At 37.6% G+C, this 72089-nt stretch overlaps 1 protein-coding gene across 2 annotated transcripts; it reads right to left on the bottom strand.

Annotated features, from left to right (window-relative positions):
- Positions 1–11474: 11474 nt before the first annotated feature.
- On the bottom strand, positions 11475–55852 carry esrrgb (estrogen-related receptor gamma b). Of its 2 annotated transcripts, XM_044106928.1 has the most exons (8): positions 55601–55762; positions 55360–55381; positions 42411–42826; positions 38235–38351; positions 28930–29040; positions 28629–28790; positions 20244–20513; positions 11475–16874 (listed from the first exon to the last, which is right to left on the bottom strand). In XM_044106928.1, the coding sequence occupies exons 3-8, from the start codon at positions 42811–42813 to the stop codon at positions 16630–16632; spliced, it is 1308 nt and encodes a 435-aa protein (XP_043962863.1). In that variant the 5' UTR covers positions 42814–42826; positions 55360–55381; positions 55601–55762; the 3' UTR covers positions 11475–16629. The 2 variants fall into 2 exon arrangements, with proteins under 2 accessions (XP_043962863.1, XP_043962862.1); XM_044106927.1 differs by having other exon boundaries at positions 55360–55852.
- Positions 55853–72089: the final 16237 nt, after the last annotated feature.

Raw genomic sequence — 72089 nt, 5'->3', positions numbered from 1 at the left:
ATAGATTAATTGGTATGACATTTCAAAGCCCTCTCTTGGCTGTCAGCATCTAAGCCTCAGCATAGCAATCGAACCACGGTCTAATTGTCTCCTATGTAATACCTCAGTTCTTAAATTAGAGATGGTACCTCTATGAAGTATTCCTTTTATAAAAGCTAATATAATCACTGTGCTCAATCAGAAATGGGTTAGCAGAGGAGTGATGCAGGGCTGATAAGGCAGGTTGCATAAAAGGACATCACCCAAACTGCTGCGCCAGCACTCTCTTCACTTTAGATGTGGAATATACAAATCAGATAAAGGCAGTCAACAGGGATCCATTGTGGTTCAAATGTGAATCAGGGTTAGGAGGCATGTTTACATCACTAAAACTGGTGAGAATGTAAAGGACAAAATTCTACTCAAGTCAGTACTTCATAACGGCTGGTTGTGTCTACCTGTGCTGCTGGACTCTGACTCTGACTGGATACCATATTATCAAACTTTAGCAGTGCATCCAACCAGAATAGACTAGTAAATCAAATGTTTCAAATTAATCTTTTTTGGTACTGCATTTTTTTACAACTTTGGTGTCAAATTTTACTTGAGCCACACGATAAGAAGCATGACTCAACAATTAAAGTGCAAAACGTTTATGAGGTTTGAGATTAGCTTTCTCTGCTATTTGAAAACATAAAGTAAAAAACCCACAATTGACAATTTAGACATTTTGGTTTCTTTGAACGCCCTGCGACAGACTGGCGACCTGTCCAGGGTGAACCCCGCCTCTCGCCCGGAACGTTAGCTGGGGATAGGCACCAGCAACCCTCCCGACCCCATTAGGGACAAAGGGTGTATAGACAATGGATGGATGGATGGTTTCTTTGAACTGAAGTAACAGAATGCTTATTTTCTAATTGATGTTATTTGAATAGTGTTATGACCATCATAACACCACATTTCTACCATTTTTTTTTTTCTGAATAACCCAAGTGTAAATTTAAGGATGCCAGATGTTTGAGCTAACACAAAAAACTGATTCTGGATTGATATAAAAATAATATCACCAGATCAATGGACCAGAGGGAAAAGCTAATTAATAAAATAAACTAATGATAATGTGTTTCTTTACTTTGGTCAGTGCTTTCAAACACTGACCCAAAATGGTTACAAAAGTAGGTTGTATTAAATTTTTATCCATTGAACAAATATTCAGAAGTGCTAATAACCTAATTTTTGCTGTTTCAAATACAATGCAGGGATATTGGATTTTGAGCCTGTTAATCAAGTGGAGCACTTCTTTAAATTCTTGAGTTAAACCTGATTATTTTATTTGCAAAATAAAAACAACTGGCATTTGGTTTTCTGTGGCTAAAAATGTTGATATGCCATTATTTTTCTCTGAATAAAGCAATACAAAATTTTTTTTTTCAAGTAAGTCAGAATAATGGTGGAGCTTTCGCCCTCCACATTCCGTCAACGTTTGTTTACCATTCAAAATGACTAATTGCCCTCTCTTGATTTCCACATTGTGGGCTGGTCTCCTCACAGAGAAAGCTGCTCAGAAGCCATCCTCCCTTCATTTGCTGCGCCTCCCTATCACCCCAACACACCCACTTGCCTTTGAAAACTGTAATTGAATGGGTTTGTATGTCGTCAAATTGATTAATCATATTAATTTGGACTTGTTAGTGGGATGGTTGAGAGCGATGACAATTAGATTAATGAAATTAGTTAATTCTTCTTCTCATGCCATACTCACATTTTAAAAAAATGAATAAAAAAAGGAGTCTGTTATGACAAAATCAGCAATCAAGATTTTGCTGCTAATTGAATGTCTTCCTTTATTAATGATAGGTTTATAAAAAGACCTTGAGGACGGACTATTAATTGATTAATCAAAATTCTTCAAATTATGCAGAGTATACAAATTAGGAGTTGGAAAGTTTAATTATGAAGAATACACTGCCAAAAATTTGTATTCACTTTATATGAAAGACAAGTCTTGCACTGGAAAAATATTACCATAATCTCAAGAAAATGCATATTTTTAATACTGAATTGCTTTTATATATATATTTATTTAATCTTGCATTTTGTATATTGCAATACATAACAAAAACAGCTTTGATGTCAATTCGTGAATACTACAGAAAACAAAGATGTTAAAAGGACTGTTCATTGTGTTGCAATACTGAGACTCACCAAAGTTTCCAGTGAAGAAGTCCTGATTACAGATCAGTTCTGTGTCGAGTAGCATGTCCCAGCAGAACCTCAACCACACATTCATCATGCCTGTTACTGCAGTGAAACAACAAAGGCCCACATAAAAATATGTAAATACAGGTAAACAAAATGTGAGATCCTTCAAAACGATAGCGCTTTGAATTTCATTATGCAACAAGCTGTCTGTTTATTATTAACGATCCCCAGGAAAAAGGAGTGATTGTTTGATATGATAAAGTTTTTATGCTATAGTTTATGCCACCATGAATCTGATTGGAACGTCCCCACTATTAGAAAGGCTGATAAGAGCATTTATGACTATTTGCTTTGTGTCATAAAAGGAAGTGGGCTGTAAGATTAATATGAGCAGCTGCCTGGCTCCAGGTCCAGTAGATTGGTTTGCTCCCTATAGCTTACAGATGTGGTAATAGGTTGGTTTATGCTCTCAAATGTGCTCTGTCACACAAGTAAGATAAGTAGAATTATGACTAGCACGTTCTGCATTCACAAAGTGTTATATTCGATATGCATGCTGTGTAAATGTGGGTGAATAATGCTTTTGTCTTCTCTATAAATTTACCTAGATGACAAGATGCTATCTGGTAATGTGCCCTATAGAAACGTGCTAAAAACGGTGGGTTTCCACATTTAAAAAAACATATAAATCTTGTTCATACTGATGCTGCAGGAATGAATTACACCAAGACTTCACCTATTCAGTGGATGTATTGGGTCAGCAATTTTATGTAGCTGAGTTTATTCCTTCTGGGAATTGTTGCAAGTAAAACACACCCATAAAAAGGCAACACCATAGATTCTACTGTGAAAAGTCTATCTTGGGGATTCTTGCTGTATATGTTAAAAAAATGTTTGGTACAGCTTCGGGATAGAAAGAAATTAAAGATGACTGATTAATTCTTTAAATTTTTGTGATTCAGTTGAGGAAATTGTTGATTTAGTGGGAACAGAAAAACCCCATGAATGTCTACAAATGGTAAACTTTAAAAAAGGGTCAAGATTTCTTACATACTGTATCTTATCTGGTATCTATCAGCTGCCTTACGTCCCTTATTCTTTTTAAACCTTTTGGATGTTTCTGTTCCAAGATGAAACCTGGTAAGTGTTTCAATTTTTCTGTCATTAGTAAAATTTCCCCAATCTTTATCGTGAAGCCTGAGTCTTTTTTTAAATTAACAGATGTATTGAAACAACTTCATTTCTTAGATGATGTCCTTCCAAGTTTTATTTAAGCAGTACATTGATAATTAGTGCATTATATTTAGTATATAACTCATTCTGAAACCAATGTATTCTTGAGTCTAATATGATGAAAGGACATGTCTTACAGTGTTTTGAGTCTTTTTTTACACAAGAGATAAGAGACAACATAAATAAATATTCTTTGGCTGTAGGTTTAATTAGATCTGGAGTTCCTCAAGGGTTCTTTTTGAACTCTGTTATTTCTTTATTTACATGTATGCAGATGCCCTTAGCAATAAAAGTAACCCCCCCCCCCCCAAAAAAAAAAAACAAAACAAAAAAAAAAATACCGGTACAAAACTTTTGCTTTTGTTAAATGGGTGAATTAAAAATATTTTAAACCGATTTTAAACAAATCTGATCTGAATCTGTGACTTTGCCCCCTTTTTGGCTTTCCATAAGGAGTTTTGTGTGTCTTTTAAAAGTTTTTACAAAGATTTGCAAAAAACATGTTAGACAAGTTTCAGACTAAAAATACAGTGAAATAATTATTTAGATTAAGTGATAATTTTAACATTATCAACAGAAATAAACACTTCTTTCTTTATATGGTGTATTTGTGCAATTTCAAAAAAAGCCTTGTGATCAACTCGTCCTACACAGTTTCATTTTGCCAGTTTCAAATCATATTGGCGTCAAAGTTTAACGAGAATCCATACGTTTGGATCAAAAGTGTCTTTTAGAATTGTATTTCTTTTTGTTTTCCCATCAGTTTATCTAGTCAAGTTCATCTTCTGTTAAACAGTTTCTGTCTGCAAAAATGGAGGCCCAAAGTCGTCGTCTTCATTAACACTACAAAGAAAAGGTTGAGTATTTGTCACAGTTTTGTGGCCCCATATTTATGTCCTCCTGACTAGTGACTGATTTTAGATTTGATCAAATGCTACTGTTGAGGAACAGTGCTGCTGCAGCTGCAGCTGGAGGCTGGCCGTGGTCAAGCCATCCTCATCTGCAGGATCCATCGTCTCTATTTACACAGTCCATCCTTTTTAAACTGCGTTATTGATCTTGACCTAGGTCACGCAGGTTTGGCATCAATGCGAGGGACAGGGATTGAGGTTTTGCAAATTGGAGAGAAAGGGCAGAGAAATTAAACCCAGAGAAAGAGGAAGCAGCTTAGAGTCATGTCTTTCGTACTCAGCATTTCTCTTAGATTCATCAGTTTTATGTCAACATTATATCTCATATTTGAGATTTAAAACAAAAAACTCTTCTTCCTGGACTTTGAGATTTTATTCATTATTAATTTTCTTAGAATTCCTATTTTTATTTTACGTTACCTTTTACATATAACAAGTCAAACTTCCATGTTTGGTTTGAGTAGCCTGTTGCTCTAGCTATTTTATTCTTCACATGCTGTGTTATTATAAGTACTTCAGCCAAACCAATAAACCATCTAGAAGTGTTTCATAAATGAGTACTTAAATAGGTGTCTAATGAAAAAAAAAGTAAAAACAATTGATGCAAAGTTAGCACATGAAATCCAAAAATTGTTAATACATAGTGGCTCTCTTCTTGAAGAAACGAGTAAGAGTTATACCACATGAGGTACGTGCAACTCTTCCTGTTGCTCTGTGTTTCACACATTGTTGCCATGACCTCCGCTCACTCTCTTGTCTTTGAGCTGTAATTCAAACTTCCAACTGAAGCAGCAGCAGCATCTCTAGAGCTTTCAGAAAACAAAACATGTCCTTTCTGGCTTAAATGAGATTGAGTGGGGCTTTAAGATTGGGCTTAATTGTTGTCTTTTCCACTGTTTAATTATAAAAACACGAAAGCGGTGCCATTGTGGCTCTCTAATTCCTCTGTGTTACGCTAATTATGTGGCGCTAATGGAGGTTTTTCTGTTGCAGCGTCACACTCATTAACTTAGCGGTGACACTGCCCTTAATTGGGTAAGAGGCCATTGAGACAAACTTCTGAGATTAAAATTTGTACTTGTTTATGTAAAGACTACTGGAAAAGAATATTAAATGTTTTTTTTTCTTCACACAATCCATAGTATGCCTTTCTCAATGGTAAGTTTTCACAATAGTGCTTTCTTCTATAAACAAGAAATCTCAACAGCAACTTCAAGAAGCCGGATACTTGAAGATCTGTGCAAGATCATTATAAGGACCCGGTGTCCAATTGGTGTTGTTCGAATAGCATGTTCTCTTATGATTCCCATTTTAAAGACTAGCAAAACGAATTGGACCTATCTCCAGCGGTCTTTGGGTGAAAGACAGGGTACAATCTGGATTAGTTGCCAGTTCATCACAGAGAACTCGAAATAGATCTAAAAACAAAACTAGATGTAATGGCTACAGATATGGACACAAACCGGATTAGAAAAGACCATCTGATACCAGCTTTGCTGTTTGGATGCAAAATAGCAGAGAGGTGCATCACTTGAATCAATGCTTAAAATATACAAAACAAATTAAAACTGAAATCTACTGTACTTTCTTGAATTTGTTTACATTTTATTTTGCACCAAGAATTTTTTTTTATCAGTCTGTGCTTCAGACGATGGGAGGAACAGAGCTTTGTGAGATGTTCAATGTTTGGGATTGCTTTAAACTTTACACATACATGCCATAATTTTCTTTTTTTGTCTGTGAAGAAATGTCAAAAGCCCACATCCTTTTCATTCCACTTCACATTTAATTATTATTTTGTGTCAGTATGTAACAAAACAAATTCACTGAAATTTGATACTTCAACTTGAACTTCAACGGGTACACAGATATTTCTTCAAGGCACTGTAAGTATGTTTAAGTAATCTGGCAGCATAAAAAAATTGAGTCACAAACAAAGGCTCAAACAAACTAGAATTATGTTTTTACAGTTCCTGCATTGAATGTGTATTGTGAAGAAAATCAAAATAATTAATATTTTGGAAAATCCAGAAGCCTTTTTTCAGGTTTAACGATATTAGCATTAAATCAGCCTCCACTTAGCACAAGCAAAAAGAGAGAAAACAGACCACCACTGTTTTCCAATCTCCAGTATTCCCGCTCCCATATACCCACACATGCCCTCAATTACCCTATGAGCACCGCATGTGCAACATCATTAATAAGATCCACTAATAATGGTGGCGAGCTCCATTGGCTGTGAGTGAGATTTGACTAATTACTGTAATTGTATTGGAGTCATGCTCATTAAATATGAAAATTGTGTTCTGTGAAATGAAAGCAGCTTCATGATCACTCTTGTACAGGCGAGAAATAAATTAGAGAACAGTTTCTCACTGTGCAATTAACCACAGCTACCTGCTACGCCCACCAATCTGCTAACGCAGTGTGTGTGTGTGTCATGTTTTAGGATACATTTTCCGTGGATGTTTGCCCTTACTTGTTGATTGTATTTGCTCACGCCGTATGCATAATCTGCTCACCCATAAAATGTGAAAATACTTTTTGTAGGGCACATAATTGCAGTTGAGATGATTTCCCCTAGCTTGCTTCTGCTTCACAACCAGCACAACAAATTATTTACAATATAACAATATCACATCCGAAAACGTGGAAGTGCTTTCAATTCGGTTTGCTCAAGTATGCAATTAGTAAACCCACAATTTCTTCCTTTCGCATAATAAGATGAATAACTTTTGTTCATTTTTCTCTTTATCATCCCAGGGGATTTTTTGAGTAGCTGAAGGGACTGCAGAGTGTGGATGACAGTATCCAGGAGGAAATAAGTCCCGTTACATGACTGAGCTCCTCTGGCCTTGGCTTGCTTCTGTTCACTAAAGAAAAAAAACCCAAAAATCTTGCAATGCAAATGTGGTGTTTAGCTTTGGCGCGCAATAACAAAACTGTGTCACAGTCGAGATGCTTCAGTGAAAAAGCCCTGATTTTGTCTGAGGAGATATAAAGGTGAGTAGAGGCAGGTAAACAAAGCATAATGTGGAGGTCAAATGCTAATGAGTGCTCCATTTGTGCCGTCTGCTCACTCTGAAGGTAGAGGAAGACTATCGGAGCTGCCCAGATGCAATAAATCATACAAATAAATAATATATTTTAAGTTTAAGGGAAGACTTTGTTGTGTTTAATGGCCTTCTGACATGAATTCATGACTAAGTGCTGATTTCTCCTCATGTGGCCTTATTAAAATGTCCCATTTTCAACTTATTTACATATTTTGCATGTAAAAGTTGCAGACTTAACTTTTGAAATCTCAATCCTCTAGGATAGTTTTGAATAACAAAGCAACACACAAGTTTGACAATTATTATAATGAACTGAATAATTAGATAAATAAATGAATATGGAATCCAAAAAAGACAAGAAAAACACAAAGTAAAGCAAGAATGAAAGGACACAAGGAAAGAAAGATGAAATAAAGTAATTACAGATAGGAAGGAATGACAACAAACTAAAGTCAGAAAGTAAGAAATAACACATAAAACAAAAGAATGAAAGACAGAAAAGTAGGACTAAAATAAAAAAAAAAGGGAGGAAAGGCTTGGAGAAAGGACATAAATGAACACAGAATGAAAATACAAAGAATGGAAGAAATTAAGAAGGAATCAATTAGAAAACAAGGAGGAAAAGAGGGCCAAAATGATAGAATGGAAGTAAGACACAATGAAGAAAAGACTAAGAATCTGAAATGGAAATTTAAACATTTTCCCCATACTTTTCTTTTTCTGTACATGTTCAACATGGGGAAAAAAAGTGAACTCATGTTCCATATAATTGTATGCTACTATAGACTGCATATGAACCCTGCAAGGAGGAAAGTCCGTTTTCTTTTCAGTCCTACAACATCGTACCATAACTCACCATCTGCTCAATGGTCAATAGACCATTCAGAACCTAGTTAAGTACTGTAACTTGCTGTAGCAGAGATACAGGCTGTGTGATTTGAACAGATGCGATGCCTTTGGGGGGTTTGCAGCTGTTCAAGGGTCTTAGATACCCACAGCTGCCCCCTCTATGTCTGAGACCCCAGTGACAGAAGAGAATGACTGATGAGGTGAGGAAAAAAAGGAAAAAAATGGTTGAACATACTGCTATCTGATCATCTACGCTTCCCCTCAGTTATTATTATCACCCATAGATGGTGCTAAACTCCTTTAAGAAAAACCAGCAGCTGTTCGCAGGGACGTTCATCAGCAAGTGCCACAGGCTGCGCAGCGGTGGTGTTAGGGATGAGCTGTGGAAAAAGGAATGCTTACCTGTCCTTGAGCCGGACTAGAGCAGGAAAAAAAAAAAAAAAAGAGTAGATTCAGCATGTATGCACCCTGCAGCCAGGAGCCATAAATCATGACCTTCTTCAATTTACACAGTGAGCATATTGATGGTTTCCTATCTCCTTCAGTCACTTTCACCTAGTTACATCGTCTAAGACAACACCACTCCGAATAAACATGACTGACACTTTAAGGCCTATTCTCAGGGGACTCACACCTCGGCCGATGAATAATCCTCGTATGAGCCAAAGGATGAAATGTGAGCATACAAAAAGAGTGTCTGAAGCTGGTTGGCCCTGCACAAGGTTGCATTTAGGAGTGTGATAATAGATTTACTGTGTGTGGCATCAGGAATGGGTGATTAACAGACCAGAGCTTGCCAACAAGCCTGACAGTAAGCTGCATTTTAAAGAGAATGAAACAGGTTTTTATGAGATGGAAAGTCAGTAGGAGGACAGTGGGCCATGCCCCAATTCCCCTCTGTGTGACAGAAGAGAAGAGGAAAAAAAAGGATCATCTTGTCATACAAATTAAAGAGACTTTTTATCAAGTGCTTTTGACTTAGTATTTTTTACTACTTTGTTCCTTGCAGTTTTGGGTTTTTTGTTCCAGATGTTTTTTTTTTTTTTCAGGGGTAGGGATGATGAAATCATGCTATCTACTGCAGTATGCACTTTGACAAATAATGATTTTAATAAATTTTCAAGATCTTGTGACATTGAATAGATGAAATCTTCCACTGGAAATTGCTCAGAAATAGTTTGGCTTGAAAAGGGGTCCTGATCTGTCATATTTCAAAAACGTCTTATTGTTGTAATTAAGGCAAAGCGCATAAAACGACATCAGCAATTTTAGTGGAGCACTTTATTCTCTAATTTTATTTGCAAAGGCAGCAATCATCACAATTGGCATTATCAATATGGAGTCCCTTTCTACCACAATTATCTCTAAAAGATAAAAAAAATGCCAAAGTTTTTGTTCATGTCAATTTTCTGTTGAGTGTTTTTTATTTTTATTTTTCAATCCGGACATCATGACTGATTTTGTTTAGGGGAATGCTTTGTGGCAGGCTGATTAAACACAGACTTACTCACCCAGCCCCCCCCCCGCTCACCCCTTATATTGGCTGGAGTTGAAAGGCCAGTAAATGAAATGACTTCCACAGGATTGCACCACAAAGGACGGGAGTGTGTCAGATGTGCATTCAGCCAGCGTTGTAGCCAACGGAAGGTCAATCGGGACACGGAGTAGACAGCCACCCAACCGTCGGTCTGGGGCTGGAGGATGCCGTTACACCCTGAGGCACCATCTTGTCAACCGCACAGGCGAACACAGATGCCTGCTCATATATGTGAAAATAATTGGTCACCTTTCAGATTGTTTGAAATGACAACAAAGTGTGAAATCAACAACTTTGGGTATTTTCTTTAAAATCCACTGACTGCCTTATTAAGAGCCTTTTTCTCATCTGAAAGCTGCTTTCTTAGAGGTATGTGACTTACTGTAACTTATTACACCTGTTGTGGTTAATTTAAGATGTTTATTGTAAAACTAAACTCTTTTCACTTCAGTATCATGGTTCCAACAGTACTAGATATTTAGAAGTCCTGTAAACACAGCAGAAAACACTCACCTATGACAGATTATGTTCACTTCTAACATGTTCGGACACATGGATATTATAATTTGTAATTTATGGAAAAGAATAAATTAGGATCCTCCCAGATTGCGCAACAATTGAGCACATGATGACATTAATCAGCATTTCTGGAAAAGTTTCAAATACTTAAATCTCAGAAATTCAGTTGATGTGGTCCTGAGTGTTGAAGTGAAAAACTATGGTAAGAACTCTGAGTGTCAACACCGTAGCAGTTTATTAGTCTGCTGTAATCAATTTAAAAAGGTCTCAAAAGAATTTCAAATTGCCCTGAAGATTATAGCAAACACTTCAAGGACAATTTAAATAATTCCCAACATGCCCCGGTCCAAGTATCCACACATGTACTCTGAGAGAGAACTCAAAATGTAAGAAAGCACAAAAAACTAACATATCATAGACCTAAATTAGTTTTTTTGCTACAGTTGATATGAAAGGTCGTGTAAGAACAATTTTCATTCAGTGGGAGCTGTGCAAAAGAGAAATCATTGCTCTATAAGAAAAACATTGAAACCAGACAGAAGACTAATAGAGACATAGACAAAGACTATGACTTCTGGAGTGTCATTCTTTTAACAGATGAGTCTGAAGCTTTGCTATTTGGAAACCAGAACAGAGAAGATGAGCAGAGCTAGAAATGTTAGAGTTTGGGAAGGTTTTCCTCCAGCAGGACCTGGCTAGCTAACCATCATATATCCACCATTAATGCTTGGATTAATCCAAGTGTGCTTGAGGGAAATGTGAGACCCTTTACAAAAAAAACAAAATAAAAAAAACAAAACAAAACAAAACAAAACAAAACAAAAAAACCCCAAACATGATAGCTGATAGTAATAATTTCTGTGACATTTCTGTTGATTACGTATAACTTGATTTCTGGGCCTATTTGAGTGGACTACTTTGTGATTACAGACATATGTCTGATCCATTTCTTTCCTTGTGTTGTTTTCAGTGGCTTTGTTGCTTATAAAAAATGTAAGCAATTGACCAGTTTGATAAAATCAAATAACATGTTGATCTTTAATAGATAAAAGAGTGTCTGTGGAGGATCTTCAATTTTTTAAAAGAAATTCTTCCTGCACAGGTGAATTAATGCTTTTCCTTATTCTTTAAATGAAAAGATCACATACCATGATTTCATAAATTGTATTTTTTATTGTCACTGTACATTCAGTGCATTGTTAAATCTGGCTTCCCTACTCCCCCACAAAAGCATTTATTTACACATGGATACAATAGGCATAAATACAACAAACAAAACACATGAAAATGCCACAGAGTCCTCTCCAGTGAATCCCAGCTGTTTTGGCTTCATTCCATTATTATTTTTTAAAATTTTATTTTCTTCACAGAACAGTGCACATAGTTAGCCTGTCCCCCCTTCAAGCATGAAGAAAGTTTGTAATTACAATGAACCAAAGCTCCCTTTTAAACTTGATTCATATATCACAAATGCAAACATATTGCTTTTGAAGAGGGAGAGAAACCTCCTGGGTAATCACTAGTCTGTGGTGCGCACACCTAGCAGGTTCCTCTTTACACTGTGGAACAGATCGGCCGGGGAGGTTCCTCCATGTTTTATGTAAATCTCGTCATCTCAGAGTGCATGGAGATGAGGTAAGTCCGCAAATGGAGCAACGAATAAGTAGCTTTCCTCCGAGGAATGTGCACCTCCTCCCCCACCACCAATTGCGGTAACTTCATCTACATTTTTTTTAATACCCAGCCGGTGATGTCACTTTATTTCTGTGCCACTGACTCCCAGGAGAATCCCATGGCCCGCTTCCAAGCCCAGTGTAATTTTCAAAATATGAATTGAGGTATAGGGTCTAGACGACTTTAGTCGCTGTTCGTCCTGCTTTGCTGATAACCAAAACACACAGAGAAACCGAGAGACAAAAATACAGAAAAACAATCTCGTCTTTAAACAAACACAATGAACTCGTTCATTATTCACTTGAAACAGAGACTTGTATAATACACTGGGTCGTAAATATGTTCCTAGTCCTCATGAGAATACATTAAAGTGGCAAACCTAACACGTGATCATAGTCACATCAATGCACAGCAGATACAGTATAATACAGTGAATTGCACGATGCAGTTATACAGTATGTTCAAGTTGTAAACAAAGCACAACTACAAGTCAGTCGGATGCTCCAAACATAGGGAACACTGGTGGCCGTACTACCTTGCATAGCCCAGTGATCGCTGCTGCTCTGTTAGGAAACTATTATAGATACCCATGAAATCGCCTTTTATAGAGACTTAGATGAAAAAGCCTCCCCACCATCAGCTAAAATAAAACGCCTCTCGTCCCCAGAGTAGAGCCAAAGCAGAAATTTAATTGCTCCATTTCTTTTGAGAATTTCAGCTTAGGACACAATTAGAATTAATTGGGTATTGTAGAACCATTTTAGATGTCGGAACATAAATTAGGCATTAAAATTTTTTTTATTTTTTTTTATCACATTCATTTGTGAGTGGGGAAAATTTAAAATGACCTTTTTTCTGTCAGTTAAGTCACAACAGGTTTAAAGGTTCTCCTTACAACAAAAACAACAAGAACTGGGGGATGCAAGTTATGCTGCTAGCATTAAAAAAACAACATAAAACTATACTCTCATGTCCTAATTACACTTCAGTCTTTCTCTTACATTAACCAAGATGTGTGCCTTCTTCTGCGACAGACTGGCAACTGGTCCAGGGTTTACCCTGCCTCCCGCCCAGAACGTTAGCTGGAAATAGGCACCAGCACCTCCCAACCCCACTAGGGACAAGGGTGTTAGAAAATGGATGGATGGATGGGTGTGCCTTCTTCACTATCACAAACTTAGAGTAAATGAACACAACAGAACTGAATTATACCCATGATTATTATGTCGTGACTAGCATATTTATGTAAAAAGAGCTCATCATTTCATAAACGCAGTTGTGTGAGTGTTTCTGCTTTGGTTTTATACTATTCAGAGGTAATAAATCCCTTGTTTCACTTGGGGATGGATAAGCTGGTTAACAATTAGGGAGATGCACCATGGAAACTATTCTCATCAACGCATGGTTAAAATTATCTATGCATTTTATTCTAGTTAATTAATATTGTCTCTCTGGTAGAGCCTTAGAGTTTCTAGTTGCGTATGCTTCCATCGCTTTTGGGCGAAGCTAATGGCACTTGACTTTTTAAAGACACCACAGCCTTTGTGTGGAATTTATATTTTTCTCACTAAATCCCTAAAAGCTGCTGAGTAACCTGTCCTCTTATTATTGACACATATTGGTTAAATGTTCCTTTTTACCTGCTTAGATTAACAAAACTGTAAGAAATATGTCATCAACTGAGGCAATATTATGATATGCTTGGTACTGTCTTTAAATAATTTAGTCAACTCATGTCAGTTTGCCGCTTCACCAGTTCATATTCCCATTTTTAACAACTTTTTACCATTTCATTTCACCCTACTTACACTCCCTACCTGTAATCTTATCATTTTGCTCAATGCATGTTACCAATGCATATAATTTAATTTCTCTTTGTAGATAAGTAGCTGAATGTCAGGTAGATGAATTTGGGACATAAATAAAGTTGAAATAAAAATAGACATGTCATAAATCACAAAGAACAATAGTTAAATGTAGTTTATTTATTTTATGTTGACTTAAAATTTATTTATTTTTTATTCATTTTAATCACTTCCAATTCAATTTAACTTTATCTAATGATTAAAGTCTAACAACTATGATCCCCGTCTTAATTTATTGGAGTCACTCCAAATTTGTTTATAGATTATGCAAAATTACTTTGAATCCTATATTGTCTCTGTTTATCCATAGCATCCACTATTCAGTAGTGGATGAAGATATTTTATCTTCATATCCAAAAAAATCATATATGAAAATACCAAAACTGTAAAACTGGTGAAGAAGCAAAATGAACAGCATCCTTTGGTAACTAGTTTGCATCTGGCAGATCCTATGCTCTTAAAACCTATGATTAATTGTGGATTATACTCATGTTTCACTCTCGGTGTTGGTTCTGAATGTTTAGCACCGCCATTAAAAAACAAATATGCTAAATATCATTGTTACAGTTGCAATAGGGTACCCTATCTTGTGTTATCCAAAATGATGAAAAATATTCAAACTTAGATGTGACTTAAAAAATTACAAGAAACTGTAAGTCTCTTCAAAGTTTAAGCTGAGCTTCAACATTTTACCCTCTGAGCCACATTTGGAGAGAAAATAAGTCTCATATTGTAACAATAGACAAAAAATTACTTTGGTTGTTAAATATTCCTTTAAACAAAAAGTAGGGTATCAAGTATTAATGCTGCTGATAATCTACTCTTATTTAGTTATGAATCTGCAAGAATTTCACGAGCAGTCTGATTTCCATTGGGATTCAAGGAAGACATTATAAGCTAAATAAAACCCCCAAGACCACTGGTTGTGTAAAAATTGAGAAAAAAACAACAACAAAAAAAAAAAATCAAACCCAAACAAAACAATTAGTAAAAAATCCCCAGAAAAGTCAAGAAGTCTAGCCGCTGAACGTTTTACTTGGATGCTAATTCCAGGATTTACTAAACATAATGTGACTTTCCTTGATTTTGCCATACTATCCAAGCTAAAAAAGGATTCAGATTAATAGAAGTTTGAGTGAGAATGCACTTTCACCTCAATGACTCAAAAATATTGAAGTAAAACAATTACTTGCCCAGAAGACCAACTGTAATAAGTTTGCCATATTTATGTTTGGCAGCTTCTCTGATAGCTTCTGTAAAATATTAGCCTCGTCAGATGAAGTCTAAAGAGCGTCAAGGCAAAATCAATATCAGTGACACCAAGTTTCTGAGTTAAACAAATACAGATAGAACTAAAAATGCAAAACTTCTATAAATAAGTGGGATCAATTACAATGCTGGCTAAAATTAAAAGCCTTAAAATCTAGCAAAGCATCAAACAAGGACCTAAAGTCCTCAAGTCCTATCTATAGCATGACCTTCCTGTTGTATCAGTTGATAATTAAATAATTTTTGAAAACCCCCCCCAAAAAAACACTTTCATCAGTACAACATATAGCTTATCATTGTTGAGTTGGTTTCACAGCATGTTTAGTTTCCAGTGTCAGCACAAAAAGAATGGGGAAGAAGTGCAGTTTCCTAAAAATAACTAAACAATAGCCAGCTTGTGTTAGTACTCGTTTTGTGTCACATTAATCATGAACTTTTCTGCTGCAAATGAAAAGTTCACTCGTTCTGTCACTCATTTTGTGGTATTAACTAGTGATGATGAGAATACAGAGTGCATTGTGGAATATTTCCATTTGTGATTTATTTTTAATCTCTCATATCCACAAACTTGTGTGGAATCACTAAATTCGGAAAATCCTTCAAAATTTCAGAATTTCAACACATTTTACAGTCATTAGGTGGGAATGTTAGCATGAGGATGCTAATATTGGCAGTTTGACGAGTAATAAGGATGTTCTGACAACTCAAGGGGCAGTGCACTAACGTCAATTTAGTGAAGAATTTAGAGTTAAACTGTACATAAGCCTGTTGCATGTTACTAATTTCCACAGCAATACAAAGTGGATGAAATTCCAGTTTGAACATTTAAAACTTATTACTAAATGTTGGACTGTCTCTCTGAAGTGGATAGTAATTTGACCGAGTGAACAATTCAGACACACCTTTAGTTAGAAATGATAGCTGACTGACCTCTGTCATTTGACCAACCAATCAGATTAAAATATCAAGACAATGAAGCAAGTTTGAGGTAATTACTTGGAAATGACCACCTTTGATGATAAGTTCAGAAAGGATCTTGAACAATTCTTCCTTCCACCCAGTGAGGCTTCACAAAATTTACAATACGTGTAAATGAAGACCAGTTAGAGTCTATTGCTGGAACAAGTGAGATAAGAAAAGAGGAGAAACTGGAACACAAAATATGGCTAGGTTGCTGTACAGTTCTTTATATTGTCACTTTTTTATTTTGAGATTAAAACAAAATAAGAAACAAATTCACAGAAGACTCAAGTGATATAGAGCAATGGGTCTCTGGTTATAACAAGACCGCAGTTGCCTGATTTCTGTACACCTCTATATACATTATTGTCATCCCACTTGTGTCAAATTTATAGTTACCCTTTTTAAAACTATTCCAAGTCTTTTTTTTTTCTTTTTCAATTTTTGCTATTATTTTAATAAGTAAAATGACTTCAGAGCCCAAGTGTCATCCTTTGGCTGTTAATTGGCACTCCACCTTTATTTCTCATGGGCCGTTGCTCGTCTCTGACTGAATGATGCAGCTGTTCCAGGTGTCAAGCCTTGGCCTCCAACATCTCGAGGAATAGTTTGTGCATGGGAACTTTGCCCTGCATTTTAATGCTGTAGAAGTGCTGAACAGCCTTTGTGGCGGTTTGACGGAGCAGAGGCAGGGTCATCAGCAGCTTGCCTGCACGTCGGGGGTCCTCTGGGTGCTGGGATCCCTCGTAGTCTTGCAGAGCCTCATGCAGAGAGTCTTGGAGCCTTTGGACAGCTTCAATGCTCTCTATGTGCATGGAGTCTGGAGCAAGAGGAGGGGCATGGAGAGAAAAGATGAAGAAAGAGGTATATGTGATGTGGAGAAGAGACTAAACTCCATTTCAAAGTTTTCTTCAAATGATTGTTTGATTACCTTTTAACTGAAGAGACAGGATTCAGCTTAGGCATTTAATTTGCATTTGATATTCTTTTGGTTTCAAATCCAAAGTGAGGAACAATCAAATCATACAACAGACCAGGGGAACTCCCCCCCAAAAAATAAAACAGTAATCTCTTTGCAGCCCTGGGAGCGAGTTAGGTGCCAGTAGTAAGCAGAAACACTTGTTGTTTCGGGGGAAGTGAACTGCCTCTTCCTCCCCAAAGTTATTCACTTTTGCTATAGTGCTAACTCTTGTGCTCTCTCGTATTCTGGTCCTGGCAAAGGAAATCCCAGCATTCTTTGAATTCCTCAGAAAAATACTTCTAAGTGTAAAAGCAAAGTTACACCATAGAAATCCACTTTATACACAGAGAAAACAGTAGACTTTTGCAATACAATTTAGACTTTTAATTTACTTAGTATTTTCTGTTCCAATTTCTTTCCTCTTTACTCTTTACCTTTAAAATTACTTAGTGTCTGTCTAACCTTGTTTCTTTTAGTGTTTCTTTTTACTCAATCAAATCATTAGGAAATACACCTTGGGTGAATACTAATATTATATAGTTCTAAGGTGAATAAAATTTCAATAAATATACAAAACCGATTCCTTTCTTCTTCAAAATATATGACAAACCTGCTCCTTAATTAGGAAAGAGATTGAGACTGATCAGATTTTGATACATTAATATATATTAGCATAGCCCCTCATTGCTACAAAGCTATTTAAAAATTCATTCAGTAACAATAAAGTATCTTTTTTGTGTGCAACGCAACACAAATATGCAGCTGCACCAACCTGTTTTGCAGCTGGTTTTACATTCCACAGCTTGTAAATGCAGACATGCAATTTTGGAGAGAGCTTTTCTCTTGTTAGTAGTTAATGATGCTCCTTAAATAAATGCCTGTGCGTGGCCGAGGCTCAGGGGAGAGAGACGTGCACCGCAGGTCGGAATAAATATACAGTGGTAAAGGAGAAAGATTAATTTCTTTTTGGTAGCACGGAGTACGGTGTACATCCCCCCATTTTGCTAATGAATTCAGATGGCTGCATTACAAGGATATCGTTCATCTGAATGATGGTGGCAGATGGCCTTCATTTCCATAAGAAAGAGCAGTTGGCCCCCTTATGTATAGGCTCTAAAATAAAACCAGTTGAGACTTTTTTAAAAATTCTTCTCTATGTATGACTCTAGACGATGGAATAAAAAAAGAGCATAGTCGTCCTTAAAAAGGACGAGGTGACGCAGGGTTTTAGTAGACAGACGTAGTATGTCGCCCTAGACTGTTTGCCTATCCATAAACAGAAAAAGTACTTTTCCTCAGTGTTATATCATCCCAAAAGCGAACCCAAACATGTCTGCTAGATGAAGAGTGAGGGAATTGGATCAGCTATGTGTCATGAATTTAGGGAGTGACGTTAAGACTGTGTATAAACATGTAAATGAGGAAGAAAAAAGGGAAAGTACAAGGCTAATTATGTTCCTAACTGACTGATTAAGTCTCTTTTACCAGTCGCCTTCTGTGTAAATTGCATTTCTATCTTGGGAAATTAACTAGGCTATGTGGACCGCACATGTGTTCCTGCAGTCTTTGTTTGAAACCTTCATGTTAATACTGATCTGATCCTGATTTGGCGGCATGGTAAGATGTGTGTGTGTGAAGCTATTGAAAATGTGTTCAAATGTGTTTATATGTGGAGTTATTTAAGGCGGTACGGGCCGGCCATCAAAACTAACTTTGAAGAAACAATTTCCGTGTAATCTGTCAGCAGCCTGGCATCAATCTCGTCGATACTTTGCTAATTACAAAATCAATGGCCATGAATTTCCACAGCTGTCACACCCTCTGGACCAGTGAAGCCGAAGCTCGGCGGGACTTTGTTCAAACGAGCCAAAGTTGCCCTATTGCCCTCGCTGAGCCTCCCGCTCAACCCCAGGCCTTTCCTCTCCCACACTTCTCCCTTACGTTTCCAATCCCTGGCTTCCCACCCCCCTCTTTTGCTCCTGTGGAGTGTTTGCAATCAGATGAGCAAAGCTCTGGGCTCAGCATCTTTTTTCATTTTTCAGTCAGGCAGGAGAAAAGACTCCTAACAGTCATTGATTAGTGGGGGACAGGCCCAGCCTCATGAAAAGCAAACTGTCGATACGGGCGCAGCATCTTCACATTGGAACAAACGAGGCCCGTCGCTCCCCGACGCTCATTCCACTCCACTTAACACATTTTATTGACAGCCCCTGTTTTTCTAATGAAATGCTAAATATATCTCCCTCGGCAGAGCCGCGCTGGCAGCCGCTGTGATGGAGATGGAGGGAATGAGAGCGCAGCGACAGTCACGCACACACACACGTATCTGCGCACAAATTAACATGAAGCTCCACATGCACACTTGCGATAAATGGAAAAAACTCTGACCTTTACTCTTATCAGGGAGCCGTTATCTTGAAACTGATGGCTTCACAAAATATACATCAGCTCCTGACATTTTGTCTTTTGCTGAAATTCTTTGTTTACTTAAATGCTAACTTTCTTAATTTATTTTAGATCTGGTGTGTGGATTTGGGACCTCTAATGTAAAGATGAACAAAGAATTGTATGAAATCAAATAGTTTAAACTCCAGAGTTTCTACATTTTTATTATATTTGAATTTAATTATTTTCCAGGCTTAGATTTTGTGTCCAATATTGATCATGGACAAACCCTTGTAAAATGAATAATACCCATTGAACTTTTCAACATTTTTTAAATGTTGTAGTCACAAATTTGAATGTATGTGTCTTAATGCCAAAATAAGCTTATGTGGCAAAAAATCTTCTTTGACATCATTTCATTTTCAGCTTAGAGCAAAGTCTAGTGCCCCTGACATAAAGAGATTCAGCAAGAAAAACAAAAGAGTTAGCAAAATATTATGAAACAATTTAAAATACAGATGAAATAAAAAACAAAAAAAACCAAATAACTCCATAAAAGTTGTTTAAAAAAAAAAAATTAAAAATTAAGTCTACTTTTTAACCAGTAGCAAACAATTAGTATTGGTACCAATAGATGAGCAGAATGCAAGACTTGTGGAACTCTTTTGCTTGATTGTTTACTATTTTATTTTGTCTGTCTTATAAAATGAACTTGTATGTTTTTTCTCCGGTTGGATTGCAGATTTGTGTAATGCTATACTCCTTAAAAAACCTAATCACATTTCTCTATAATTAATTCTGCAATAATAAGTCCCCTTCAGGGCTAGAAAGATTGAATCTTACCAGAGTTGGCAAGCGCGATAGCTTTGAGCGTGACAAACTCCTCCTTCTCCATGCGCAGTTTCTTGTAGCGTCGCACCAGTGGCAGGATGGCGACGTGAAGATCCAGCAGGCCCGAGATCCTCGCCTGCTCCTCATCTATCACATAGTCCTCTGCATATACAATCTCGTCCTCGCAGGGCAGCGAGCGAAACACAATGCTCAGCACCAGGATCTCCATCCAGGCGCTCTGCAGAAGACTCATTTGATCTGCCAGGGACAGTGTAGAAAAGCCTATAGGAAAAACGAAAAAGATTTGTAACACTGTTAGGTTTTCTTTCCAGGCTTGTTAACGTCAGGTTTCAGCCAAACCAAACGTGAGACCTCTGTATGTTTTATGGACTGTGCACAATCACTGTACAATCCCCAGCGGAGAATGACTTGAAACAGGCCGATTGCTATATGTGTTGGCTTAAGGCTGGAATATAAATCTGTCAAATGTAAAGGCCTTTGAAACATGAGCCAGAGCTATTCAGCCATCATCAGCCAGACCTTTAGTGCATAAGGACGGGAAAGCCGATAAGTCAGAGCAAACTCTCCTGCAAAGAACTGTAAAACAGAGAAGATGATATAGTTTCCAATAACGACTGAATCATTGGTCCAAAAGGGAAGGAGTTTTGTGGTTTGTGTCACCACCGCTACATACAGGGGAATCTTAATCACCAAAAAGTACATTTGTTTCAATAATTCCAGTCAAAAGGTGACAATTATCATCATGTACACTGAATCAAAACTTTGAATGATGTTTCTCAGAAAGTTTGAATAACATAAAACAAGTAATAATAATAAAAAAAGTTATTACAAAAATGTTCAGTCAGTAGCTCTGCTGAGGTGTTAAAGTCTCCCTTTTTTATATCAAGGGAATTCCTGGTAAAAATAACTTCATAATTCCTACAGTTTATAACAATCAAAATATTATTAGGCCTGTTTATCCTCGCAGTAAATCCTAATAAAACAATCCTTTGTTCACTAAGTGTTTGACCTTCTGATCTCAAAGTGGCGATTCAGGTTGACGTCGAGGTCGACCTGTCAACTCTCTGCTCCAGCTTTCACGCTCACCTCGTCACAAGGGCAGACAGACAGACAGACTGACAGACAGCTGAAAAGGCTCCCGGAGTCACTATGCCATTCACCATACTTGATAGAAAATAGGGAAGTGATTACAGGCCATTGAAGCAACAACGCTGCTTACCTAAATCTGAACTGGTATGGATCAGAGTCCGTCAGGTTGACTAAAAAGAGGCCCTCCCAACGGCTCTTATCAAGCAAATAGAGGGACGATGGAAAGAGGCAGAATGAGGTGGAGAGAAAAGAGTGCTGGGGGTGCCATTGATTAGTAGATTGTAATCAGTCCACCAAATGCGAAAGGGCCATCGATCCAAGCCTCAGATCTGACAAACAGACAGCTGATGGAGGACATCCGGTACATGTTTTAGTGGGGGGAAGGGAGAACTACAGTGCCTTGCAAAAGTATCTGGACTGCTTAACTACTTTACATTTTGCCATGTTACAACCACAAACTTTGAGGTATTTCATTATAATTTCTCGTGCTACTTATAGAATTGTGTAAACATGAAAAGGAAGGAAAATTGCACATTAATTTCACATTTTTTCCTAAAAGGAAAGGTGAAAAGGTTCATCTCGATCTCTGAAAATATAGCTTTGTGGAACTACATTTTGCTGCAGTTACAGCTTCAAGTTATCTGGGGGAGACAGATTCTTCTTTGTTAACTTGATGCATCTCTGGATATCAAGTTTCCAACCCAGGCCTTTGACTAGGCCACTCAAACATATTATACATTATTTATCTAAAACATTCCACTGTATGGACGTCTGGTTTTTGTCCTGACCCTTCGCCTCAGCCTCAAGCCTTATCCAGCTTTTAACATTCCTGTATTTACCTCCATCTATCTTTTCTTTAAGTCTGAGCAGCTTCTTCGACCCTGCTGAAGAAAAACATTCCCCCAGACGGATGCTGCCGCCACCATGCTTTTTACTGGACATGTAGTGTTTTCAGGGTGAGGTAAAGTGATTTGCATGTAGGCCAAAAAACTTTAGATTTGTACTCAACTGATCAGAGCATCCTCTTCCACGAATCTGCTGTGTCCTGTACATGGTTTCACAGAAAGCCGACTATACTACTGTAATTAGTATTCTCTTTTCATGTTTTACTAGTTTAGGTGCTCAGGCATCTCTTGGTAGGATTGTAGATGAGACTTACAAGTCTCAGTTAATGGATTTTATTCAGCAATCTCAGAGTGAAATGGAGCTGAACAAAGATCCATGTGAAAACAACAAATTTATGTTTTTCTTTTACAAGTAAAGATTCTTTTGTATAAATATGTATGTATTAATTTAGAGTTGATGGTTTGCTTTAAAAAAATAATGCCAATAATTTCTAGCTTATTTAAGCAAGGTAGGGTAAAACTTAAGACATATAAAATGTAAAAACCCAACTTATATTACTTTGAGAAAGTAATGACTTAAAAATAAACATTTGAATCTTTCAGTGTCTAGCGATTCGATTTGATTCTGATTTTCAGGGTCACTATTGTATTGAGAAAACATTTTAGAGTCAAAATCAATTTTTCATTCAGAAGCCATTTTTTCTATTTATATTGCTTAAAGATTCTATTTAAATTACGTGACTGAAAAAAGGAAAAGACTGTCAACAAATTTAAAACAATTCTATAAAGTTCTGTATTAGATTGCATCAGTTTATATTTAAACATCAAATTTTGTAACTTACATTACCAGTCTAAGGATAGCTTAGTTGCCTAGCCTTTTCTTAATAATAATTAAAAAAAAACATATCAAAGAATTATTCATAATATAAATTTACAAAAAAGTAAGCAGAGTAAAATCAATTTTTGAGTATTTTGAATCGATCCAGAGTTTCCAGGACTAGGATTTTTTTTTTCTGCACCTCTACTTAAAAGTCATCAACAATCTCTGCCATCTCCAAGACCTTCTTTTCATTTTTTCTATCATTCCTCTTCGTTCATTGTATCCAGTCAATTTACCAAAGCCACGGAAAGACTTCCTGACTCCGTCTGGGTCACCCTGGAGCTTCAGGTGTGGGCAGAGTTAAGTGTTGCTGTAGTGGGTGAATCCCCTGATGAAATATCAATATTCCAAGCTACTGATTTACTGCCGTTTGACTAAACATGACACAATATTGAGCAAACAGGGAAATGTCAATGTTCCTGCATGTGTCTGCACTCTTGCTGTGTGATGGCAGAAGCAAGAAGGAAGTTTTTTTTTTTTTTTTTAAATGTTTGACATAAAAGAAGGGAGGGAGGGGAAAGGCTTGGTTTTATACATTTTTGGGTTAATTGTTGTCAGATTTTTTTATAAAACAACCCCCTCTCCATTGACAAAAAATATGCTCAGTGTACACTCAGCAAAAAAATTAATAAAAAAATTAGACAGTGAATTTATTAGGGAAAAGAAAAATGTAAAGGGCATGTTTACGCTGGAATTACCAGATACTTCCTAGAGATTTTGCATTCTGGGGCTCTAAATGCACCTCAAAATGAAATCTTTCTCAAATGACAGAGAACCAGAGAGATCGATGGTTTGGTCCACTTCAGGGTGGGATTGGGAGACCTAGACAGGCTACGCTGCAGACACTTTCTGCTGCGCAATGCTCCAGGAAAAACTAAAGAGGTATCCTGGTTCAGTCAGCAAGCATTTCTCAGGATCCACAAAGTCATTTTGAGCTTACCATGCATCACAAAAGGCCGCTACAAGATTTTGTACGACCATGCAAGGCATTTATTTAATGTCTTGTTTTGAAATAGTCCAAAGCATTTTTCTCATGTCAACCAAAAATATTTTGATACGTTCTCACTGAATAGGTCTGATTCTCAAACTTAGAAGTTTTGCTTTTTAAGCATTAGGGGATAATACTGACGGACGCATTCGGAACTCTGATCACAGACTCAATGACTTCTGAGAATCTGAGCGCACATTTTGTTTAAATGAACTTATACATTTGAAGAAGTGTGTTTTCCTTGTGCAACAAAAGCTGCAGCCTACAGAAAAAATACTTGGCATCAAACCCGAGTAGCAGATTTACAGTTCAAAACGAAAAGGAAACTTCAAAAAGCCCACAGATCTCTCCCTGAGTAATGAGAGCAGAGCTGATTCAGCTCTTATCCCTCTCTTTGTGGGAAATGTGTTAGTCGAGCAAAAAAATTGTTTGAGGATTTCTATACTTTTTTAAAGTCAGAATTTCAGACTCTCTTCGACTCTAATTTATCTACTTCACCTTTAATTTAGTTTTCAAGTATTAAAATGAAATTTTATGGTTAAGTCATGGTGTTTAACTTCAAAGTGGTTGGTTTTAATTTTGGAACCAGGAAAAATCTGAGACTGAAAAGACGGATGGATAGGTCACTGATTACAACTATTCAAAAAAGCAAAAAACAATCGCTACTTGTCGTTATACTATATACGTTGACTGGTTATTTTGTTTTCACAGTTTTACGGATTATCAGTTTGCAAATTGCATACTTTTGATTAACAGTTAACTCAAATGGCGACAGCAGGAATTTGGCCTCAAACCTGAAGTTTTGTTCAATATATTCACGCCAACATAAATCTCCATAAAACCACACTATTGTGAAATCTACCAGCTGCAAAGTGCTACAAATAGCATACTACTTTCTAAAGTACGACAAGAGTCCTCAACGTGCCAGAAGCAAGTATTTGTAGAAAAGAAAAGGGCTCTGATGAGGTGGCAGCACAGTCCAAGTACAGATCAGATAAGAAATTGAAACCCTATTCAGCACAGTGAAGAGAGTGAGTGGTTGGCAGCGAAGCTTGAAGCTGTCATTGAGAGCTGGGTCTAAAACAGACAGCAGTTCACTCTCTATTCATTTAGCATCATTACAGGCCTCCTAAGAGCCCTAATGGGCCTAATAAAAAGACAGAGGTAATAATGAGACTAGAGGGCTCTATATGAGCGAAGAAGAGCGGGAGGAGGGGGAAGAGTCGGGGGAACTGGAGAACAAGGAAGTCTGGCTGCGTGCGTGTGTGTGTGGGTGTGTGTGTGTGAGGCTGACATAGGGGAAAGTGTTTGGAGGAAGACCAGCCAGAGAAAAAACAAGAGGACTAGGAATATGATGGTTTGCTGAAGTCTGATAGCATCAGACTTTAGCATACATTTATAATTATTTTGCAGATGTACACAGCAATGTCTGGCAAATTAGTAGACCCCTCCAGACTCTGTAACATCTCTATTATCATTAACTTAGGAGCATGTCTAGAGGCTACTGAGGAACCAGTTACAACACCAGCGAGCCGTTGTGTTGAAAAATAAAAACCTTTACACCTAAAATTATTTTAATATAATCTTTAAGCTAAGTTGTTAGCTGCAAAATATGCATAAAAAATTGGAGCTGCGTGTTTCTTCCTCAGTTCTCTGCATGTGAATGTTGAAGAACTTCAACATTAATGGAGCAATCTGCACTAATGACTCTTATTACCTCATTGTTAGAGCCATTTGCTCAGTGAGCTATGAGTGTAATGGTAGGCGTGGACTGTTAAACTGTAGGGACCCCTTTTTGTCTTAATTATTAGTTGGTGACACTCTGACCTGGTGGCCCTGGGTAAAGTGTCCCCAGAGGGCCACGTGCCCCTTTAATATCTCTGTCACTTCTGGATTTAGATGGTCGCAGCATTAAAGATCAATAACTCTAGACAGGTAATGTAACACAGAACAACTCTTAAAAGCTTTACACCAAACCCATGAATAAACCTGGAAATTTATTTTTAGATTTGGTGGTGGCGGTCATTATTCGCAGAAAACAGCAAATTGTCTGAGAGAAGGGGGGAGAATATGTATTGAAGGTCCCAAGTGGTATCCAAGTATCCTCCATATATGTGGGCGCACACTCTGACGCTGTGCCATGTGCCACCAAAACATCTGAAATTTTAAACTAATACCAGCAATGTCAACAATATGTTGTTGTTCATCTGTTAAGAAAGGTCGTAAGAGAAACAAAGTTTTCTTCAGGGTTGCTTCATATTCTCTTGTTTTTCTTTCCTGCTTTTCACAGTCTGCTTGTCTCACATCTGTAGGAAACTGTAGGAAACAATATTTTGAAGGTGCTATTGTTCTTTTCTGGCAATCTGTAAATGCAAAACAGAGGTGCCTCAATGCAGCCTGAAAGTGTGTTTATACCAAAGTAGCGAGCATGATGAAATGAGCTATGTGGCAAAACTATGAGTGACAACTAGGTACAATCCAAAGTTCCCAGCAAAACAAAGACTGAACTGCAGAATTATTTATACCAATTGAACTTCTCTCACATTTTGTCATGCTACAACCAACAAAATGTATTTATGGTTTACAAATACACACCTGAAAAGTGTGGCGTGCTTTTATATTTAGCCTGGAAGTGAAAATAAGTACAACCGCTTTCCTTCACTCATCTAATTAATATTACAACCACATAAATTATTGTGATAGTGAATTATAGTATTAACGAGTGGGGCATGAGCGCGCTTTTTTTGAAAACCCAAATTGCTTGGTTGCTTTTGTCAGCATCATTCAAAATGAAGAATGGAGTATCTGATGGGAAGTGGTTTCTGTTGTGGTATAATTGTATGTTTTAAATTTACTTTGCTTCCTTGCCGAAATTAGATTTACGATTCCAAAAAGTACATTAAATTAAAATTTAAACAAGTAAAGGTTGCATTTTAATTTTGCTGTTTTGGGAAATTTCTGACTTTATTATTTTCTTATTTTAAAAATCCAGTACAAAGAGTAACTTTTTTTGACAGAACAAGTTTTTTATATTTTTTTGGATTGCCATGAAAACTTTTAAAACAATGCTCCAAATAAACTCATGAACTTGTGTGAGAACAATCAGAAGTTTGTAATCGTTTTAGTCTTTTCTGCCAGGTGAGCATAGGCCAACGATGTAAAATGTTGCATGAAATGCGGTGAAGCCTTTGCACCCAAGCACCAGCATCACATAATTACTAGTGGCAGCAGTGAAAGCTTATGCCACCACTTAGATAAAAATTTATGCTCTTGCTTAAAGTGTCAAACATAAATCTAATGACAAAACGGCGATTAGGGGAAACCCTGAACAGGAAGAGAAGCTGGTCAACATTTTATTTATTTTGTCACCCACAAGAGGTATGTCTGTATCACCTTTACACAAATTAAGAGCTTTGCCTTTTTTATGTGAAAGGGGCAATTAATTTTTTTTTTAGCTTTGTTATAATGCTATAATGTTATTCCGTCATGAAAAATACACCTGGAGTGTTGCCTTGATTCTTTACTACCTACTCCCAGCACCATCTACAATAACTCCTCAATTAAGTGAGTTATAGCAGCATTTAATTTCCTTTTGGGATCAGTGAAGTATTTTTGAATTAAAATTTATTTAGAATTTTGAATTTGAATAGTTTTGAAAAACATTGTAACATTCAAACAGAATCAATGGGGAAGTTTCTTGGTATTTTGCAACAAGATCAGTTATGTGTACAAATGCATGTTTATTGTTATTTCAATTTCTCTTTTTTTGTGGTTCCAAGTTATCACAATAGATACTTTTATTTATTAGGAGTCATTTGCTTGGGAATTTTTGAGATGTAAACCTGTGATATTATAATTGTTTAGTATCGAAAATCAGTACACATCTTTTCAATTTAAGCAAAAAACAAAAAAAAATATTACTTGATTTCATAAAATGATGACTAAATTAAAAGCAAAGCTTAATTATTCATTTATAACCTGCTCTTAAAAAACTCTTGAATTGTGAGTTTTAAATAAAAAAATGGGAAAAGCAGAAAATCCCAAATTTGCATAACATGTCTTATTTAAGAACCAGTCAGCAAGCAGAAAGAGGGCCCATGCGTTTTTCCTCCAAATAAATCAATTCCTCCACAGGCTCTGTGTGGTGTCCTTAAATAAGTAAGAGGATTGCTTTCTTTAAGTGTGGGATTGAAATGGAATACATTGACATGGGGCGGATCCCCGCCCCCAGACTTCCCCGCCCCACCCAGTCAAATCAAAGGTTTCAGCTGCTCTTTATTGATTAGATTTTAGAATATGGGACTGGCTTCTCCCTGAGGTGCAGATGAGTAGCAGATGTTAATTATCCTGTGTCTGTGCATGTCTGTGAGTGGGTAGGTGGTGTGGGGTGAACTACCTTAGTGATCTCACACCCAAAGGTTGCAACAGAAACCTACACTGGTCCTCTACTTTCATCCTCTAGATTTGAATATAGATTTTTTTCAATTGGTTGGCAGCAAATCTATACCACGTCTTGCAAAACGTTCTATTTGAAATCAGAAAGAATACGATCCAAACAACATCCTGCTGCTCACCTGGGATATGTTTGGCCCAGCCGATGATGACCACGAGCTCGCGGTCAGCCAGGTCGCACAGGGTGGTCAAGGCCTTGATGTCGCCGTCAGGCATGGTCGGGTCCGGCATGGCGTAGATCTTCTCCGGCTCCACCACCAAGAGATGCGAAACAATCTTTGTCACTGAGAGAGAAAAACAGGGACATGTTCATTTGAACTAATTCGGGCTGGATTAGGAATTGAAACAAGAATTAGATTGGTGGAGATTTATGTTGCACCTTTTGAAAAGTAAAAATAATTACTTGATAATCTTAATACTTACAGGGCTTTTTGGCTGGGGGAGGGAGGCTGAGGCCGAGGTAGGATCCATTCTCAGCATCCAACCTCCGTTTATACTTCTGTCTCCCTCCTCTCACCCGGTCCAGACGTACACCTGCATAACAGAAAAAAAAAACACATTTCAGTCAGCCAAAGCCAAGCAAAACAAGGTAAAAATTTAGAGTGTTACACCTGTTGGTATGACAAAATGCTACATTTTACTGCTACATTTAAACTATGAACTATAAATAGAATAGAATAGAAATAGCCTTTATTGATCTGTAGATGGGAAAATCAGGTGTAACAATAGCATCAGAAACATAGGATCACACAAAAATATCCAAAAGTGTTAAAAACCTCAAATTATAACATTTTGTTGACATGAGTTTTAAATTTCTGCCGTCAAGTTCCTTTGGTTTAAAGTTTTCATAATGGTAGAACGTGTAGAGTGACTCAAGTTTTATGGCAGAAAGAGATCACCCTGCACAATCTCCACCCCACACACACTGCACACTGCCACTTAGCTGACTGAAAGAAAGCTACTACATATTACCCAATTTACAAACCAGACAAATTTAGCTGAAGATTTTCAGTTGCAAAACATTTTTTCAAGTGAACTTTGTAAACGAAGTCAAGTGGACGACTATAACTGCTTCCATTGCACAAAAATGACCGGGACCTGGAAGAGCACAGACCTTGAAAGGAAACAAACACAGAATTCCTGCCAAATGTATAAATTTAAAGCGAACAAAAGCGGGAGATTTGAAAACCTCATAAGCCAGTAAGTGTTTTAGTAATATTTTTTTATAACTACATAAATGACAAAGAAACAATGACTGCTTTAATTTACGCATCAAAATAACACAAAAAACAAAAAACAAAAAAAAACCTCAACATTATCAAGATGGTATTGATTAATATGTTAAATTAACTACAAAAACGACATTTGAACTAAAGGTAATTCGTTTATTGAAAACATTCAGATTTTTTAGAATTTGACTTACCAATCACCTTCAGAGATGATCAAGAAAAGCTTCTCCAATACTGACCACTGTCTGCTATATTGGTGCTTAAACACTTGCATACAATTTCTTATATTACTATTTAATGTCTAAAATACTAAAGACCATTTTGATTGAAAAGCCAGTTCTTTTGAGGTCTGAAAAACGCTTGTCCTTTGGAGGTTTCAGCATACACTTGTGACACGTCAAGGATTATCTCCAAAGCCGTCACAAAGGACAAAAAGCTCAATGCACCTTTCGTGCTGAATTTACAATCTCGCATTAAAACTTGTTTGAGCACTGAGGGAGAGCAAACAGGTTTTACATGGTCAAGCAGAACTGAGTCGTGTGAGATTTCCCAGCGTCGCACGTAAATTCCTTTGATTCCCCTGGAAACAAAAGAATCCGATTAGGATGGTCTTTCAATTTCCTGACACCGACTATCCACTAACCTAATTACCCAGTGTGCCCGAAGGGAGCTCATTCTTCCCAGCAAACACAGTGAGATCATTTTATGCCTGGCAGATTGAAGCTAAATCGAGAGCCCCTCTCCTAACACAGCTTTCCATTTGTACGCCTTAAAGTAATCAATAAGGCTTGCAAATAGACTTCTTGTTCTTTGAACACATGTGGATGTGGTTTTAATTAGTCAGTTAGGCAGCCAGGAGCACAGTTTGCAGTAGATGGAGCTGTTTTTAACATTTGCTTTCAGTTAGGGATGATTAACGACACACAATATTTAACATTATTTCCACCATTCTTCATTGCTTTTTGGGGGTAGATGGAGAATATAGATATTGCAAATTAAATTTCTCATTTACTCCACATATTTGCATGTGTAAGAAATGTTTATCTCTTCCATCCATCCATGAACTGTCAAGCTTCTCCTTCTGGAGTCATGGAGGGACTGGTGCCTATTTTGTTTGGGCAGGTTATATGTACATCAAATCATAGACAGTCATAAAGGCATACAGACATCTTTTTCAATCAAGACATGAATGTAAAATCTCAATATTTTTTATACACATACACTTTTTTTATTTTAGCTGTGCTGCCGTAGAATTTTTACTAGCCTGATCACCCTATTAAAATTTTCTGGGGGTGCCATTGATGTATATGTCCCTTTTAACTAAATAAACCTCCACTTTTACAGACTGTGTAGGATCAGTGTGATATTTAGCAGGTATAAACTATAAATGTATGACACAGAGATGTAGGCTGCTGCTTAGTTTGAGTTGTGTCAACCACTTTAAATACACACATGTGCACCCACACACACAGACACACACTCACACTGGTTTCCCCACTGTGAGCTGCGACAAACGACAAGTGACCAAGCAGCCAGAGTTTGAATTCCAGGATCCGCAGGGTCTGTTTGAACTGGAGCGTCCAACTGGCTCATAATTAATAGATGCTGACAAGAATTAATAGCTTAGTGCCATCGATGTTCCAGTTTACAGCTCTGCTGAAAACTGCAGAGAAGTGAGGCTACAGGACACAGAGAAAGAAATGCAAAATAAAAAATAGGTATGGACAATGCAGAAGAGTGCGGGGAGAGAGAATGAAACAGAGCAGGTTGCTGTTTTTAGCTGAACGTATCAACTTTCTGCAAGATCTTTATTTTTGTCATTCTCTCACTCTCCTCCCGTCTGGCTCTACCTCTCAGCATCAGGTGTACATCTCCACCCTGATAAGGCTGCCTGTGTCTGATCCGCCTTGTATTGGGTTATCCCCTCTTACAACGTGATAAGGAGCAGTACTGGGAATCTAACTACAAGACAGCCGGAAGCAGAAGGCTGGAGGGGGAATATTGTCAGCGCCCCATTCTACACTTCACAGCCTACTTCAATACCAGCTTTATTGCTGCGGGACAATAAGTGTCCAGATATTTAAAAATAATATAAAACATGTGTGTGTAGCCTCTGAATGATTAGACCGTGAAACAGCACCAACAGTGGACATTATGTCCTGATTATGATTGTTTTTACATGTGTGTAGAAAGATGATGAGGTGTTTTTATATTTCAGCGGTCATTACAGTTACCTGACCCCAGTTTCCCTTCCCCATTCACGATCTTTATTGACTCACAGAAGTTGCAGGCATTTGTGGAGTTTTGAATGTATTCCACAGCTTCTCTGTCTTCACTTAATTCTTGATTTTGGTTTTACTAAAATATTTATTTTATTTAACATTTTTGTTTGTTTTTAGGTTATGAAAAGTAGCAAAATTACAACCTCAAATTGCTGTAATTACTGAATTTGTCCTTTCAGGATGGCAGAGACAGTCATTGGGTGAGAGGTTGGATACATCCCAGATAGTTCACTAGTCCAGAAAAATTGTCCAACATTACATTAAATTGAAAACCAATATATTTAAACCAACAGCAACACTGACTTTGTTTTTATGCAAACAGGACTCTGCGGAGAGCAGATCCCATCACACACATGTGCATGTGGCCCATGTGGGTGTCCACACTGCTTAAACCAACATGCGTGCATGTGTGTGAATGAGTGTGTGGGTCTCACGCAGCTATTTTCAGCTCCTCACCTGTCAGGAGTGCTTCTTTCTGGAGAACGTGTCAGAAATGGCTGACTGGCTAGCGCTGCCAAAGGGAGATTAGGAGCTCCCTATTTTAGCTGGGAAAAAAAAATCAGAGGGATGTGCCGCAACACCCTCGCCCTCTCCTCCTCCTGAACACACACTCGCCCCCAGCTAAGCACACAGGCCTTGCCCTTTCAGCACAACTGCTGAAGGGTGGGTATGCTAGCCTGGGAAGAGTTACAGTACGAGCATTGGATGGATTGTGTTTGATTGCTGGCTGGGCTGAAGAACTGCGGTGGAATTTAAGGGGACGGTTGGCGCCCCCACCTGCTCCAATCCCTTACAGGCCAGAGTTGTTCTCCCACAACTGTGAACACTGGCATCATCTTCAATACTTCCACCAGAGCCACAAATCCGCCTCTAATCGACAACATGTGAGAAGCTGGGTTGACTTGGTGTGCTGAGTTCGAGGTGACGACACGGACTGTTGTGTGGGCAACAGAGGAGCAGAAAGCAAGGCGGGGTGCCGGCAGGAAGCGTGTAACTCAGGGTCTAGTTCCATGTCGCCTGTCAGGGGTGATATACATTTGACATGTGTGTAAATGAATGCATGTTTGGTGTATGAGAGGGTTGTAAAGAGGTCAGCGCTTCACTAAATCCCCCCCCTTTCTTCAGAAGAACACGTGTTAGCGTCCGTGTCTGATCTATCACCTGCCAGACAGTGAAGACAGTCCAGCGGAGAGTCTCTGGGTGGCCGCTGACTCTCAGCTGGGTTATACAGAGGCCCTGACAGCCTAAAAGCAAAAGCGGGGCTCAAAATGTGTGAAAATCAGTCTAGCAGAGGGTCAAAAGGGTTGTTCAGTCCCAAAACCTTGAATAATGAAAGGAAATACTAAGACTGTAAAGACAGACTTTGGGTATATCTTTATTTTGATGATGTAACCTTAGTGTATAGATTGGTTTCCGATCTAAGTCCATTGATTGGGAAGGGACCTGACAGTCTGTGATATTGGATATGGCTTCACTAATCTTTTGTGTATGTGGCTGGAGGAAAATAAGGCTGTAACATTACTCCGGTAGCCACGTTCGGTCAGGAAAAGACGGCTGATCCCTATCTGTGGTCGGAGCGAGAGCGAGACAGCGGTGTGGGTTGCCAAAATAGTCTGGCAGCTTGTGTTCATCCACCGCATTACAGCAGTGTCAGAAAATCTCTACAAAAACACCCAACTATGACTAAAACATCCGGCTCTGATTTCAAAAGAGCAGCGGCTTAAGTGTCGTTTATTCACGCTGTTAAAGATTTTCATTCACACCAGAAATTCAGCAGGGCTGCAGCCTTGTTTTCTTCTGTTTCAACATGTTAATGCGTTAACATTATCGGATGACGGCTAAAGACACAACTAGATGTTGCCAGAGCATAAAATTTTTTTTTAAATAATTTCTACAACTTGCAGAAATATTAATGAAAGTAAAATCACATAAATCCAACACAGCAATTTAATACTAGTAAGCTATGACTTCACAGTAACACTAAAGAGTATTAGCGCTTCTTTTAGCAGCGTGTGGCAACTCCTGGCGCTGGGTACTGACACCATACCTTCTGCAAGCTGTAATTACGTTAAGGTTTTTCCATTGAACTTGTGACCTTTTTATCAGCCGCAGCTCCTAAAAAGGCACCTGCAGCTTCCACTCAGCCAGCAGGGATTTTATGACACAGACCAAAACAAAGTCTCTAATTAGAAGCTTAAGGAAAATAATACATGGTGAAAATTGTGGCATGTTTAGCATATTCAGCTCGCTTTAGTAACTCTGGAGGAGCTGCTCATGAACAACAGTCTACTGATAGGACGACTTTACAAACCCAGTCTTCATAGAAGACACAGGTGAAAGAAAGAGACAAAATATTCTACTTGAAGTTTACCAATACAAATGAAGCAAACTTATGAAAGATGAGACAAAAATTGTACTTTTGGTTCTGCATTCCAAAAATAATGTGTAGAAAAACTAAAATTGCACATGCATCTGATCACACAGTCCTCACACAATTGTTTGGCAGTACGATTGTATGTTTCAGGGACAGGGAAGCTTTTCTGAGTCTATTACTGGAACTAAATACTAGGCGATTCTGGAAGAAAACCTGTTAAAACTGAGGAGGAAGCAGGACTGGAACTGTAAACATGCAGCCAGAGCTTTAATGTTATTCTAAAACATATCCATGTATTAGAATGGCTCAATTTAAAATCTTGACCTAAATCCAATGTGAAATCTGATTCAACAGAATTTCACAGATGCTCTCTGTCAAACCTAGCTGAATGTCTGCTATTTTTACAAAAACAAATGAGCAAAAGTTTTAGTTTTTAGGAGTAAAAAGCAAAACAAAAAAACCCTTTATGCTTAACTTTTGGAATGAATGAATGAATGAATGAATGAATGAATGAATGAATGAATGAATATACTTTATTAATCCCAAAGGGACTAAAAAATTCTACGGGGTTCTACAAAATATTAACTCAGTTGGTTAAATAAAAATACATGCCACACTTTTCAGATTTTTATTTGTAAGAAATATTTGAAACAATCTATTATTTTTTTTCACTTCCAAATAATAAAAAAAGAGGTTTAGATACTTTTGCAAGTCACTGTATGTCCTTTTATACTGGACTGATTTATGACTGAACAATATTTACCAACTCACTTATTATTAACCAGCAAACAGTGTAAAGACTTGGTCCACTGGTTTGTGGCAAGTTTCAAAATGAAGAGGGTTGTATTATAATTTTTTTTTTCAACCTGCTACTAAAGCGCCCAAGCAGCTGGTGCTGTATGATGAAGGTTGGCAGGGGGCAAATTATAAAAAAATTATTGGACACTTAAAACAACTGACCACATTGCGCCCCAAGGGGACCTTCATGTTTGACACTTCTGCACTGTAACTACTAAGGAGACAACCAAGAAGTGGCAATTAGTTGAAGTTTGCAAGAAATCATAATGTCATCATAATTCTTATTTGTTCACTGTTGCTTGTTCTTAGAGGTGTGTTTGAATATTACTTACATTCATACATATTTTCAAACACATTTATATTAGCAGTACCAAAAAGACATAGGGCATGGCCAATAACTTAAATGCTTAATGTGTTTTTCCACTCCTCACATATTAACTTATGAAAACCAAACTTCTCTTTCTTAAAGACTATCGGAGTACAACATCCAAAAGCTCTCTTAAGTCTGCAAGGAGTCAAAACAATAATAAAATTGAAGTCTACTTTTCATCTAAATAAACACATGAAAATCTGAAAAGTGTGGCATCTGCCAGCTCTACAAGTCTAGTACAATCACCTCCTTCGTGACTCGCCCGGTGAATAGAGCATGCCTGTGTTTAAAATAATCTCATAATAAAAGCAGCTGCTCTGAAGACATCATGAAGACCAGCATTCATCTGAAAAGCTGCCAGGAACTCCATGCTAACTCTGGAAGAGAAGCAAAGTTCATCCACCCAGGTGGGAGAATCTGTTGACAGGACTCAACTGCTTGTTCACTCTACAAATCTAGGAGAGGGTTGATGCTTATCATCCAGTACAACAATGACCCTAAAAATACAAAGCTACAATGAAATAGTTAAGATTAAAGCATATTAATACAATGTCTAAAAATTTACTCTAACTCGGATACAATGAGCTGAGCAAATGTGTACAAATGTGCAAGGCTGTAGTTATAATTTCACAAAAATATTGACCTAAGAGGGTTAACTGCTACTTTACTTTAGTCGCTTCAGTAAAATCCTTTTAAAATACACTGATGTTTGTGTATACCTGTTACTTGTTATAAACTGAGAGAGTGAGGGTGTAATTTTAGGAAATACATAGTTTTTAGTGAGGCTTTAAATCCAATTCTTAAAATGCTATTTTTTTTTATTTTTATGAATAGTATATCATTTAATTAATTGTGATAATAATTAAACTGAATTGAAAAGTTAGGCATTTTTAACATAGTTGTAAAAGTCTGTTTACTTATATTATATTTAAAAGGATGTATTAGTTTATGTTATTCAGTGAAAAGAGAGCACAAATAATATGTATTCCAACTTGACATATAAAAATATCCCACTTTCTGAATTTGCAGAAAATTCTGAAATGTAAAAGAAAGCCAATGCTAAAGCTTTTATATTTAAATTCCACCATATAAGAACATATATATTTTTTTAGCATTAATGCACAAATACTTATGTAGCTGAGTTTTTTTTTTCAGGTTAACACAGAAATGAAAAAAAAAGAAAGAAAGAAGAGAAAATCTATCGGCTAGATTTTCCTCCAGTACTCCCAGAGGTCCCTCACCGGAGGAAAAACAACACGTGCAGGAAGTGAGGCGGCATGTTCGGAAAGCATTTAGCAGATCAATACGGCAGAAGCAGGAGAGGGGAAGCAAAGCAGACTCAGACGGAGCGGGAGAGGGAGAGCCACCCAGAGCCCAGGGGAGAGGAGAACTCCCCGGGGGAACGCTCTGTGCGCTTTTCAAGAGTACTGTTACACATTTCACTCAGGCTCGGTAAGAACATCCAACTCAGCAGCATTTCCAAACTGTCTGTGTTAAGCACACAGATGCTCATCGGTGTGGAGAGAGGTAAGTAAGTAAGTGGTGGGGGATCTCCACACTGTCTTCTATAGGCTGAAAAATCGGTGCATAAAAGAGTTGTCTTTCATCTGTTCTGTTTGGTCCGTGCGCCCAAGCTAAATTTATTTATGATCTTAAGAAGATTGAAGTAATACACGTTCAGTTCTTTCGATGAAACTTTAAATAGGGACAAAAAAGTTTTAGTTTGTGCTTGATTCCCAACGAGCCTTGAAAAAGCATTCAAAACTATTTTTTCACCATTAGTCACTATCTGTCAAGCAAGTACTGCAATGTATATTATTTCAAATTATTTATTTAAAAATTAAATAAATACGCCATCTTGCAGAATTACTTTGTAGAAACAGCTTGATAGAATTTTTTTTTTTCAATTATTTTCTGCAAAATAGCTCATGGCAATCAAACTGCATGGAGAGTACATGTGAACATGTCACAGATTATTGATGGATTTTTGATCTGGCCTTTAATTTGGGTCATTTTACCTCATGACAATGCAGCAATCTAAGCAACCCAGTTGCAGTCCTGCTGGAAGTTCCCTAGTCTTTCCCAGCCTCTCAGAGGTTTTCTTCCAGGATTGCTCTGCATTTACCCCTTTCCGTCTCCACATGTGTTGCGCTCTTTGGTCTTTGTTTGTTCACTTATGTTTTCTAACAAACCTCTGAGGCCTTCATTGAACAGCTGAGAGTAAATTTTATACAAATTGGATAAAACAACTTTTACAAATCATACTCTTCATGTTTTAATTTATAAAAAAAAAAGGCTTCATTTTCTTTCCACTTCACAATTATCCGCTATTTTGTGGATAATTACTAGAATTTTTTTTTACATAAATTCTAGTAAAATAAATCAATTGTTATTACATGACAAATTTTGAAATGCTAAGGGATTATGACGCCTTTTGCAAAGCACTATTTTTTTTTTTGAAAAACGTCAAAAGGAAACTTATATTTCAACCAGAAGCAATAAAGTAAATAATATTATCATAATGTTGCTGAAAGGAATGGTTGCACCGGTAAAAAGCAGATGTTGAAATAGTTTTTCTGATAATTGTTATCTACAGAGTATTCAATGATTAAATTAGGCAAACAAAATTGCAGCCGTGAAGAGTATTTGGTTAAAAAGTGAGTAATCAGACTCACCTTCCTTCAACATGCCAACTTTAAGACATTTCATGAAACGGCAGGCCTGGCAGGACTTTCGTCTCCTCTTGGTGATCTCACACTCATTGGTTGCTGGACAGCTGTACTCGATGTTTCCTGTTGAAGAAAAGATCAGTTCACACATACCTTAGAAATTCAAAGAAACAACATGCTATAACACAATGTATGGAATATACATATGATGTCATGAAAGAAAACAACAAACCCAAACTGACCCTATGTGGCATCTTTGTAAAAGAAGAGGGTTTTGGAGGCATTTGCTTACAAATCAGTTCCACTTCAGCATGATTCAAAAACACAATTAGCTTCTATGATGCGGGAGTTCTTTTCTAAAATATTTTTCCCCTTATATAGAGAATGAATATACCAAGCAGCTGGACTATCTAAAGCTCCTGTATCACATAGCAAGGCTAAATCTATTATTCAAGTCTGTCGTGATGGATCTTGGCTTACTATGAATATATCTTCTGTGCAATTTAATCAGTCTGATCCAAAACAGTCATTATTGAATTTGCTGCAGTCAATTTTTCTTTTTTCTTTTTTTAATCTGAATTAATGTACACCTAAAAGTTGATAAAACTCCCTAAATTTCTATGACTCCAGAGTCCATGACTGGAAGGCCAGAGTTGTATCAATGCTACCTAAATAGCAAACCAGGTGTTGTGGGTTGCAGATCTGCCAGAACCACATTCAACCACCTCTACAGCCCCCCGCTCTAAAAAACACATTCAACCCCCCATCGGTCAAGGAGAAGGTGCCAACATTTGTCAGAATCCTTGGCATAGACGGTGCCGGCGGGGTCACAAGCACAGCTAGGGGTCCAGGGAACCATGCCAGGATGTTGGCAGGGACTGCTGCTGGATTTAGGCTAGGTGAAGTCTAATAAACCGAGAGGCTTTAGCAAAATGGGGAAAATCCTCTTCACTCCAGCACTCATGTGAACAAACACATGCTGCTTAGCGTCTCTATATTGGCATCTATTCTCTGTATCTCTTTGAAAAATGATTCGGAAACATATTTCTAGAGTTGCTTTAATTAGATGCGAAAGTTGAAAGTGGATTTTTCCAGCATTGTATATTAGGTAATGTAATTTCCCGGGATAGAGTGAGACACCAACAAAACAACTTAAATATGCCACTGAAGACCCAGAATAAATGGCTGGTCTATCACAAACACACAATTAACATTCCCTAAAACAACTTTAAAAACATGCCAGAAACACTCATCTATAGAAGTAAAATAGTTAGAAAGTTTTGCAGTGGAAGGATAAAGATGTTGGTGCCATCATAAGATAACAGCAGAGACACAATCTTTTCAGGTCAGAAACTCGGAGCTGCACAAGCCTACTGACAATCACTGTTAGTTCTAGATTAATGCAAGGTAAAAAAGGATTGAAAAGTTCTAATAAAGTTTTGTTAAAATTCATTTAAAACCTGATAATCATCACTCACTTCACTATGTATCACTCAAAATGTGATCTGTGACAACCGATTCTTCTGATCTATGGATGCATTTCACCAAGTAATGAATATTTGTATTTAGAACAAGTTAATGGTAGTAAAAGCATGCTGAAAGCAGATTTCAACCAAGATCTTTTTAATGCATTTTTTTCCCATTCTGTTGGGAAATGTGTTTTACAAAGAAATGTATTTAATCACAAATGGAACAAAAAAGTCTTCAGCACAAATAATCCCAGACTTTTGTTAAAAAAATGACTGCTTCTCATTGAGATAGCTAAAAAAATTACTTAAAATTACTCCAAAATTATTTAGACTCCTTTCTGCTGCAGGTAAGATACTGGATAGTAAGATATGCCTCACAGAACCCCATTTCAAAAAAAAAAAAAAAAATCAGATTTTTGATATTTAAATTCTGCGTGTAAACTTATTTCTTTAATGACAAAGACATTTTCTCATATGTTAATGTGTTTTTTAGAAAACATTAAATTAAAATGTAGTCTTGTTTTTATCATTATCATTTAAAACACATAATTCCTAAAAATGAGAGCATGTGTATCAGCGAGTTTTACTTCAATGAATTAAGTTAAGATAAAGCAAAAAGAGAAAACACTCCTCTGTTATTTTTTCTTCATAGTAGTAAAATAACCTTGTTTGCACATGTATCTGTGTGTTTGTGTGTGGTGAAGGTGGGTTGTTGGATTTAAATTGCCTATGTCTAAAAGCTCACTGTCGGCATACCCTCTTAGTTAATCAGGTCTTGTGTCCACCTTTATTTCTCAAAGGACATTTCAACCACTCTAATATCCTTCCTTAACCTCTCTTATTTTCCCCCTAAATGTTGATATATTATTATGCCATGCTATTATCCACGCGCCCATCTCCACTCAAGCTGGACCTCTCCTTGTTCTCCTCCTTTACTGGGGCCGGGACCCCCCTCCCTGATTACCATTCCATTAAAGTGGCTTCTCCTTTCTGTGAATGACCACGTCCCCACCGTCCCTTGTCCCTTTGCGTTTATTTAGAGGACTCTTCAATGTAGACCCTCCACTGTCTCCCATCTCTGTTATTGCCACTGCAACACGTGCTTGAGCTTCTAAATGACCCCCGTCTGTTTTTCCCCTTGCTTATGGGCTACAAGGGGGGGAAAGGGGGGGGGGGGGGGGGGGTCTGAGGACAAAGAAGAGACGTGCACCTCTGTTCTCCTTTCTTGACTTTTCTTCCAATGAAATGCCTGGCTCTTAATTACAGTCACCCAACACTGATTGTTATTGACTGAAACTCCCGTGGCTCAGGACGAATGACGGACAGATTAAGCTCGGCACTAGCCTGTCCTCCGCGAAGGAGAGCAAGCGGAAGGAAAAGGGAGAGAAAGGACAGTAGAAAGACGGTCCTTACTATACTGACAGTTAGACCTGTTCCACCTAAATCATATGCATAGTGGTTCTTTTTATACTTAAAATGATTGGAACTGACCGCTGAATTAAACAATGTAAAAGGTGAGGGATTCCTTATTCTACATCTACAATTTCTCAAGTTTCGGTGCTAACTTTAGTCTCTTAACCTAAACTAGGGTTTAAGAAACATGTGCACAGTTGAAAAAGCATGTATTTTGATCCGGATGTCAGTTTTTCTCTTCATAAGAAGACTTCTAAGCTTAGTTCAAGTTTTAAAATAAGTTTAGTTTCTGTCAGCCTGTCTTAAAATCACAGCATAGAATCAATTAAACTTTAATTTTGTTTGTAAAACCACCCACAAAGAGCATTTTCAGATTTGTCTTCATGATTTTGACCATTTTTCATCTTTTGCAAATAAATACAACATTTTTGCTTGGAATTTCTGAGACATGTTGTCAGTAGTTCATAGAATAAAAGAACAAAGTTCATTTCACTCAAACATATGCCTATAAAAAGTAAAATCAGAGAAAATGAGAAACGGGTTTCTTCCTGTTAAAGGGAAGTTTTCCTTTCCACTTTCCCAACATGCAACAGGATAACTGCGGCAACAAATTATCCACTGTCGCCACGTTGCCACTGCGAAAGATTGAAAACATTTGACCAACTTTACCTCATTGTTTTATAACTAATGTAAGATGATTTTTTTTTATAACACCTTTATTTTGAAATGAGAACATTTCATTTAAAGAAGGGGAAGTATGTAAGCTGATTTATTTTTCCTTTTCAATTAATGAGGTCACATATAGCTATTTAGTAAAGTTGATCCATAGCTAAGGAATTGTGCTGTGCCTTTAAGAGGAGCTGTCTCCTTCTTCTTCATTGTTTTTTTTTTAGTAGGGGCCCGAAACGGATTCTGTTCGGTTAACATGAAGGTTGAATAAACATGTGGAAACTACTCTATTCCCTGTCAGTGTTCTGCTCTTTCTCCACTCGCAACTTCCTATTTTATGGTAACACAGATTTATCCCACATAGTGTTATACTAAGATCAATTGGGAATGTATGCAATTAAATACAATTGACTATACCTCTATATAAATTGGATTGCATTTGAAAAATACCTGGAGACAACATCTGTTGCGCATATCTTTCCCATTTTTAAGGTTCATCCCGTTGCTTATGCTTTACTTGGTCTGTTTATGTGTTACTGCCTACTGAAGGCTCAATAGGAGAAAAAATATTTTTCACTCTAAATTTGCAACTCAGGAGTCTGTAAAATCACAAAGAGACTTTGTAAAATACCTTGTATCGTCCTTTTAAAAAAGGCTTTGCAGGCCTCACAAGAGGCGACGCCATAGTGATACCCTGAGGCAATGTCGCCACACACCAGGCAAAGCCTCTTGGGAATAGCATTGAGCATGTACTCGCACTTAATTGGCGAGTCGTCCGCCATGCTGCCGGAGCACTCCTCATAACGGCGTAAGCACGCACTGCCGCCACCGAGCATGCCCGGGTTGAACATCGGAGGTGAGTCTAAGATGTGGGAGCGCCCGCCACTGCCGTTGATGTAGCCGCTACTGGCGTCTGAGTTGCCGCTGGGACTGTGATGGCTGCCGGTGTCTACGAGTGAGGAAGACGGACTGGAGGGCTCGGTTTTGACGTAAGAACCACAGCTGGAGGGTAGATGTCGGTCGTCAGTGGGCATTCTGGTCAGCAACCTGGAGAAACACATAGAGGGTGACACTTGTATGGGTACAGAAAAAACATACTTGCAGTTGGATTTATCAGGAAATTTTCTGAATTGCATCAAAAATTAAATAGTCTTAGATTAAAACAACAACTTTTTAAGCTTATATATAAATACTAATGCGATATTTTCTGAAGAGATATACGATGTGCATCACTACACTGCGGTAGAAAAAAAATATCCCTCCCTGGCTTTCAACCCTCATAGGTCCATCTTTCTGCGAGAAATTCATCAGCTGGTTCAGCTGAGTTTGATAGATTACGTTACACAACCATTAATGTGCTGGAATTCCAAGCAGATCACCGACAGAGCCCATTCCTCTCAGGCAAAATAGTAACTAACGACCATGTCAACATATGCTCCATACATCTTGAAAACAATGCCCGCAACTGTCCATCTGCCAGAAGCAAATGAATGAATGAAAGGATGAATGAATGAAAGCTTAGAAGGCTGTTAATGGACAGAGAGAGGTGTTACGCTCAGCATTTGGGGGATTGTGGGTAATAGATGACCAAATCGATAGTCCTGGTTATTTTGCCAGTGGATGGTGCCAGATTACTGCTGCCTCGGTTGGAAGCACTGGCCTGAGAAAACATTTTTGCTTTTCATCTTGTTCAGGGTTCCTGGAAGTCTTAATTTAAAATGTTAAATGATATATTTAAGCCTTAAAAGCCTTTAAATACTTCAAGATGTTCCAAACTATGTCCTAAATTACATAGCGACGTCCTAAATTTATTTGAGTGCTCATTTATGGCTTTTTACTTTTCTTAATTTTTTGGCAGACATTTATATATCCAATCCGTTGTTATTCTACTCAAGGATTATGTTTGTTATTGTTTTGACAAAACAAGACTCAGGACATAAAACAACTCTTTTGGGAGAACTATATTGTTCTTTATACCATTTTCTCTGTGGAAGAAAATGTATTATTGTTGTTTCTTTCGGAACTTAAAACTCAAACATTTGAGCTATTTTATCCATTACCAGCTTTTTCACCACAGGAAAACATAGAACAAACAAAGCTTGGCTTAAAAACAATGATTTCAATACTTGAATAAGACCTGACATCAATAACATATTGGGTTAACCACTCCAGAGCCAAAATGACAAGCTGAAGATGAAAAAGTTACATTTTCGGTGTGTTTTAACCTATGTAGTAAGGTAAAGGTGTGTGTTCACTGCAGGAATCTTTACTAGGAGACCCTTTACCCAGGTCATTTCCTCTGCGGGAACCAGAGGTATTATGGTCACAAGAGCTGACCATAGTACCTGCATGTACCCTAAAAGTCCCCTAGCAGGAAGGGAGACTTACCCTGAATTACAGATGACGTTTTGTGGTGGAAGGATGCTAAACATTTCATATGAGTGAAACGTTCTCAACATTTTGTTTCCATTCTCTCCTAGTTTACACTCCACAACAATGCATGTTTTTTGAACCACACACCAAAAATGATTGATATTAATTCGCAAACACACGTAAAGTCGAGATCTGAGCTTAACTGCCGTAGCGTTACATTCAAATGCATTTATAAATAAATTTGACCTATTGGAAAGATTAATCAAATCGATTAAATGAAGTGCAGACTTCCTCTTTCTCTGAGAGGGAACACTCTGGTCAAAGCTCTGTCAAATTAGTCATGTTAGAATATTTTACAGCATTTACGTTCCAAGACTAAAACACTAACAGCACATGATCATGAATTATGAACTGATTGTATGCAGAAGCGGACATGCTGCAGTTTCTGCAGTTCTGCTTATTACGGCTAATGTTCCTTTGGGACGTGTAACACAGGTTTTGAGCCATAAAAATCAATGGATTGTTTTAAACTGCAACTGGCTGAAACAAAAACAAATCTGGGAACTAACATACTTTGCTGTGACTGGATATTTTTAACATGCCTCTCCTGTCATTGGTTATTCGTCATAGTTTCTCTGAATTTGAGAGTGTGTAGGCGTGGACTGATGCAGTTCTATTTTGTTGTAATTTGCATAAAACCACATATGCATTGTTTTACCAATGTGCTATTCTTGATAGAACATACTTAACTGATTACGCTTGGAATTAAAAGCAATTTTAAATTCTGTTTGAGAATAGAACTACAATGAAACATTCACACAATTTCTTGCGATCACATGCAGATCACAGCTTCAGGTCAACTCAAAGGTGAATAAACATGAACTTAATATCTGCATCAGCAAAATTCATTTATAGTTCATTACAGTTACATTTTTTTTATAAGGTAAGAAGAAACTATGGAAGATTTGAATGAGACTATGGCAGAATAGCTCATTATAGTTCAACTGCTTAAATAATTCTATTTACTGGAACTTTGTTGTCTTTGGTGCACAAACTCTGGAGTCAGTGCAGTTTATTTAAGCTGCTGTAGTTATACTTATTAGCAAAATTTTGAGTCTTTTTATATTGTATTTAGCATTTAAATTGTAACTGACCTGCAGCAATCTAAAGTTAATGCTATTTTGGCCTCAATCACATTATGGACTATTTTAAAAAACTCAAAGAGATGAAAATGAATCGTGTAAAAATAATAAACATAACCATGAATTATACTTAAAGTTTACATAAATAAAGAAATCAAAAATAAATTTTAATTTGAAGTCACAAAGTCTCTCAGTGTATGTGTACAGAATATTCGGTAATAAAATCAGGCCTGAGCTGGAGCTTGACTCTGTCCAAGTTTTTATTGCCACATTAAAAATGTCAGCTGCACAGTATACCAAATCACAGTGATCACTTCAATATAGTTGAGTCCAAGAATTGTGATGGCAAAATGTTTCCTGGATGCAATATCTAACAGATTGTTATAGGGTTTTGAATTATATTGTATATTTGGACATTTGAGTGAAATTTCCCTGTCCTTGATCTTAACACTAGACAAAGATTTTAGTGGCAGGACTGATAAAAATCTGGCTCAGACTTCAACAATATCTCATACAGGGGCAGGAGCCCCACTAATGCAAAGAGGATTGTATTTTGTATTTTGTGATTACAAATTTTTCAAACATTAGATTTTGTAAATTAAATATAAATAAATAAATAATAGACCTGCCTCCAAACAAACCCCAGTATGTCAGATGTAACCACACAATTCAAATTTGACAGTTAGCAACATTTTGGGTCCTTCTTTAAAGAGTAATGCACTTTTAGAAATGTTGCTGTTTCTAAAAAGCTGGTCAGAAAGGACCGTTACATTAATAATTTTAGTCATTTTAATGTGGACAGGCCTTAAAAATCTTGAAGCCAGTGTCTGGCTGCCTTCTGCAATTTGTATGAAAGAAACTTTATTAGAGGGACCAAACAAACTCTAGGCCATGCTCCCACATCCTGCTAAATCAAGGACTGATCGCCACCAATATCATAATTGCAACATTCAGCAGTTGAGTATTTTCCTGCATCCTTACAAAAACTCATTTGGCTAAGGCAAGGTATATTCTTTTGATTTCTTTTTTGCATTTTTCCTAAGTGCTCTGGAGGGTTGCCCCCTGTTTTAGATCTGGTGCTAATGGTAAGGGATGTCCTTTTCCTCTTTGCATTAAGTCACTAAGTCCTCAGGCTCTGACAGCATAGAACTTCTCTTAAGTGCTAACGCACAGCACAGAGGATGGAAAGAGGGATGAAGGTAGCCTCCCTCCCCTCAAGCCCGGATCGGATCTATCGATTCCTCCGCTTCCTTCCTGTTTAAGATGAGGCATGAGAAAATAAACCCCCCCCTCTTACGGATCTCAGACGTTCCTTATGCATTTTTAATTAGTCAGGACTGTTAACATAGTACGAGATGGAGCAATACAACATTACGTCTTCAACATGAGGCCATTGTGGTTTATAAAAGATTCACAGCACTCGTGTTAAATCTTGTTGAAAATCAGCATGTGCTTACAGTCAGTTTAGAGGGCAGATTTTTTTCCCGTCAGAGGGAGGTGCAGAAAGCGGCGTGGTAACAGTTAATACATCATCACAGCTAGATATGGGGGGAATCCCTATGGAATAGTACATTGTGGCGTTGGTAAAAAGTAGTTCATTCCACACTTAGCACACAGCAACGCTGGGGAGATGTTTTTTGTAACGTTTAATGGAAATTTCTAATGGGTCCTCTCAGATCTGTCCAAATGAAATAATGGCACGAACCACCGATTCGCACAGACAGAAATAGGTACGTAGTTTCATAATTTGGTTTTCTTCCTCTTATTATAAAGAGACATGGAGTTCTTAAAGTGTAGCCTGACCCTCCTCGATGTATCCCTTGGCAAAACACACACACACGCGCACACGCCCTCAAATGCATTGCACCTAATATCTAATAGGTTAGTGTGTGCTCCGCTGCACAGAAAAATGGTACAAACAGAGCAGACAAGCAGGACTCATCAGACAGACGTGAAGGTCACCTGCCTTCTCTGTTCTGCTGCTGTGAGACAATCCCACTGTGGACGCAGCAGACATGGGTTTCCGTCTGTCCATCACACGGCAAGAATGAGACTTCACTACTTACGGAAAACCACTGAGCCGTCCAGACAGCTTAAAGTTAGCAACACGAGTCAGCTGTGATTTCTTTTTCTACTTTTCCAGCCCAAAAATGCCTCAGCGGAGCACTTGACAAAAACTCTAATGTTTGCGTATGTCAATTATGAACCAATCCAATCTTCGATGATAAATTCACATCCAGAACCAAAACATATATGGTCGAAAGAATCATCAGCATGTGTTTATTGAAGGTATCCTAACCTTACATTTCCTCACCAAGGAAACACATGAGTGTTAAACTTGGGGTTAAGCTTGTTGCAAGCAATGCAGCGAAAATCTCTGTGCAGAACATGCAGCCAAACATAGAAGCACACGGAAGCAAGGAGCCATGCATGAAATTAGTTCATTAATCTTTCCATGATAGGCCGTCCTTGTTTGGGGCAAACTCTATCAGCTTTAAACTGAGTAGCTCGAACCACAAAACACATAGATTACGCCGTTAGTCCACGGTATCAGTGTGTCCGGAAAATGAATGGTCACGCGTGGCGAAAGGCAGAAAGGGTGGCTGTGCATGTCGTCTGGAGAGTTAAGCAGGAACAACAACACACAAGGGTGATGCAGGTATTCGCATCATAAATCAAGGTCATCAAAAAAATATAGGCGCTCACATAAAAGTAAAAAGGTCATGAATGGGAGAAAAAAGATTTTCTTGTCTTTACCACACAGTCTAAGTCTCCTTTAACAAAGAAAAAATATATAACAGAATAAAACACAACTTTATTTGCAATCCAAATTACATAGATCTGAGCTAGAACTATTACAGGATAAAGCATTTAGCTGAAGTGAAAGGATCTAATTTATAGTTATTGATAGAAAGCACAGAATTATATCCATAAGAAGTCAAGATCAGTCAGAAAAATGGAATCAAAATTACAATTTAGCTCAAAGTATTCACACTCCTTGCAGTTTTAGATTAACAATTATGTTCATCTAATCAAGACGTTTCTCTCTGAATGAAATGAGATCGACATTTCTATAAATATAATAAAACAATATAAAAGAAATATAATCATCTTACTACATAGCGGCATGTCAAAAGAAAGTTGAAAATTTTTTGATGAGCCACCAAACCTTTTATATAATTGGTGACCTCCTTATTTCACGTTTTGACAGGACATACATTTTTGTGTATTGCTGAATTCTTAACTTCCTCCACAGATTCAAGACTGAACTCTGGCTGGGCCACAACAAAAAGTTAACATTATTTTCAGTAAATAAATAAAACTTTCAACGTAAATCTCCCAGAGATAGGAATTTCTTTTGGGTTTAACCTTACACCTAATAATTAAAAAACCAAATGTAATCCTAAAAAGAAATCTTTTAAGTCCTCTTGAGAGATTTGAGTAAGAGGAGATGTGTATTTGAACTTGAGAGTGAGAGCTTCTTTCAAATCAGAGACCATTTTTTCACTTCCACAAAAGGTGGAAGTGAAAAAAGTGAAAATATCACCTTACACAGAAGGTGATATTTTTGTGTTTTCACTCTCATCAGGATTCTTGCTGCAGAGTTTTGGATGTATTGAAGTTTCACAATGAGTGTGTTACAGTAGTCAGGAGGCAAAGCTGTGCATGGATGTGGTTTCCTAAACTTAGATTATACACACTACATTTAATTGTATTTAATTTTAAGATTACTACAAAAAGAAAGTGTAACTTTATAAGATTTCTGAACATTTTTGCATATTTTTCAGAATTTTTTATTTTTGTTTAAAACAGGAGATCTTCGGGTTTATGGTTTTCATACTTTGAGATATTAAGAAGTTCTTTTAAGTTTTTTTCATCTTAAACCCTGTACTATGTATTTACAGTGACTGTGTTTAAAGCTGTACGAAATGAGCACCTTATGTTATTTAAGCTCTGCTCCTCAGTGTCTACTTTATGATTTCAGAGGGAAAATATTTGCTTGCTACGTTTGTATTTGACACAAGTCTTTCTTTCCAGCACAACTTTACGCCAAGAAAAGTTTTCCTTTCGGGAAAATGAAGTTGCTGAATCTCTCATTCTGACAGTTTTGGGGACCTAAAATTGTTTCATGGAAAACAAACTAGCGTAAAAGAAAATCTGTTTTTGCTCTTTTTAACAAAACAAGATGCAAATATTTATTTATAAGGAAAATACATTCCAGGATCTTTGTAGTATATATATAAGGTGCAGCACTGTATTTACACCTGGAAGTGCATGGAGAATTGGTAAATTTTAAGGTGTTATTTATAATTTTTCTGTTCACTAATTAAGTATTTACACTTCTATTTGTTGGAAAATTTCTGAATATGTCCATCAAGTCTTCATATATCAGAAGAAAAACTACATATTTATTTAAAGCACATCTATTTGTGCCAATTTTACAAGAAGTACTTTTCTTACTTTTTCACTCTAATTTATTTTTTCTAATTAACTATACAATTCTTACTCTCTTCTTTACCAGACAGCAATGGAAACCTCACATAAGCTATAATAAAACTTATTTGAGACACTTACTTTGAATATCACCCTAAAACTGAATTTCAATAATGTTAAATAGGAGATTTAAAGATCCGTAAAGGAAAGGAATAATCTTTGCATCAGTTTAGCACACATTGATACATATATGTATCCTGTGGTTGTTCTTCCATTAATCGCTCTACAAACAGTCAAACACAGCACACAGTCTGACATCAAGAAAAGCATAAAGCAGCAAACATGTTTTATTAGAAACATTAGGAACCTAAATCAGAGAAAGATCATATTTTCACGCTAACGGAGAATTTCAGACTTCTTTTCTTAACGGCTAATATAATTAACAGAGAGGGAAGAGATTTAAATTCAACAGAAAATAAGAGAATACAAAATGACTCCTAAATTAAGCATCAATCTAATCTAATCTTCATGTGAATTTTGTTGAAATCTAAAGAAGTGTTATAAAGTGGCTGTTTGATGCATTTAGGGTGTAAAAATAGTGGAAGTTTTTAGTTTTCATGCAGGCAATGAGTAAGAATTTTATTTTCACGATTTGACCTGGAGATTAAAGGTAAAGTGATCTTGGACCAATTAAATGCAAACAAATACTACTGAAATATAAATTTGAAATTGTTAACTTGATCTGGGTAAATTCTTAAAAAACACCAACATACCCCTTTAATTTACTTAAAATTTCTTAAAACTTTAGTCACCTCCGGAGTGTATTTTCATACATTTCTTATACTGTATACAATCTGGGAATAGGCTATTTTTATTGTCTGGACTTGCAACTAAACTGTTAAATATTTGTTTGAGGCACAGTTGCCACTTTGTTTCCCTTTGTTTTGCCATGTGCACCTTCACGCCCCCAGGGGTATACTGTCACAACATGTAGCTGCACAGACTGACTTGCTAGAATTAAAAAAAAAGAAAAAAAAAAGGACCTTTTAGTTTCGGTCTAATTCTCTAACTTTCAAAGTTAGTATTTTCCTTCTAAGTTCCTGAGTCCCAGCGGTAGGTTTATGCCGCATTAGTGTACTTTGTCTAATTTTCTGCGTCTCCAACGCAAACACTCACATGCACGAACACGTAGTACACAGAACTTCCAGCATATGGCCTCCTCAATGTCACAGCCACGAGGAGAGATTGCATAGATTTCCCACATGGATGATGTCTCCTTACCTGGAGTATCAACCCCCCATCTACATACACATCCAACCACCTCGAGGAAATTGCTCTCTCTGCAAAGTCAAACACACCCCTAACTGCCTTTTAAAAAGAGACAGAAGACGGTTTTGCAGGGGTGGCAGTGGTGGTGGAGGGAGGGGGGAATAAACGACCAGAGACTTAAGCCGTCATTGGGAATCAGAGGAGGACTCATGTGGGACAGTTACGATATTGATTTCATAAATAAACAGAGATGGCCATCGATCCTAATGTTATTTTGCATTTCAATTACTGCCCAGAAACATAACCTTCAAACGTCTGCTTCTCCACAGTAATAACATCCACTGATAATCACAGCCGAGTCTTGTTCGGCACAAATTGGCTTTTCTCTCACCCCTCCCTCCCCTCCAGCTTTCCTCTTTTTTTTCCTTCTTCTTCTTCTTCCTCTTCTCAAATGTGTAAATGACACAACTTTGCATTTGCCTAATGGTATTAGGGCATGGGCTGAATTTCAAGCGTGACTCGAGCTCATACAGTAAGCGCTCCGGTCAATTGACACAATGCAAATGAAGGTGGTGAAGAGGAATTAAGTTCACAATGTGAGACCTCGCAAATCTACAATGAGGCCCATTAAATTAAACATCTCGCCTGAGTTACGCTTCATGATGAGACAAACTGCTTCATCTCTTCTCTGTGTTTGTGTGCTAATTTCATTTGATCAATAAAACAAACTCCTGCTAAGAAGTCCTCTCTGAGCATATTGTTCAGATTTGCACTGAGGAGTCACTGCAAAAAAAAAATGCATACAAAAAGGAGGTGGCGGCATCCATCTACATCCTCATGAATTCAGAGTCCTTGACAAGCTGCCTAAAGGATATATCTATATCAAGGGGGGTCATGACATGTAATGAAGTTATTTCGCCTCTCATAACATCACTGTGAACCAATAGAGCTTGGCTGTAGCCGCATGTTGAGCCATTAATAAACAAGCTGGCTGTGGAGAAAATACGGCACCAAGATTAAAAGTTATTATTTTTTTTAATTATTTAAATTCTGGCCATTTCTTTTTTGAATTCATGAAAATTAAGCGTTGACTGATGGCAGCAGGAAGCGTTCGGATCGTTTTTGTCCACACACGGTAAGCGCAGTATAGTCACCATGTCCTCCATCCTAATTAGTTTTACTTTGAAATTAACTTTAATTTACTTTTTTTCATGGTATACCTACATTTTGAGTAGTTGTTATAAGCTTTACTAAAAATGCGGAAATATGATTTGGATTTGGTTATTTTTATTTTTTATTTTTGCATTTCTTTCAAAGTTATTGTCAAACACGGTGAAGAAAGACTTCACCATGTTCCTGCATTAGGGTTCAAAATTGCACTGTAAAGCATTTTGTTATGGAAAAGTGACTTAAAACCATTACCATTCTCAGAAGAGATTAATCACATTCAAAGACACTGCATCGTATAGTTACCTCTTTACAGTTACTGTTAATTGAAGAAAAAAATAACAGAAAAATCACTTCTTGTGTATCTGTCTTTATTTTTGCCTAATTTTTAGTCCACTCATATTCCTACAGGTAAATTTCTATGTTTTAATTTTACTGACATGTATGTTCTGACTTAAAGTAATATTCTGAGTTACTCAGTCAAAGTTCTGACTTGATTCTGAGAAGAAAAAAAAATCTGTGGAGGGAACTAAAGATTAGGGAGATGGTTAAGAGGCCTTCTGACCACAGAAACTTGAAGGTAAATCACCAAAGTCTCAGCAGAAACTTGCAAAGAAAAGTGCCCAGTGTTTATTAGAGTAGTTTGATTGCCAATAAATCTTGTCAGAAGTGCCTGTATAATTTCCTATCAGAAACAGACTTCTTGGTTGAATGAAAATGATTTTACTCTTTAAACTGCCAGCATTATAAATATTTTTGGGCTTAACGTTTCAGGTAACATTAAAGCAAAGCCGCTAAGTTGTTACACAGCTTCCTGCATCAAGATGTTAAAATGAAGACTTGTTGTTTAGATTGTTCTAACATTGCTGCTAGGGATTTTTTTAAATTATTTCATTATGATTTTATATACATTTAATTATTGCAGAGAAAAAGTATTTATGAAACAGTAAAAGATGCTCTAATATCCATAATTATTTATTAATATAATCTTATTGGTACGATAAGATTATATTATCGTACCATGGACGTGGATGGACGTCCATGGTACGACTAATTTTTCCATCTCCTTCATATTTGCAACTCAGTGAATTCACCGTTTTCCCTCATAGCAACATGCGACAATAAGAAATATTTGGCTGCAGTTTTTCTTATGTATTATTCCTAAAACATGCCAGAAAAGCAAAAAGCCACATGTCCTGCTAATTGGGCAAGTAGAATGTAATAAAGTTGACTGAAATCCACTCTCTTAGCTTTCTTATATTGCATTAAAAGCTTACATGAATTGAAATGTTTTCTATTCATTCTACTTTCAGAGGAACGAACAACATTATAATGCTTGTCTTAACAGACACTGTCAGGTGTCTCCACAGCCAAATTTAGATAAGGTTGGAGCGCAATGCTTTGGTCTATTATGTATTTGCATGCGCATATTCATGTGTGTAATTGTGATCGTGTAAAAATGTTTGAATGCTTAAACATTCCAGTTTGTGAAGGGAAACTGAGGTGAGACAGGTGGACCAAAAATAAATAATCTGAGCAAAGAGAGCGGTAAAAACTGAAAGGACTGCTCTTCACTTGAAATTAAGCTGTTTGTTCATTTTAAACATTTGAAAGTAAAAAGTTTCACATAAAATAAGCAGAAGTGCTCAGCACTAAAGGAACGTATTGATTTTGGACTGAAATGTCAAGGGACGTTATTCCCTTCTCTTCAGTTATTCCCATGAAGCTCTGATGCACTTTTTATTTGTGGAACGTGCTTGTTTAATTAGTAGCTCCTACACTAAGAGCTACTGGACCGCCATCAGAGCTCTCACCTCCGGCTACCAGGCAGGTCGTCTTACCAAAAGTTCTCGGCTGGGATTAATGGCACTCTTCAGAGCCAAACTGATCCCAGCACAGCTCTGTGCGTGTTGCCGGTCGTGCAGATTTTTTGTTTGCAAACAGTTGAGCAGCTACACCACATTCACGTCCCGGTGGTGAAAAATCTGGGACAACGTAAATGTCATGCCAAAAGTTGAATTTACTCCTTTAGAAAAGCATAAGAAGAATACTTGTTGTGGAAGTGAGTAATGTCACAAACAAACACACGCCCACATGCGCGCACACACTAAACAATAGAACAATGTCAGAACATATTATGAAGTATGTATGGTGTTTTTTTTTCTCATTTATGTATATTTTTTTTCACTTGGAACACATGCAGAGCAATTCATGTGAACTTACATTTTGTTAAAATGATCCAAATAAATCACAAAACCAAACCATAAAGTCTAAAAAAAGTTGAGCAAATTGTAAGTGCAAATGTTTCTCTTCCCTTTATTGGGTAAACTACACCTTATATGACTTTGCTGACTGAATTAAGTCCAACAGCACACCAGAAAATATATGTTTTACTAATGCTGTCAACAGTTTATTGTTTTTAATGCTAAAACATTTTTAAGTCCTAGAATGTCCTAGAATAAAAAATCATGGGTGTGTTTAGATGTACACTGATCATAATTTACTGCAAAAATAAATCACCAAATATTCAACTTTTAAAAAATGAATCCAAAGAAATTGCTCCGAAACAAGCAGCTCTTTGTGAATAAAACAACACTTGGGACATTTTTATTTGTCACGCTCCTGCTTGGTATAATTAATGCCATGGAAACAACTGCCAGTCAAATTTAGAGCCAAAAAATATCCATTTTATTTATTTATTTATTTTTCTGAAAAAGCTTGTTTCTGGGTGTAAAGGGAAAACAGCATTAAATACTTTGTGCTTACGGTACTTTAAATACAAAGACAGTTTCAGAAAAAGTCCTGCAGAAACTTTTCTATTTTTTCCAAACTTAGTTTTTACTGTCTGACCTCCGAGCTAGTGTGCAGCCACAATGTGTTCTACCAGACTACATGTTTACAATGTAAAATAGTATTCAATAAATGCTATGAAATGTTGCATCCTGAAGCCGAGCTGGACCGATCTGGTGCAGCCGTGCATCCTGGACTCCCTGCAGGCTTTGCTGCTGCAGCTGAGATTTCGTACATCAGATGTCCCATACAGAGACGTTCTCCTCTGTCGGAATGCTTACGTTAGGCGCCAAATTTCTTTTCTTTTCTTTCTGTCTTGTAAGGGACAGTTTTGATGTTTACTTTGTTGAAAAGTACTGACACAAAGAACAAAGGACAGAAAGATGAGTAAAGAGGAACACTCACTGGTTGTGGTAGCAGAGGGGATCTGGGATGCACAGTTCAGAAACATCCATCAGTCCACATTAAGCATTCCAGGTGTTGGAGTAAAAAAAAGAAAAAAAAAAACAATGAATGAAGAACAACAGGACGAACAGCTGGAGAAAAGCTGGAAAAGGAGATCAGCTCCTCATAATGTCAAAAATAAGGGTCTCGCCTCGCTCCTTTCTCCAACTCTCTCAAAGTAGCAAATAAAAAGGAAATAAACCTTTTTCCTTGGGTCACAAAACTCCAGTCTGAACAAGTGCTGAACATTCAAGATTGCTGAAGAGGAGGAAAAAAGTGAAGAAAAACAGGGAAAAGCGAATGCAAAGAAAGGAGAGGGAACAGGGAATCAAGGAGGAGAGATGGATGGAGAGACAGAGAGAATTAAAAGATGAAGAGACAGATGGATGGAGAACAGCAGCAGAGAGAGAAGAAAGCGTGCTCTCTGGCTGAGTAAAGTGAGTGAAGCGACTGGGTCTCCATTGAAGACGATAGGGCTCTTTAAGACGAGGAAGGAGTGGTTGGGGTGCGCAGAGCTGAGGGTTATTGGTCGATTAGGGGAAGGATGTCCTGGAAGCAGCCAATGGGAGTGAAGGATTACAGGACTGAGATGGGCTAGTGGGCAACCAGTCCTTGTCCATTCACAAGGGAGCAAAACACGGGCAGACCCCCTTAAAATAGATAGATAGATAGATAGATAGATAGATAGATAGATAGATAGATAGATAGAGAGATAGATAGATAGATAGATAGATAGATAGATAGATAGATAGATAGATAGATAGATAGATAGATAGATAGATAGATAGATAGATAGATAGATAGATAGATAGATAGATAGATAGATAGATAGATAGATAGACAGTTAGATTTCAGTGTTTACACATTGCAGAGATAAGCATGTTCACTGAAGCTGACTTACAGGTCTGTTTACTCGACTTTCGAGGGCTCAGCGTCAGCTTATAGAGTTAAACTGTTCCCTTTAGTCTTTTATCCTCTCCACCACAGGTCCGGCTTTTCCACCGCCTGCCCTCGTTTGAAGCAGCAACAGCTGCTTCCCACGGCACTTCTGCGATCTGTGCAGGGGTGAAAGAGCCACAGATCCTGCAACAGGCAGGATTCCCAAACAAATAGTGATAACAGCCTCTGAAGCTGACAGCACAGAAGTTTGAGTGGATGCTTACGGCGGCTGTGTGGCACGGCGACCATCAGAGGGAAGCCAAAGCTCCGCGGCCCAATCCTCCCAACCCACTTCATCAACCCACATTTTCCTGATCGATGCAAAACCCATCACACGCTCTTATTGATTACGGTGTGCCTGTGTCACCAGAAGCCTGAGGACAGACTCTGTTTCCCTTCTGTCTTTTAAATAATAAAAAAAGGGAATTATGAATTTGAATGTTTTCTTTTCATGTCACTCCAGATCAGAGTCACTGGACCAAAGGGCGATTGCTTTAATGACAGAACTGCACAGTCTGAAATAAAACATGATCAATATTTTTGGCATTCAGCGTACTTTCCTGCAGTAGAAAACGCAAAAATATTCCCGCTGATCTGATTAAGACATCCAGACGTAATCAATACAGGAGATGTGTTTATGTTTTTAATGAGGCAGAGGGAACAGAACTAATGTTCAGCGGACATGTATGGCTTCAGATCAGGACTGGACAAAAGAGCCGATCTTGTTTAAATGAATTTGTATGCTGTTTTCTAGATTAAATGATATGCACACTTATCTACAGCCTGAAAAGCTGAACTGCTCTTTATCTGAACTACAATTTATTGATGGGAATTGACTTAGAAGATTTAGAAATTTACTGACCAATAAAGAAGTGAATAAAAAGCTAAATAAAACTAAATAACTAAAAGAAAGGCATTGGCCTGAACAAATAAAATTAAAAAAGACACTTGCTTGCAGTATGAAAATAAGTAACAATAATAAATTTACTAGCTTTCTTTTTGCACATTTGTGTATGTTTTTCTTATTTTCTTATTCTCACCTCTTCTTCGGCCTCACTACAGTGATTTCCAGATGTTTGGGAGATGTTTGATATTTTACAGTAAATTCACTGAGCCTAAAATGCACCTATAATATGAAGAAACAGTCAAATTTGCATGTAAGCATTTTTTTGTTGCACTGGACAAGAACCAGTATGTGCACGTGGAGTTTGTAGTTTGCTCTCATTTCTCTGTTTTCCACTGTCAGCTAAGTATTCCCTCGATCTCCAGTGTCTCCCAGTGTCTAGAACGTAGTCTTTATATAGGAGAAAACAGCTGAACAAAGGAATTTAATAAATGTAAAGTACAATGGGAACCTTTGAAAAACTAAACTGGGTCACGTAGTGATGCGATTTTACAGCCTGTTGAATCAAAAGCTTGGTGTAAAGTGCAACAATCAATAAGGAGTAAATACATAAAATGTTGGAGCGAGGAATATAATCTCCTGCTGCGTTGCTTTTATGTAATTGAATTAACAAAAAAAGCTGCTTTTTTCCTTCCGTGTGACTGCAGAAATGTAGAAAACAGATGCACCCTCTTTGTTTTCCTATATATTAGTTAGAACCTTAATTTAAACTAATACAAATCTATAGCTCAACAGTAAATTAAAGCAAATATTAGGGTCATAAAATAATTTCTTACATCTTTATTACTTGGTTGCAACAAATGATCAAGATAAACAAATAGAAAAATATACCACTTGGAGCACAAACCAGACAATATATATTACAGAGAATAAGCTACCGAAAAGTGGTTTTAAAAGTCCTGCTCCACCTCTGCAACCCGTTAAATCAACAAACTCTTGTCGAGCCTTTATCCAGCTAACACAAGTTGCACAGAAACATGATTTACACATTTTGCTCTCGCTGCCACACACTTGTTTGGCTCGTCTGCCGGAGGAGTGTGGAGAGGGATAATTGCTATAGCCACAGGGCTCCATTAATCAGTTGGGTGCATTTGTTGGGGTTTTGTTACATTCCACCCCACCCCTCTATCTCTCTCTCTCTCTGCCGGGCTATTCCGTACAGCGAAGCCACCAGAAACTGGAGCAGCCTGTGTGGAGGACCGCTGCAAGCTCACGCTGGGTTAATAAATGCTATTAGCCTCTATCTCTTGCCTCTTAATTTCTCATTTCACCAAGGAGCGTTAAAACACAGCTACAAGAGCTGCAGAGTTAATCAGAGGACGGTGGCAAGGCTGCGATGTCTTGATTGAGAGAGCTGGACTCACACAAAGAAGCAGAGGAATTGGTGCTTGAACCTCTGGTCATATTTGTGGACATGGTTTTAGTGTAACACTGCATCACTGCCGTCAAATATCATTCCATATTTTATCAATAAGTACAGCTAAATATATTGTGTTGCATCTTTTACATTTTTAAACCCTGGACTCAGATTTTCAGACATTTATTTTAGTCTCATAAAACAATAAGTTTTGATAATATGATTTAAAATATGTTATGTTGTACCACAATTGCCTGTCTTGTCTCCACATTGTCCACTTTCGGTTCTGTTAAATGTAATCACCAAATGCTGCACATACTGTATACATTTATTATTTTGAAGGCATTTCTCTAACTGTATGCCCCTGAAAATCATAACATAAACAGCGAGCAATCTCAGTTGTGCTTAATCACGTCCAAAATAAACAAAATCAATTGCAGCTCACGGCTCGAGCTTTCAATAGCTCACTGATACTGGTTGAATCTTTTCCCGGCTCATTGACATGGAAGGTCTGGACGGAGTTACCTTTATAGCGAAAGCCAGGTTGTGTCACTTCCATCTATGAACACGATCAATACTTTCATTTCAAGTTCACTCCAATGTGGGAACTAGTAAAATAAAATAAATAAATGTTGGGTGCTTTGGTGTCATTTGTTTACAGCTTTATGATGCTTCTGCATACGTAGCATAATTGCTGCTGCTTCCAGCACTGCAGAGAAAACAGGTTGTCCACGGTGAAAGGTGCAACTTTCTCCAGATGTGTTTAGCATCAGGTAAAACTCAACCAAAAATTAAGTAGCTGTTGATGAGGGGTCGGTGTAGTGCTCATGAAACGTTAATAAAGAATAATTTGTCATACTTCTATGGATGCTGAAAGTAAGAAAAACATACTAAGGTAATATTTTTAGGGTTTTCAAAGATTAAATTTTTGAACAAAAGTGTTCAAAACTGCTTGAAACTGTTACTACCATTTGGCTTGCTTGTGTAACTCACAATTGATTGGACTTTGAGCTTTAATTTGCTTATGTTGCAAAATTTATTCCATCTCATGTTTCATTTATTTCTGTCTCCTGATGTCTAATGTTACTTTTCCCTCAGTGCATGTTTTCAAGCCCCTACACCTGTTTTCTATCTGCTCATTTATTCACCTGTATCCCATCATGTAATCAGTACAGGCAAGTATAAATGCTTGTCAGGCTCAGTCACAAAACATCAGGGTCTCCTCTGTTCCAACTCTTAATGTGGAATCAACTCTCAAAAATAACAATTAGGTCCTCTGCAAGCACAAACAGGTACTGCTAATGGCCTTGAAAAAAACTTTAGTTTTTTTTTTTTTAATCTAAAAATGTACCAATAATATTTGGCTTGCTTTTAAAAACGTAACAACTCAAAACAGGAGAGAATAATTTTTCATAAGACCTGGGCAAAAAATCTGTCAGTTCACAACTCGAATAATAAAAATCTCATTTCCTTCTCTGTTAATTCAAGTTAAATAGAAAACTAGAATTGAAAAACTTCAACATGGGTTTCTTTTGTATGTAGTTGGCAGGTTTTAACCAGCTTCTTTTATATGTGACAATGTAAACTCTGTATGGTGTATCACCCTTCTTTCCCTGTCAACTGTTGGAAAAGTTGCCATAGAAAATGTTCTGTAGATTTTTATGTTAATCTATTAATAATCCCAGTGATTCCCAATGTAAAAGGTGCTCATTACACCGTCAAACCATCAGTTTAAGACAAGATTAAGTTCCTTTCTTGTGGTTTTTTGCATGGTGCATCCTGTACAAACTAAGAAAACAAAATCAGCAGAATATTAATTAGGGTGCTTTAAAAAATAAGTTGGCTTTAAGAAATTTCTAAACATGCACAGATGCAAAGCACCACTAAAATCTGATCTTCCGGAGCGAGCTGTTGTATTCCAGACTTGGCTCCTACAAGATCTGGGGATGACTTTCATTTAGCCTCACCTCTCCATCCAGCCGGGGTCACCCCTGTTGGTATAGCAAGCACAGCAGTCACATTGCTCCACCATGCGCACAGATTGCTTACTAGAGCCGCCTGGAACCTTTCATATTTCCCAGTCAGCATTTTTTGCAGGATAATTTTGGCAGCCTTTAAGGATATCGCTGCCTTAATAGAGGATAAAAATAAACGGGTGGTGGAAGGGCTATATCAGGCTTTATAATCTTGTATTCTACACTGTGAGGAGCTAAACGTCTGGCTTTGGCTCCCTTCAATGGGATTAAACTTTTCCCCCAGCTGATTCCAAAGGAGGACCACTTGTCCTATTTTTAAAACAAAAGTGTTTCGAGTTGACAATATTTAAAAAGTGTTATTTATTAAAATACAAATTTTGGATGTCAACAAAATATGACTTTCAAATATTTGTTAGATTCAGCTTGCATTTATGCAGGTGTAAATGTTATGTTGTATTTTTTTTGTCATTTAGAGAAAGGGCAAAATAAAAAATTCCTAATATTTTTCCAAAGAATATTTATATGATACAGGCACATTTCTATAAATGGCAGTATAGGTTTGCTTACTTTAAGGCAACATCTCTCTATTATATTGATTATACTGAAAATAATAAAAGTGTAGTCCAGTTGATTATTAACCAGCTATTTTATGCTTAATCAGGGAGAGAGAAAAAATGCTTCTCAGTTTATTTTAACTTGGTGTACAATCCTTAAAAGCAGAAAGCTATAAATAAACAGATAACATCAACTCCTCTCCTTTTAACTTCTAATTTGCTGCAATGGTCTACAAATTCATTCATGAGTCTTCTTGGTATTAGAAAACAGTGAGGATTTCGTGGCCTCAACTGACTTGCTCTCATACATGCTTGAATCCGAACCAAACTGCTTAATTCAATTAGCGGCAATGCTTTCAAAAACCACCAGGGAGCTGGCTAATGGTCTTAGAAACTTGAAAAGTCTGAAAAATGAGCTTGAGGAAGTTCTCACTACCTGGGAAAGAAGTCTGCTCCTTGAGGCTTTCGTATTCCATATGATAGTAAAAGCTCCACTCTTCTGGGCCTTGTTGCGCCTTTGTGAGCTCAAATGCTGGATTTTAGTTTGTGCTCCTCCCAGGAGGGCCTGAGCTTTGCAGAAGTTAGAGGAGGGTTATGTGAAGTTCAGTGGAAGTGTTTTTCACTCAGCCAACTTTTTAATAAAAGACAGGAATATGGATCGAGATATTCCACGGAAGCATGTTCGTAAGGGAGACGATAGGGAGTTGTTTAAGAATACTAAGGTTTTGTCAAAAGTTAAAAAAAGCATCCTGTGGGCTTTACCTTACAGAATTAAGAGAAAGGCAAATTTTATGCCAGAAGCTGGAGAAAAAAATTTCTGTGTTTAAGGCTGTGCAGTTAAACCTGTGGTCTGTAAGGCCTGCACCTCACATTTGTTTCCTGCACCCTTCCCCCTTCGCCGACATTCACCCACATTAATTCCATAATTGCGGCTTCCTCTCATTTTCCCCCTCGTTATGCATTTAATGTTTCCAATTTGCCATCATCACAGGAAAAACGCCACAAGAAGCTATAAATTCTTTTCTAATTCAAAATAATTAGGATTACACGGATCAGTGGTTTTCAATCAGCGAGATCATCGCAATGATAGATGGTAGGATAACTGGTCATTGGCGAGACATAAATATTGTGTCGTTCAATTAATCTGGTCTAATGAGGTGTCAAAGCTGCCACTCATCCATCAAATACAATTAGGAATAAACACATATGCATGGAGATGGGTAATTAATAATTAGCAAAGCAAAGAAATCAGTATTGGTTTCAGCAGCCACATCCACAGAGCAAATTACCACGACCCTTTCTTCATCTGAGACAATGCCACATCAAAGGAATTTGAATCAGGTTTTTATTCCTCTTTCTCTCTTGTTGTTCTGCGCGTATGCTATGAGAAGTGTATTAGAAAACTGTTAAACATTTAACAGGAAGGTCCAAGACAACTAATAATAGTAATTATAATAATTTGAAAGCATTTTATGACTCTCAGAAATGATTTAATTACAAATATAATGGAACAAATTACTAAAACTATATGGACAACATTCAAATTCATAAAATGTAAAAAAAATCTTTTTTACACAGAAACATGTGAAGTTAACAAGCTGCCAATCACAGGATAAAAAAAAAAAAAATGAAATCATATGTAAAATATGCAAAGTCCAAACAACAATGATCATGACAAGACAGTATTGAAAAAAACCTTATTGTTCTGCCAAAACGTCTACAGAAGCATGTAAATTTTATATGAATAAATAATATTTAAACCTGTTGTAAAGTGCATTCTTTTTATAGAATTATTATTATTATTATTATTAATAGACAAAGACCTTCTCTCAACCACAAACAGGGAAAGCATTTCTGGGTCGAGGGGATTAGAAATTGTCACCAACACTTTGTCTTCATATCTCTCTAAAGCCCACAAGACTCATTGTCCTAAAAAACACATTTTATACAGATTGGGTTTTCGCCCTTCAGAGGCCAGTCAAGCCTCTTCACAGACCTAGAGGACTGAACTGGAACAACACCATTTAGGATGAGAGTATCATGTCAAAAGTTTTACCTGTATCTGTGACTCAAACATAGAAATATCTTTGACCCAAAGTTGTTAACTTTGTGAAAAAAAATCTGTCTTTACGCTTCAGGAGCTCCAAAGTTGACATCTGTCAAACTCAGGTAGGGAGGCATTTAGACATTTGATTGTTACAAGTTTCACCTCCAGACCTTGAGCTGGGCTAGTGGTAGAGCCAAGTTTTAACTTGTTTTATAAAATAACCTGTTTGCTTTCCAACAAGCCTGAACCATCTCAGAACCACATTACTACAAATGTGTAAAATGGTATAGAGTGATCAATCTCCTGCTTTTTTCTCTTTTTGAGAAGGATCAGTAATGGTTTAACCAAACAAATAATTATTTCTCCCAGTATACCTGTTGATGTTATCATATGCTTTAGTTTATTTACACTGTTTTCAACTATCAGTTGTGCTTGTGAACGCTTCACAAGCCTGATCAGCTGTCTGGTCTCAGCATCAACAGCTGCAAAGTAATAGTAAAATACAGCTTTTAGAGCAGGAGTTGTTTAACTATCTGGAGATATTAAAATACCAAAATAATAACTTCTGGTGGTAGAACCAGGGTGGAGGCACAAATAAATGATGTTTACTAAGCACCAGGACCAGTTAAACCCATGAATGTGTGCCGTATAAAGACTAAGATTAAAATCTTATTTGGATTTTCAGTCTCAAACAGTGCAAAGAGCATAAAATGAAATAAAAGACCATCTCAGACTTGCAGAAAGTTTGTGAAAGTGACCACAAAGTTAAAGAATCTGAAAATGACAACTTGTTCTTAAACCATGACAAACTGAACCAATGGGATTAGCTATTGATTGTGTTGATTATAAAAACCTATAGCAACGTTTTAAACCAGGTATTGAGGAGCTGAAACCCTCTTTCGTTCTAAAAACTGTTAATATACTATTCATGTCTGCAGTGCACAAGCTAACTTTTGTGGATACTCATAAATGCAACGTGAAGTCAGCAAGGATGTCTTCTGGGAATATGCGTTACAGGCCGGAGTCACTGAGATACCCTGACGGTTCAGTTCAGACGATGCAGCAGCAAAGAGGCAATTACCCGGAGGCATCGGGGCGAAAGACAGGAGGAAAATCAATACATAATTTCAGCATTTCAGAGGGTGTTTCCTTCAACTGAATCAATGTCTCAATTCACCATTGTGGGTTAGTTGTGTTTTTTTTTTTTTAGCTTAATCTGTCTTTGTCTTTCACATAATGCAAATAAATAATGATTTACCTGTAACTCCGGCTGAGGGGTTATATAACAGAGTGTCAGAGGATGTATGCAAATGCAGTTTGAAATTGAAACTCTTCTACATGAACCGATAGCACCGTCATGAATTTTGACTCTTAAAAAACTCATTCTAAATTCACACGCAGACACAAACAAGGTTATACAGACACCTCTGAGTCCTTTGCATGAAACGTTTGTGTAAATCCACTTTACCTGACCCTGGGTTAGGCAGCTGACGAATTTACTCAGCTCCTGTTGGCATGGGAGTGAGGTGTAAGTTCATACAAAGTTTACATCTTCCCCACAATACCACCCTGTAACACATGGTTATGGAGGTGTTCAGATAGACGACCTCAACTTGCTCTGTACTAGGATTCTATGGCTGAGTGACAGGCGCCAGACACAAAAAATGGAACAAATCAATAGCGTTGTCTCTTATCTCCAAGACTAAACCACACCACAACATGATAATGACCACAAACCCACTCAAGCATGGAAGCAATCCCCCCCTTAGAGGCAATGTAAATGAATGTAGTTGAATAGGATTGACTAAACACCTACTAAATTAGAAAAGACTATATCACACAGCTTCCTGTCTGCTTCTGAAAGCAAATCATGATCTGCAGTGATTGTTAATCATAACCATACACCTTTTTCCATAACCTGGCAATTATTCTGCCTGCAAAAACTTTATGCATTGTCTCTTTGTAAAACAGTAAAAGACCAATTTTTGGGATTAGATATGGCTAACTTTTATGTCGAGGATTTGAATATGAAAGAACAGTGGCAGGGAGCTCAGGGCGCCCATGGGAGTCAAACACAGACTTCCTCTAAAATGTTAATCGTTTGGCTAATTGAAGGTATGTTCTTTGTCGGCTCCGCGTTTTGGAGGGTCCCTTCAATGGACCAGTTGAGCACAAGGTAACAGGGCTTTCAGATGTTATTGGATTTGACTGCTTCTGCACAGCGGTGCCGGAGGATTTAGGCGCTTTCAAGATAAGTTACGCAGAAAACACACTCGTACCCACAGGTGTGCATGAAGTAATACACAAACCTGTAAACTCATCTATTCACACACTCTCATACACACACTCGAGCATGTACATGCCGCCATTTGCATTTCAAAGGGGCATAATTGCCCAGGGCGGTGGCAGGGGGAGTGTGGCCTCAGGATTCCCCGAGAGTGCCTGTGAAGTTAACGAATCATGAGTGGAGACTCAACCGAAGCTCCTCTTTCATACGAGCACATTCACAACAGCATCCTCCTGAGTATGAGGCAGGTAGAGCAGCCAGAGACTGCTACACAGGCAACCAATTTACTGCGCTGTGCAAAGAAAAAAGAAATAATTTTATCTGACTAAAATGTTGAGTTCACACATTAGTTGATATTTGAGATCTTTACTTGAAAAGTTTGACAGGTCTACATATACTGCGCTAACGGGAATAAAGTGGCATAAGATTTTGGGGATAGTTTTAACTTTAACTAGATCATAATACATTGATTTGAATGTGTCAAGTCTGGCCTAATATTGAATTTATGACTGTCTTGTTAATTGTTCTTTCTAAATTGGCCTTAGTTACAAGCGTCTGCTTGCTACGTTCTTAGTCCTGCATGTTTCTCTTGCCCTGTGATGGACTGGCGACCTCTGCAGAGAATATGGATGGTTGGATGGATGGATTGATGAATGGAGGCCATTTAAGCTGTAATGAACACACATAACTGTATAGTTGGATACCATTACCACCTACAGTACCTGAACCTTTAATACAAGGCAGGGTAGATCCATGCTTACAGGTTGCTTAAGCCAACCTACAAACTAAATGTCTCAGCTGAAATCAAGACTCATTGTACCAAGCAATGTTTTCCAGTCTAATGTTATGCAGTGTGATCTTCTGGTGCCTCTTTAAGGTTTGACGTGTTGTGTTAACAGACAAAATACATTCAGATAGATCAAGCTACTATTCTTTTACTGATCACATTCATATTTCTTCTTTTCATATTGACACAACTAATAGAAATCTCTGCAATATCAAAACTGGCTTCTGATTGGAGGCAAGATGGTCACACATACAGTTCAAACTTAGTGTATAATTTTTTTTAAAAACTTCAGAGAACCATCCTCTTTGCAAATAGCTTCCCCTTGTCTCCAGGAAGGCATTAGGGAAATACTAATGAAGAAAAGAGAGCAAGTCCAATACCACACTGGCTTTGTAAAGTGAAAGGTGAGCAGTTGTGTTTCTGGATAGACTGATGGTATGGCAGAAGTGTTATTTGTCTTGTGTCACTGACTGAGTCTTCAAGTCCACCCAGGAAGATATGAACCAGGGACTGGCGGTGCGCTGGGGAGAAGGGTTGTAGATGTGGTGGAGGACAATCTGTCATCAGCAGTCATCACATAACCAAGCCCAGAGCTGCACCACTCACCAAATGACAACCTCACCAGATTTAAATGGGAACACTGGGCAAAGCCAGAAAGGGATATGATTAAAAATATGCATGAGATGAAATGCAAATTTTTCTGTTTAATGCTGGTATTTCACACATACACATGCACCCCACACACACACACAGCTGCATTTAGCTATGGGAAAAAAATTTGTGAAACAAAGCAAGTGCAACATCTAATTTAACAAAGCACATTTTACTCCGAAGCACTCAAGTTTCCCACTTGTTTTGACACCTGCATGTTTCAGAAAATTTCACCTAAACACAATTTAGTACCTAATAAGAGCCGACATTGTGTGCTGGAGGTGAAGGACACACGGAGGGGGCTACCCTGTCTTACGACGCAATAAATGGCTGGGCTTCCAGTTACAGCAAAAACAAGGACTGCTTTTCAATTCCTCCTTTTTAGCTGGATGAATGATGAACCCTGGGTAAGAGGTTTAGTGTTGTGGCATTAATATACATCAGGAGCCGGAGCACCACGCTAAATCGGGAGAACCCAGAGCATTTGTTAGTTTACTGACAATTAAGCAGCTATAAAGATTGAAAACAAACATACTAAACAATAACCACAAGATGTGTAAACATGTGTAAACTTATTTCGATGTGAAAATGTACGTCTATTTTCAGCCCTTTTGAGGTAACACTTTGTCGCCAGGCTTTTTAGGGTATGTTTCCACAGGTTATAATGTATAGAGAACTTCTTAAATTAAATTATAAAGTCCGTACAGCTATTCCAAGTTGAGTTTAGGAATGGATATTGCTTGTTCTATTCTACCAAATAATTATGCTTTGGTCTAAACTCGTCTTTTGTGGTTTCGGTTTTATGTTTTAGTTTTGTTGTGAAGGTAAACTTTCTTTCAAATTAGCCTTTCCTCTATAACCCAGATTTATGAAAAGCTAAACATTGAATTATAGATCTAAAATCATAATAAAACACTTTACCTCATTTTCCTTTATTTGTGTCCAATTTTCCATACATGACAGCTGAGGAAAAGTTAATTAATCTGGTCTCAGAAGTAGGTTGAATGAAAAGAGGAAGGGAAGACTGATTATTCCTCCAAACACTATGAAGTGAATAATCAATAATGACATAAATTATCTTATCTATTAATGAAAGTCAGTGATCCACAATATAGCATCATTGCTTCAGTGTGTATTTCATACACTTGTAAATTCAGTTATTACCTGCTTTGTGGTTTGTAAATCACTTGCGTATTGACTTTCACTTCACATGGTTATTTCTGCTACTTTTGCACATTTGAAGTGGAGATGAAGAAATCAAGACTGAACCGTTCAATAGTATAAAAGCTTTATTATGTAAAATTATTGCACAACATTGACAACAGCCCTAAAACAAACAATTTGAAAAACAAATTACGACTATACATCATTATGAAGCATTTCATACTGACAAAAGCTATAATTAGGATAATAACTTACAAATTACTAATGCAGAGCTTTTATTTATTTGTCGTCTGACCTGTCTCAGTAGAAAGGTGTTGGAAAAAAGACATCTCTGTAAATCGTAACAGATGAAACACAAAGACAGCAGCAGGGTGGGAGGGAAATATGTTTGGATCAATGGTGCCAGATTAATGATCAATAGGTCGCTCACACCGGCACACACTTCCTGCTAAAACCTGCAGTTACACAGATGAAAATGGTTGGGCAGATCCTCAGTGTGATGATGATTTATGCTAGTGAGGCAGATGTGTCTAATAGAGTTACCTGAATGTCACCACCTGGATCTCTGAGAGCATTTCTAAAACATTTAGGCATCAATCAAATTTTGTGCGTTGTTTTTTTTTCTTTTATGCTAGGAGGTAAGGGCTCCAGCAGCACCTGAATAAAACAGTCACATCAGCATATGAAGTTGTGACAGAAACTCCTGGATTTCTTTTGTGATTGTGAAAATGTGTTAACTATACGTGTAAAAGCTGATCTTTTTGTGTGTTTGGCAATGAACATCAGCTGAAGGAAACAAACAACCAATTTAAGTTTTCAATGTATTTTTCTGAATGCTAAAAAATGTGATGGAGAAAGGAGCCCAGTGAAATGCATCCAAAGAATGTGCTTTCAAATATAGCAAAATTCAATAAGTAAAAAAAACAAAAAACAACAACAACTAAAAAAACCCCAGTTGTGACAAGTATTCCTACTTGTTTCCAAGTGTTTTAGAAGTATTAACATTCAAATCTCTTTATATTCTGAGTGAGTACACTCGGTTTGTTTAATTCACACCTTTTGCCATATGACAGAGATACTGCATTAAAAATGTACAATTTTCTTATGCAAATAACCTTTTTTATGTATCACCGATTCAAATCAAATGGCAGCTCAAGGCACGTTACTGGACAAAAATGTCCAATTATTTCCATCTAAACAGAAATCCTTAAAATAAATAAAAAAAAATCTCAATACAATTAAATCATGCTGATATGCTAGATTCAATGACAAACAATACAGTGTGATCCTGAATGTAATACCAGACAGTCTAATTTAATTTAGGAATTGTTTGACTGTTTTCTGTCAAAAATGAATTGCATTGAGTCACTGATTTCACAGCAACCTCCTCCTGAGTGGTTATTAAAAAAAAAAATAAAAGAAGAGGAAGCGGCTTCCAACCAGAAATTTATATTTAAACTGACACCATCAGGCCATTGTTTCTAATCTATAAAAAAAATATAAACCTGTTCACAAAACATTCAAGAAAATTATTCAGAACGTGGAACTTCAACCTACAGGTGAGCTCATAGCACATGCTCACACACCCAGATATTCAAATGCAACCCCCGTTTCGACCTGTCAGTCACCCATGCCACTCACAGCCAAGGTCTAGTGACAACTGTTAAATCGGGGCGAGCTTTAATCGCTGCGGTGACTAATGCTGTTAACTGTAGAGCAGCATCTTGGCCAACACCTCCTGGGCAGCTCTAATTACCCCCAGATGAGCCTAGTTCCACCTTACACTCACAGGGTACCTAACAAGCAATCACATCAGGGTGAAAAGCAAAGGTATGGCACCATTTTCTTGCTTTTCAAGCTGAACTCTCTTGATCCCTGGCTAAAATCACATCATTTCATTACTAAAGATGTGAATGCTCCTTCTCCATGTCCCACCTTTAGTTACCCCGTTGCAGCCATATCCACCTGTCTGTCAGCTGTGGTAAATTAGGTTAACGCACACTAAGTGTCCCATCATTAGGTCTGTTAATTGACTACTGCGTTTGATAATTAACAGGGAGCGGCCTGCCTACCTTGCTAATCTTATTTAGGTCATTTGCATTTAAAATGGTTTTGGTTTCTGTGGCAACTTGGAAAGAGAAACTGATGGGGGAGCTCAACTGCAAGAAGTTTACATGAAGAAATGTGAAAATAAATGTTAACAAAACTATGACATTATCTTGTTTCTATATTCCTCTTATTTTTCATTTTACAGAGGAAAAAAAAATAAAAATGAGGCAGCGTGAAGGGAAGTGCATATGTCCATCTACTGTTGCGCGGATGGAAATATGCAGCCTCATATGTGAAACATAGGGAGCTATTAAGGATGACACGTAAACTCTCAACCTGGTATGAGAAAGAGATTTTAGAGCCATCGTTGGAGAGAGAAACACTGTGTGTGTTGGATAATCGTAATAATTTCTACAAGAAGGAGTTCAGAACAACAAGCAGCGCTCAACAAATAGTTGTCCAGTTTTGTGGTCTTCTACATATTTCATATTTCCCTGCTGTCTCACAACTGAATTATTTGACTGGGTGACTATCAGGCCCATTCTGTTGCACTTTAAGATGGCATTCACAGAAGGTAATACAATCCTTTCAGTCAGGTGTGCAGGAGAAGGGACACATCCAAAATATGTCAACTGATCCTAAACCCTGGGCTGTGGGTTCTTCCAGAATTACACCAGGGGTGTCTTGGCTCCTTCTCTCCATAACACTCTCCTCGCTCAGTCTCTGAGTCTATATGAAAGCATGTTTCTTACTGGGTGTGCAGTTGTACCATATTTATTTTAAATATGAACTGCTCGATGAGAGATACAAGCTTAAAATATCATTCAACCCTCCTTCAAGAGTCTGGACACGATCTCACAGCAGAAGATTTGAATTTATACCCAGATTAAATCAGACAGAGGGGATTTTTTTTTTTCACTAATTTGAAGGTAGTTGGTTGCACTCAATTTTATTTCAGGCCAACAGAGTAAAATGGGCTGAAGGTATGCCAGACTTTTCATTAGTAAAAAATTGTAAAAGATCATAGTAGCAATTTCCACTTCATAAGAATGGGTTACATTTGATAGATTTCATGTTAGTCTATCAAATGTAACCCTAATAAGTAGCACTGAACCTGGTGGTTGTTCAGAGGATGTGAATGCTTTAGCAATTAAGTAAATAACTGTTTTCCAAAAACATACTGTACTATATCATGCTTTTCCCTCTAACTGCAGCGGGGAACTCATGAGGCTAATTTTGTTGCTCTGCTGCGTTACCTCCAGATAAATGTTTCCTTTGTTGAAGCACCGTCTGCCCTATTTTGGCAATGACATGAGCACTCAGTAGCTACAGGGGAGACACACGACTGAGCACTCTTCCTGATTCACACAGGCATTAACACAGCACATTAGCTTAGCAGAGTTGTGGGAATGAAAGATGGGCCGAGACCGGGGCCCCAGGCAAAGTGAAGACGTACACTAAAGCCAGCTGCCATCTATTATGGATAGCCGCTGCCGACCCCCGCCGTTCATGTTGCAGGGTGACAGTGCTGTCCTTGCCGAGGCACTGACCTTCCTTGGCGGGGAGAGGGCGCTGGGCAGATTAAAAGTGGACTGGCTCACCGTGCGGTCCTGGCGTACCCCTGATGTTCTGCCCAGATGGTAGCCGCACACACTCATGAACACGCCGGTTCTGCTGCATCCAGGGAAGGCAGATGTGAGGCATGAACGCTGCAGCTCCCAGGCATTAGACTCTATATCTGTTATGTATTTATTTTTCTTCCTCAACATTGTGACTGTGAAAGCACAACACACACACACACCTGCAAGCCCCCCACACGCCCACCATCACACACACACCATGTACTTATAAGAGGTTGAAAGACCCTCACTTCCTCCACTTTCCTTCTGAGTGTTTCTCCATCACTTAATTCTGGGTCTTTGTATGTGAATCATCCATCACTCACTCAATCAGTCCATTGAATTTCATTTAGCGCT

The sequence above is a fragment of the Gambusia affinis genome, linkage group LG22 (genome assembly GCF_019740435.1).
Source record: "Gambusia affinis linkage group LG22, SWU_Gaff_1.0, whole genome shotgun sequence".
NCBI lineage: Eukaryota > Metazoa > Chordata > Actinopteri > Cyprinodontiformes > Poeciliidae > Gambusia > Gambusia affinis.
This window is presented reverse-complemented; position numbering and strand designations above follow the sequence as displayed.

Coding starts and splice junctions, on each gene's coding strand:
- esrrgb (XM_044106927.1), bottom strand. CDS start 55,409: ATGGATGTTTCTGAACTGTGCATCCCAGATCCCCTCTGCTACCACAAC. Junction 42,827..55,359: donor CCCCTCTGCTACCACAACCA/GTGAGTGTTCCT, acceptor GTGTTTCTCCAG/GTTGCTGACCAGAATGCCCA. Junction 29,041..38,234: donor AGTTGGCATGTTGAAGGAAG/GTGAGTCTGATT, acceptor TCTGTTATGCAG/GTGTACGTCTGGACCGGGTG.